Source organism: Solanum stenotomum, chromosome 3, assembly GCF_019186545.1.
Source record: "Solanum stenotomum isolate F172 chromosome 3, ASM1918654v1, whole genome shotgun sequence".
NCBI lineage: Eukaryota > Viridiplantae > Streptophyta > Magnoliopsida > Solanales > Solanaceae > Solanum > Solanum stenotomum.
In genome coordinates this window covers 24,875,324-24,941,748 of record NC_064284.1, presented here as the reverse complement: position 1 = coordinate 24,941,748, position 66,425 = coordinate 24,875,324, and the positions used below count along the sequence as shown (strand labels likewise).

General features: G+C 34.1%; 5 protein-coding genes across 6 annotated transcripts; 3 read left to right on the top strand and 2 right to left on the bottom strand.

Moving 5' to 3' along the window:
- Positions 1-8,463: 8,463 nt before the first annotated feature.
- LOC125860731 (clathrin heavy chain 1-like) lies at positions 8,464-21,224 on the top strand. Its single transcript, XM_049540748.1, has 30 exons — positions 8,464-8,730; positions 8,990-9,194; positions 10,343-10,431; positions 10,532-10,610; positions 10,773-10,900; positions 11,533-11,631; positions 11,716-11,824; positions 11,960-12,039; positions 12,133-12,360; positions 12,474-12,539; positions 12,929-13,045; positions 13,198-13,395; positions 13,506-13,622; positions 13,761-13,820; positions 14,065-14,151; positions 14,319-14,402; positions 14,479-14,613; positions 14,688-14,750; positions 14,829-14,933; positions 15,852-15,964; positions 16,070-16,322; positions 16,401-16,537; positions 16,625-16,903; positions 16,990-17,992; positions 18,127-18,612; positions 18,714-18,884; positions 19,017-19,202; positions 19,717-19,839; positions 20,344-20,454; positions 20,649-21,224. Exons 1-30 carry the CDS (start codon positions 8,686-8,688, stop codon positions 20,799-20,801), a joined length of 5,109 nt encoding a protein of 1,702 aa, XP_049396705.1. The 5' UTR covers positions 8,464-8,685; the 3' UTR covers positions 20,802-21,224.
- An 8,827-nt stretch (positions 21,225-30,051) lies between these two features.
- LOC125858801 (uncharacterized) lies at positions 30,052-30,687 on the bottom strand. The gene has a single exon (XM_049538598.1). It carries the CDS (start codon positions 30,685-30,687, stop codon positions 30,052-30,054), a length of 636 nt encoding a protein of 211 aa, XP_049394555.1.
- Positions 30,688-32,377: 1,690 nt separating this feature from the next.
- Positions 32,378-35,974, top strand: LOC125860756 (uncharacterized). 2 transcript variants are annotated; one of them, XM_049540776.1, is made up of 2 exons: positions 32,378-32,612; positions 34,972-35,974. In XM_049540776.1, the coding sequence occupies exons 1-2, from the start codon at positions 32,571-32,573 to the stop codon at positions 35,680-35,682; spliced, it is 753 nt and encodes a 250-aa protein (XP_049396733.1). In that variant the 5' UTR covers positions 32,378-32,570; the 3' UTR covers positions 35,683-35,974. The 2 variants fall into 2 exon arrangements, with proteins under 2 accessions (XP_049396733.1, XP_049396732.1); XM_049540775.1 differs by having other exon boundaries at positions 32,388-32,612; positions 34,966-35,974.
- A 1,716-nt stretch (positions 35,975-37,690) lies between these two features.
- On the top strand, positions 37,691-38,962 carry LOC125860758 (transcription factor bHLH51-like). Its single transcript, XM_049540779.1, has 2 exons — positions 37,691-37,985; positions 38,329-38,962. The coding sequence occupies exons 1-2, from the start codon at positions 37,761-37,763 to the stop codon at positions 38,776-38,778; spliced, it is 675 nt and encodes a 224-aa protein (XP_049396736.1). The 5' UTR covers positions 37,691-37,760; the 3' UTR covers positions 38,779-38,962.
- Positions 38,963-53,985: 15,023 nt separating this feature from the next.
- On the bottom strand, positions 53,986-56,750 carry LOC125858800 (uncharacterized). Its single transcript, XM_049538597.1, has 7 exons — positions 56,508-56,750; positions 56,068-56,426; positions 55,255-55,507; positions 54,988-55,146; positions 54,751-54,888; positions 54,458-54,644; positions 53,986-54,332 (listed from the first exon to the last, which is right to left on the bottom strand). Exons 1-7 carry the CDS (start codon positions 56,748-56,750, stop codon positions 53,986-53,988), a joined length of 1,686 nt encoding a protein of 561 aa, XP_049394554.1.
- Positions 56,751-66,425: the final 9,675 nt, after the last annotated feature.

The window sequence follows — 66,425 nt, the reverse complement described above, 5'->3', positions numbered from 1 at the left end:
CATTTGGGACTAGGAATCGGCAATTTAATCCTGAGTGGTTTAATGCTCCAAATTCTGCTTGGTGGAATATAACATAGATGATGATGTTATATTTTGTTTGTGTTGTTATCTCTTCAAGAATGAATTTGTAAGTCATGGTAGTGCGGGAAAATCATTTACACAAGATGGTTTTAAGAATTGGAATCATGGTCCGGAAAGAATTCGATTGCATGTTGGTGAGGTGAATAGTATTCATAACAAATGTTTGAATATGATGCTTGATTTTGCGAATCAACGTCAATCAATTCAATCTTCTCCTCACAAGCAAAGTGAAAAATAAAAAGTGATTATCGAATTCGTTTAAATACCTCAATTGATGTGGTAAGGTTTCTCCTAAGAAATGGATTGCCATTTCGTGGTCATGATGAGAGTGAAGATTTCGATTACAAAGGTCTTTTTCTTCAACTTTTGAAATTTCATGGGGTTAATTGTCCGGATGTGAAAAAGGTGATATTACAACATGCTCCAAAAAATAATATGATGATTTGTTCAATAATTCAAAAAGAGATTGTGGATGCTTGTACTAAAGAAACAATTAAATCTATCATCAAAGACTTGGATGGTGATTATTTTGGGATATTAGTTGATGAGTCAAAGGACATTTCACACAAAGAGCAAATGACACTAGTTTTACAATATGTTAACAAAAACGGAGAGTTGATAGAAAGCTTTTTGGGTATTATTCATGTGGGTGATATCCATAAGATCATTGCAAACGGTAATTTACTCTTTACTTTTGGATCACTCGTTATGCCTATCAAGACTCCGTGGACAAGGTTATGATGGAGCTAGTAATATGCAAGGAGAAAAAAATGGCCTAAAGTCTTTGATTTTGCAAGATGCTCCGTCTGCATATTATATTCATTGTTTTGCTCACCAATTGCAATTGACACTTGTGGCTCTTTCTAAATAACATCCGGATGTGAAAAATTTCTTTTATGTTGTCACTCATGTTTTGAATACTATTGGGACATCTTTTAAACGCAGGGACTTATTTCGACAATACCAAGTTGAGAAGTTGAAAGAATTGCTTAAATCTGGAGAAATTCTTACCAGACAAGGATTAAATCAAGAACGTGGCCTCTAACGACCAGGTGATACTCGTTGGGGATCCCATTTCAAGACCTTGGAAAATTTCATCATTATATTTTCTTCAATTGCTAATGTGCTTAAAGATATGAAAGAAGATTCTCCACATGATCTTGATAAACTTGAGGCAGGTAACCTTTTAGATAAAATTCAAGAATTTGAATTTATCTTTGTGCTGCATTTGATGTTCAAGATGTTGCTTCTTACAAATGAATTGAACAAAGCTTTACAAAAGAAAGATCAAGATATTGTCAATGTTATGAGATTACTTAATCTTTCAAAGAGAAAATTATAAATAATGAGAGAGAGTGGTTTGGAGTCTTTGATAGATAAGGTTTCTTCATTTTGTGGTAAACATGATATTTTGTTTCCCGAAATGACTGAAGACTATCCAAGATCGAAGCGTAAGAAGTCAGAAATTTCATATTTACATCACTTTCGTGTGGAAGTGTTTTATGTAGTTATTGATGTGCAACTTCAGGAGCTCAATAATCGTTTTGATGATGTGACTAGTGACTTACTCCTTGGTATGGCTAGTTTGAATCCGGTTGATTCATTTGCTAATTTTAGTAAGAGCAGAATAATGAAGTTGGCTTAATATTATAAAAGTGAGTTTGGTGATAATGAACTTCGAGATCTTAGTTATCAGCTTGATAGTTTCATTGTCTATGCTCGAGAGTGTGATAGCAAGTTTCTCAACTTGAAGGGGATTAAAGATCTTTCTACGATGATGGCACAAACAAAATTGGATCAAACTTGGTCTCTTGTTTATTTGCTTGTAAAGTTGGCTTTGATTTTGCATGTTGCTAACAAGTGTGGAAAGAGCATTCTCCTCAATTAATCTCATAAAAAATGATTTACGTAATAGCATTGGTGAAGAATTTTTGAATGGCTGTTTAGTTTGTAAGATAGAGCGGAAAATATTTTAAAATGTAAGTAATGATGCTATTATAGATAGTTTTCAAAATATGAAGTCTCGTCGAGTACAATTGTAAACTAATGATATTTTTTGTGGTAATGTAATTTTTATGTATTGCTCGCTTAGTTATTGTTATTATAAATTTTTTGATCTTATCTTTAAAGCAATGGTGCACCCGTTTTATTGAAATCCTGGATTCGCCTCTGAAATGCAAGTAGTCCAAAGTTTAGCATTATATGGAACTTATGGAGAGTGGAAAGATATACAGGGAATATAAGATGAGGTAATAAATGGTTGGTTATTGTCCAAGGAACAGTTCGGGTGGGTCTTGTTGGTTGTTGAAGAATGCTAATGGTTATCATCGAATTAATTTTTGGAAAAAGTGAATAACATTAATGGACAATGTATCAAAATTAATACAAGAATGACAAACTTGGAAACAGAATAAGAAGACAAAAGTACAAGTGGGGTGGACTGTGCCATGCAACACTTTCATCATTTTAACTATTAACATTTAGAGTATTAGAGCTTTGAGGGGTTGTGTATGCTAAGCGGTTGTAAGATGGACGTGGGAGCAAATGCAATTTGTCACTACGCATAAGCACAAAACAAAGAGGATTGAACTTACAATTGTTAATGGTGGTGTGACGTATCGTCAAAGCCAATTCCAATATTGGAGTGTGTTATGCAGGAGGAAAAATGTTGATCTTGGAATTCAACGCAAAAAGTAAATAGAATAACAAAGTGCAGATGCAAGGTGTGGGAATCGAAGGAAGTACGCCAATACAAGACAAGGAAACATGACATACCTTTTCACTTTCTGCAGAGCTTATATGTGAAATAGGAGGCAAAATTCTACATTTGGTATATATAAGTAGAAAAAATGCAGAAATTGCATCTTTTGGGCGAAGTTGCATCCGTTAGGAGAAGTTGCATCGGTTAGGAATTTTGTGGACATTGGCGCAGGTGCGCAACTATAAAAGAAAGTTGGCAACGTTTCACATGGAGTGTATGCGCGAAGGGATTTGCAGCGTGAGGCATTTTTATTTAGGGCTTTTTTAAATTAGGGGTATTTCTGTAATTTAACATTCATGTTTTGGAGTTCATGCTTTTAAGGTAATATATATAGATATAGATATAGATAGATAGATAGATAGATAGATAGATAGATAGATAGATATAGATAGATAGACTAGGGGTATTTTTGTAATTTAACATTCATGTTTTGGAGTTTATGNAATAGATTGACATCAAGTACGTGAAATTTCACCACAATTCTCGAACAATTTTATCTTTGATTCAAAGGATGAAATGTAGGAACTTTGGATTAGGGTTTTGTTGAGAAGAAAGAGGAAAATGTTGTTGTACGTTCTAAGCATAGGATCAGACATATTAACTAATATTTATTTTATATTTTTATTTTCAGTTTTTTAATTGAAAAATCCACGTGTATTTATTTTAATTAGTTGTCAGCCACGTAGAAGCATTTGTATATCACGCACTTTGCCTAGAATATACGAGTGTTTAATTGTTTAAATTTGTGATNGTAATATATATAGATATAGATATAGATATAGATATAGATAGATAGATAGATAGATAGATAGATAGATAGATAGACTAGGGGTATTTTTGTAATTTAACATTTATGTTTTGGAGTTTATGCTTTTAAGGTAGTATAGATAGATAGATTGATGTTACTTTCTCAAAACAAAGATATGCTTTCTTTAAAGCTAACTATGCTTTTCTTTCGGAAAATAATGCACTTGAAGCAAGTAAGTTATGCTTTCTTGAAACTCTTTGTGAAATACTACTTTAAGAGTTTGTTCGGCATTGCTGCTAAAAGCTACTTATTTTTAGAAGTGTTTTTTTTTTAAAATAGTTTTTCAAAAAAGTGCTTTTAAAAAAAAAGTAATTTGTGTTTGACAAATTCATTTGAGAAATGCTTTTGATAAGCAATTTGTATTTGACTAAATTTTTTTAAAATGGTGCTTTTGAGAGTAAAATTACGAATAAGGCAAGTATCAACGTGCTTTTAATATTAAGATTATTTTATAGAGAAACTATTTCAAACATCTAATACATAAACTTTAATTACATTTTTAATTTAATTATTTAAAATGTACATATTCAAATTTTCAATCAATATGGTACATAGATAAATATTGTTGAAAAATATTGAAAAGAGGGAATCTTTTTGTTATTTGTTACCTATTTTCTTGGATTCAATCTTAGCTGTTATTCCCTTTTTGGTTATAATACTCTAAAGTCTTAAACATTTTAAATTAAAATAAAATAATACATAAATTAAGAAAATAAAAATTTGTTATTTGTTACTTTTTTGGGAGGGTCTAAATCTTTAATGTTGCTTTTTCTCTTTTTTTTTTAATCCTACAAAAATATTATTGTTTTAAAATAATACGTAAAGTAATATATACAATATAATATATAAATAACAATAATATAAAACATAAATAAAATAAAAAAATCATTATACAAAAATAAAAAATAAAATTCTTGAATGAAAATTATCCGAACATGAGATATGTTAATTATTATATATTGATAAACTAGATATAGGACCCCGTGCCAACATGGGGCCCAATATATTTTATTTTTTTATTTTAATTTATGTCATATTATGGAATTTGAGAAGTTATTGAAATTTTTATATGATTTTAAAAATATTTTAATTTTTTAGCTATTATGATTTGTAGTGCTTTTTTTAACATAATTTTGAAAATAATATTTATTCCTCTGTTTGTTCTAATTTATGTGGCATACGCAGAATTTCAAATATTAACCATTTTTTATATGTCTCTTTAATATATTAAGTTGTTAATTATTGTATTTTATAGTACATTTTGAACCTAATTTTTTAATAATATATGTTATTTGCCATGTCCCAATTTATGTTGCATTAATTGATAGATTTGTTGGAGTCGAGAGATTTATTTTGTTAATTATTGTAATTTATAGTTTTTTTTTCGTCAATTTCAAACAATATATGTTGTTAATTGATAGAATACTTTTAATGTAATTTTTTTAAAAAAATATGTGTGACTGTCCATGTCCCAATTTATGTGGCACATGTAAAGTTTTGACAATTAACCAAAATTTTAATACATTTAAAAAAATATTTTTAAGTCGTTAAATTTTAAGTAATTTAAATTGTTGTATTATTTATTACAATTTATAATACTTTTAAAGTAGTTGAAATATTGTACTATTTATTATGATTTATAACACTTTTTTTTTAAATTTATGTCATATTATGGAATTTGAGAAGTTATTGAAATTTTTATATGATTTTAAAAATATTTTAAATTGTTAGCTATTGTGATTTGTAGTACTTTTTTTTAACATAATTTTGAAAATAATATTTATTACTCTATTTGTTCTAATTTATGTGGCAGATGCAGAATTTCAAATATTAACCCTTTTTTATATGTCTCTTTAATATATTAAGTTGTTAATTATTGTATTTTATAGTACATTTTGAACCTAATTTTTTAATAATATATGTTATTTGCCATGTCCCAATTTATGTGGCATTAATTGATAGATTTGTTGGAGTCGAGAGATTTATTTTGTTAATTATTGTAATTTATAGTTTCTTTTTCGTCAATTTCAAACAATATATGTTGTTAATTGATAGATTTTTTGGAGTGGACTATTTTTTTTTTTAATTATTGTAATTTATTGTTTCTTTTTCGTCAATTTCAAACAATATATGTTTATTATATAATCCATTTTATGTGGTACCAATAGAATTTAGAGAGTCAATTAAATTTTTTATATAAGTTTTAAATAATTAAGCTGTTAATTATTGTAATGTATAGTATTACTTATATTATTTTTAAATATATTTAAATATTATATGTTAGGTTTTTTATCCTAATTTATATGGCATTGATAGAATTTAAAGTGTCAAATAATTGTTAATTATTGTAATAGATAATATGGAGTATTTAAGTCATTTATAGTATAGTAATTAATATATAATATGTAGTATTTAAGTGGAAGGTGGTGGGGCCCACTTATATAGTTTGACAAATATATTGGATATTAGTAGTGATTTATAGTATAGTAATTAATAATATATAATATTTAAGTGGAAGGTGGTGGGGCCCACTTATATATTTTATAAATATATTGGACATTAGTAGTGATCTTATTGAACCATTGGTAGTCATTCCTAGACTCTTCTATAATATAGTAATATGTATATGTGTAAGGGATATTTTAGTCTTAAACAAATAATTTGTTGCTTGTGCTTATGTTTTTTTTTATTGAAAAATGGATTTTTTTGGTTTCTTCCCAACAACAGAAGAACTGCTTATGCTTTCATTAAAAAGAAGTTTTAAGAATTTTCCTAACACTTAATTTTTTCAATATAACTGTTTTGTTTCCAAAAATAAATACCTCTAATCTCCCATCAGCTATGTCAAACAAGCTCTAAGACTTGAAATTCACCTTACTCATGAAAGTAATGCATAAGAGATACTATGTCAATGTTTTTAAATAACTCTCAGCTAAAAAAGGTTCATGTGCAATATTAAGTATGAACAATAATCAAAGATCATCAATAATGTGAAATAATGAAATCTCTATAATGAATTCAAGAATCAATAATAGGAATATAGATAAAATTTCGAACATATTGAATTTTGGGATAAAAATCCTAGTTTATTTTGCTAGTTGAAATCGCAAATATAGGGAGTGAGAAAAAACTTAATCTCTTACTATGATAGTTCTACATACCTGGGTGAATAAGAGTTCTTGAAGAAAACTTGATTGAGAAACTTGAAACCCTAGGTTTGCTCTTGATTTTTGCTCAAAGTTAGGGGAGAAAGATATGAGAATATAATGAGATAATGTTACGATATAATCCCAATTAGGTACCAAAACGTTCGGGTTAAGGCTTAAAAAGAATGGAAAAATACTAAGATAACCCCACTTAAAAATCTGTCGGAACATTCCACGAGGGTAAACCACGACCCGTGGTTGGATCTACGAATCGTGGATTCCTTCCGTGGCATCCATAACAAAAATTGAGCCTTCAAAGTTCATTCCATGAGCCCAAATTATGTTCTGTGGTTTGATCTACGAACTACGATTTATATCCATAAAAATGAGATAAAATTGACTTTTTGAAGTTAATATCACGAGCTCATTCTACGGTTCGTAGATTGATCCATGGAAATCAGGCCGAAAAATCAGTCTCTAAAATTTGATTCACGAGCTCAATCTATGATATATAGTTCAATCTATGGCCAGTAGACTGGACTCGTGAAAATCAGGTCTAAAAACTCTGTTGAGAGTGTCTATAGTAAAATGGTCATAACTTTTTACTCCGAACTTGGATTGATGCAAAATTGGTGACATTTGAAAGAAGATTTATAGACCTTTAATTTGATATTAATGAGCCACCTAACTCTTTATATTATGAGAGATATGATCAGTTTAAGTTGACCCTTGTAGGAACTCATGTGAAAGCCTAGCCGGTAGGAAAGTTATGAACTCGACTTAGTGTTAGAGGTCTCTTATAACCTTAAACTACTGATACACTTTCTACACTAAAGAATGGACCTTAATACACATGTACATGTAAGACACCGTCCGATCCAAGCTTATATACTTACAACTAATTCTTCGAATACTTAGAGTAAAATTTGTGAAGGGTTACAAATAATATCAAAAACATTTATAAATTTATGTCGTTAATAATTAATAATTCATAATCAAACACTGAATAAATGTACCAGAAAGGGATAAAAAATATCATTAATGTATAAGAATTAATTAAAAAATTCCTCTTTCCACCTATCACATTAGATATGTCCCTCATCTCACCCTGTGGTATAGCCACAACCACCGTAGGGTGACATCCTTTATCAGAAAATTACGTTATATATATATATATATATATATATACGTCGAATTCTATATTTAAATGATAGATATTTAAAGTTGGACACCCTTAACAAAAGCTATGCCTTTGACGCAGTGGTAGTGTTTGTTTATCTGAATGAAGGATTTTCGCGTTTGAACCCCAAATATCACAATATTTTATTTTGAAAGTCACACACCATTATTTTTTATTCAATGCTTTACTATTTATTTCAATGCATCATGCCAAACGAACCCTTACCTTAAATCAACCAACAAACAATACAAAGTATTGTATAGTACCATACATTACAAAATGACAACAAAATATCACACCAAACAACAATTCAATTAAAGTTGCAGCACAATATCTGTTTTTTATAAAAAAAACTTTTCATGACTACTCATTTTGGGGCTAGATGTTATTGTAGGTTTTTTTTTTGTCATAATAACATCAAACGTCTTTACATTAATTTCAGTTTTTCTTTTTTCTCCACAAGATACAAACACAAGGACATACTCAAGTAGTAGTAGTTAGAACTCAACAATTGTTCCCCAATTCATTTTTCTCATAACACTCAGAATTCCATATTCGCCATCGTTGAACGTTATCACACGCACTCACAACATCAGTGCTTAACAACGCATTTTAGAAGAACCCTTTACTCTTTCGATTTCTCTTTTTATCTCTGGATCTTGTAGAGGGTTTCTTCTCTATCTGAGATCTCGTCTCGCAGATCTCCATCATGGCGGCTGCTAATGCTCCGATCACTATGAAAGAGGCCCTTACAGTATGCTCTTTCTTTCTTACACTTGGAATGAAATATTTGTGTGCTATTTTCTCATTCATACTATTCCTTTGAAATTGCTAGTCCTACTAGAGTCTTACCCTACTTAACATGCATGAAATGTAGATTAGATCTGTAATATGTGGTTAATTGCTGGATCTGATACCTAATTTATTTTATTATGTTGAATTTTCCAAATTTAATTTGGTTACGAATGTGAAATTTGGGTTGAATTTTGATATTATATGATTTGGTGTTGCAGTTGTCAAGTATAGGGGTTAACCCGCAGTTCATTACGTTCACAAATGTAACCATGGAATCAGACAAGTATATATGTGTTCGGGAGACCTCACCACAAAATAGTGTGGTCATTATTGATATGAGTATGCCAATGCAGCCTTTGCGCCGCCCTATTACTGCTGACTCTGCTCTTATGAATCCCAATTCCAGAATTTTGGCTCTAAAAGGTATAGCTTTACTAAGGAACTTTTAGATTACTCACTGAATGTTCTATCATTGACTCAAGTTTGCAATTCTGATTCCTGAAGTGCTGCTACTATCTATGTATTAACTGACTCAGTATTTTGTTGGGTTTTTAATACTTAAAAGTGGATAAGTCAATTTTGAAGGAGAGCCTTAGAGCAATGGCAATTGTCTTTGTGTGAACTATAGGTCACGGGCTTGAGCCTGGAAGCAGGCACTAATGCTTGCATTAGGGTAGGTTGTCTAAATTACATCCCTTAGGGGTGCGGCTATTCCCGGACCCTGCTAACGTGGGATATTTTGTGCCCGGACTGCCCCTTTTTACAATTACATGATTCACTATTACATATGTGAAAGAAATTTGAAGCTAGAGTAAAAAAGTCAAACAGTATAGTTTAACATGCATATATGAAGCTTTGGTCATCAAAGGTAATAAACGGAAGAGACATTAAGGGAGGTGAGTTTGGACATCGTGGTGTAATTTCTGCTAGTGGTTTCCTTCTTGGGGAAGACTCCAGCAGATATTACTTTACTTTTTATGAGAGTGAGGAAGCTTTATCTGCAGAAATGGCTTTTACTCTCAACTCCAAGTGCAAGTGTGGAATATGTTTAGGTCTCTGATTACTGCATTTGAATTGAGATATAGTCAATCTAATAGTGGTCAGTGCAGTTATTAACTTAAGTAGAACCAAGAGAACGTGAATTGAATCTTCATCCAATTATATGATTTTTATGCTCTCAAAAAATCTGTGACCCATGTTTATCTCAAAAAATCTGTGACCATGTGATAAATCAGCTGTTACTAGAAGATTCTCTCTGACATACATATCGTACCTAATTGTTCCCTAGATGTTGACTTCCAAATTAGGACCGGCCGACTATAGTTTGGACAATCACTGTTACCTTGTTTCCTCCATGGCCTAAAGGGTTTAGTGGATTTCTTTTGTTCATTGTTGATATTTTCTTCAAAGAATTTGTTAATTCAATACTGAATTATCGAATTATTGGGGATCTTGTTTCCCGTCATCCATATACATTCTATAAGTGGGGAAGAGGATCCGCTCTTCTGCTTTGGATTTAGTTGTAATACGTTTTTTGATGACGCAAAATTCTCTTCTTTCTCCTCTTGAAGCTCAAGTACCAGGAACTACTCAAGATCACTTACAAATTTTCAATATTGAGGCAAAGCAGAAAATAAAGTCATATCAGATGCCTGAGCAGGTAATAAGTAGCCATATGGATTCTTTCTTTTAATTAGTTTGTTGCATTCTTTGCAGCTTTTGATAGTGTTGATATAACTTTAAGTGTATGTTATATTTAGGTTGTTTTCTGGAAGTGGATTACCCCACAGATTTTAGGTATCGTCACACAGATGTCAGTCTATCATTGGCCAATTGAAGGTAAGACAGTTCCTCTTTTTCTGTGGTGATGTTTACCAGCTTTTGTTTCTCGTGTTTGAGTGGATAAAGGTCCTTTTTTGGTGTTTATTACTTTTTCTGGAAATTCTTTTTTAAGTGATGGTTGGTTGTCTGTCCTTAAGATGATTTTTTGTCTGTATTCAGGTGATACTGAGCCTATAAAGATGTTTGATAGAACAGCCAATCTAGCCAATAATCAAATAATCAATTATCGTTGTGATCCTTCAGAGAAATGGTTGGTTTTGATTGGTATTGCCCCAGGTTCGCCGGAGGTGTGTAATGCTGTTAATCTACGCTGTTATTGATATTTTTGATGTTTTATTGTGATAGGAGATTTTGTTTTTATCATTAAATCCCTTCCCTAAGTAAACTTAGCGAGGGAAAGCCAGGAAAGGTCATATGAGGTTTTGACGTTGTGTTACATTTTCTCAAACATTTTGTTATGCAATCTTTTTCTGTTCCTCTATCTACCCTCATTTGTTTGTGTTTTTAACATGCTGATTGTTGGTGGTTCTCAATCGTTGTATTGTGGTATTGTACGAAAAGGAGTATTGCATGTAGTGACTTGGTCATAGTCCTGTGTGCTGTGCTTTTATTGCCTGAATATTGGATACTTTCAGCTGCAGCAACCTGGGCCAAAAATGGTCATTTGTTGTATGCACTAGATGATGTTGATGAAGGGCTGAAACTTTAGGTTATTAACAAGGTAAGTTCTACATCAGGGGAGAGAGGGGGAAGAGGAATGGAGGGGAAATCTAAAGCTCAAATGACTGGCTTTTTAAACATTTCAGTGAAATGTGTTCTAGGTGGATACATTACTGTTTTTTGATGATGTCACCCAAATTTCAACGTATAAAGAAATTCTTTTGTCATTTGATTTTACCATTTCTCTTCTTGTCATTAGAGGCCCCAACTGGTCAAAGGAAATATGCAATTATATTCAGTGGATCAGCAACGAAGTCAATCTCTAGAGGCACACGCTGCATCATTTGCATCATTCAGAGTGAGAAAAGCTCCTCTACATAATTTTTTTTTGCTAGCTTTGCTTCGATGTTTTCCTGTTGTAACTGTTGTATGCTTTAATCAGGTACCTGGAAGTGATAGAGATTCCATACTCATTTCTTTTGCCACGAAATCCTTGAATGCTGGACAGGTTATATCAAAATTGCATGTCATTGAGCTGGGAGCTCAGCCAGGTTAATACGCTATGTCCTATTTTCCTTTCACCTTTTTTATTTTTTGTTAAATCATTGAAGGTTTTTTTACTAACATTGTGGTGAGAATTGCCTGATATAACTATGTCCTATTCCTAACATGGTACATTTTTGCAGGGAAACCTTCGTTTACGAAAAAACAGGCGGACCTTTTCTTCCCTCCAGATTTTGCTGATGATTTCCCAGTTTCCATGCAGGTATCAGTTGCCTTTCCTGGTCTGTCACTTTGTCTTGTGTTGTGTATTGTGAATTCTGTTTCTTCTGACACAACTATTCTGTTTCTTTTGCAGATATCTCATAAGTATAGTTTAGTTTATGTAATCACAAAGCTTGGGCTTCTTTTCGTCTACGACCTGGAAACAGCTACTGCGGTATACAGAAATAGGATTAGCCCAGACCCTATTTTCCTAACAGCTGAAGCTTCGTCAATTGGTGGTTTCTATGCCATCAACAGGCGAGGTCAAGTGTTGCTAGCCACAGTAAATGAAACAACTATCATACCTTTTGTCAGTGGACAAGTAAGTCTATTTTCGTTGCATCCTGCAACCATGCATTTTGATAATTTTTGTTTCCTGAAGTGTAAATATTGGATGAACCCTTGTAAGGTGTCAACTTCTTACACATGTTGCAGTTGAACAATCTGGAGCTAGCTGTCAATCTTGCCAAAAGAGGAAATCTTCCCGGTGCCGAGACTTTGGTAAGTTGATGTATTATTTTCAGTATGTCATTGTTTTGAAATGATTTCGCAGGGGAGAGAATTCTGCCCTTTTCTTTAGTGTACAATATCTCTTTCCTGCGGAACCTTCTAACTCTTGTAACTAGTTCACTGCTTGGTTTTTGCTCTTGAAATTCTTCCTTATTGAGAAGTACTGAAATAGATTGTTATTGAGATCATCTGCTAGAGCTAGATTCTACATGGCTAGTCCCTCTTACTTTATTTGTCAAAAGAAAAACCCCTCTTTACTTTATCGTTGATGTTCAGCAGTGATCTTATCAGAAGTTGTTGACTCTTATGGAATCGACATCTGGAAATTTTGTTGCTCTCTACTCCTTACAATGGTCTTACATCTATTAATTTTGTCACAGGTTGTCCAGCGCTTCCAAGAATTGTTTGCCCAAACCAAGTACAAAGAGGCTGCTGAGCTTGCTGCGGAATCACCTCAGGGCATTCTCCGTACGTCTGATACTGTTGCCAAATTTCAGGTATTGATTTTGTTACCAAGACAAATTTTCCCTCACAATATTTATTGCTCACCAAGGCTGAGTTTCAAGAATAAGCTGATTTTAGTTCTCTGTCTTATTTTACAAAAGGGTTATGCACACTGTATTTATGTGTCTCTTTGTCTTATTTGCAGAGCGTTCCTGTTCAAGCAGGGCAAACACCTCCTCTTTTGCAGTACTTTGGGACACTTTTGACAAAGGGGAAGCTCAATGCTTTTGAGTCATTGGAATTGTCACGCCTTGTTGTCAACCAAAATAAGAAGAACCTTTTGGAGAACTGGTTAGCTGAGGATAAGCTGGAGTGCAGTGAGGAACTTGGCGATCTTGTGAAGGTTAAATTTAGTTCAACGATACTAGTTTTTCTTCTGTTCACCACTTCAATTGATTTCTCTCTTTCACATAGCCTAAGGTGCTGACAGCAGCTGTAAACCTTTTGTTGTAGACTGTTGATAATGATCTCGCCTTGAAGATATACATCAAAGCAAGAGCAACTCCAAAAGTTGTTGCTGCTTTCGCTGAGCGCAGGGAGTTTGACAAGATTCTGATATATTCCAAGCAGGTTAGCGAATCATTTTTGCTGGTCATCATGTAAATTTCTTTTTGGCCTGAGCTGTCATGTATGTTTTACTCAGTTCCAGCGTTTCTATGGTGACTCTATTTCAGGTTGGTAATTATAAATGTTTTTTTGTTGATATAGGTTGGCTATACGCCTGACTATCTGTTCCTCCTGCAAACAATTCTTCGATCTGATCCTCAGGTATGTGGGAATTGGGAAATGGTTTTAGCAAAAGTTATAAGTATTGAATCTTCAACAGTTTTGGCTTTCACATGCCGTATGTTTTGGAGAGAACAATTGCTTTGATTATTTTCGTCTGACATCTCTTTGAAATGTTGCTCTTATGTTGGTAATATTACTTTTTTCTTGAAGCAAAAATCAATACAACTTCTCCTATGGTGCTTAGTTACTTGATTGATGTGAACTATTGTGTCTGTATATGCAGGGAGCTGTTAACTTTGCACTCATGATGTCCCAAATGGAGGGCGGTTGTCCAGTTGATTATAATACAATCACTGACCTTTTTCTACAGGTTAGTTGGCTTCGTCAAAATGCTTGTTTACTATTACACTGACACAGTTCACTCCAATATTTTCCCTGTTAAGGGTTTTAAACTAGGCGCTTTAGAAGGCTTATTTACCATTTCTACTGGGTGCAACACATAGCTGATGAAATTCTCTCTTTTCTTTTTTTCATCAGAGGAACATGATCCGCGAGGCAACAGCATTTTTGTTGGATGTTCTGAAACCTAACCTTCCAGAACATGGTTTCTTGCAGACTAAGGTTTCTTTTCTCCTGTAGAAAGCCATTTTTCTGTCTATGCATTTTGTTTTTAGATTGTAATGCCTCCATTATACAGGTATTGGAAATCAATCTTGTGACTTTCCCCAATGTAGCAGATGCTATATTAGCAAATGGAATGTTCAGTCACTATGATCGACCTCGAATTGCTCAACTTTGTGAAAAGGCTGGTCTATATGTGCGGGCTCTGCAGGTTGAATGGTTTTCATCATTTGAATTTATTTTCATCTGATTGCAAATTAGTTAAATGGTGTATTATTTCTGCAGCACTATACTGAACTCCCTGATATCAAGCGTGTCATTGTGAACACACATGCAATTGAGCCTCAGGTTATTATGCTCTATGGATTGCATTGATTTTTTTTTCCGAGTGAGCGGACTTGTATTTAACTATATTGTTTGTCTCAGGCTCTGGTTGAGTTCTTTGGGACTGTTTCACGTGAATGGGCTCTCGAGTGCATGAAGGACCTGCTAGTGATCAATATCAAAGGCAACCTTCAAATAATTGTGCAGGTACTCATTTTGGTTTTTATATTTTTACACAGAAGGATGTGTGCTGGAATTGATAGCCTGTTTAGCCGAGCTTCTGATAAGATCTGAGGTGTTTGGCCAAACAGGTAAAAAGAGCTTTTGAGAAGCAGTTATTTTGTTTTTGGGAAGAAGCTACAAAATTCTAGTTAGTTGCACGGACTCTTCACCTTTGATGCCGCACCTGTGTCGGATTCTCCAAAAATACACGACTTTTGGCAAATCTGACACACACCCGTTGACATTTTTGAAGAGTCCGAGCAACATAGATTTAATTGTCCTTCCAAGAAATAGAAGCGGAGGCAGAAAGTAGTTTTTTCTTACCAATTTTTTTTATTAAATTCCCTTGTTAATTAACTCATCCCTCTCAAATATAAATACAATCCGCTTCTCCTTTCCCTTTTTTGATTTTACTAAATTTTTATTGATAAATTTTTTTAATATATATTTTTATTCTATGTTTTATATTTTAATTAAATAAAGGAGCTTGACTAAAAGTCTTACATGATAAATATTTTAAATTATTTCTTTATGTAAATAATACTAACAGTAAATGAACCTTGATTAAAAAAAAATGAACCTTGATAATATCCTTATCGTTATTTGATACCCAGAAGTACTTTTTGGAATGATTGGCCAAACCCAATCTTCTTATTAAATTCCAAAAAGCCTCTCAAATGAATTGGCCAAACACACAAACTGCTACACTTGTAGAAGTACTTCTATGAAAAGCTATTTTGATAAAAGTGCTGCTCAAAATAAGTTGTATTTTAGAAGCATGGCCAAATAAAAAAATAAATTAAAGATTTTTGAATCATGTGATCACATCATCTTTTTTCGTAATGTTCAATTATTGTGGGACATACCAATTACAACATATCTGATTATGTTGTGATATTGCAGGTAGCGAAAGAGTATTGTGAGCAGTTGGGTGTTGATGCCTGCATAAAGCTTTTTGAGCAATTCAAGTCTTATGATGGGTTGTACTTCTTCTTGGGATCATATTTGAGTTCCAGGTATGTACACATGGAGATGATATCTTGATATTTGGCTTGCTTAATCGACCACTCTTTCAAAAATTTTGGCTGGCTTGGTGAATTGTCATTTTTTATTTCCTGCAGTGAGGATCCCGAAATTCACTTCAAGTATGTTGAGGCTGCTGCCAAGACTGGACAAATCAAGGAAGTTGAGCGTGTGACAAGAGAATCAAACTTTTATGACCCTGAAAAGACGAAGAACTTCTTGATGGAAGCCAAACTTCCTGATGCTCGGCCTTTAATTAATGTTTGTGACCGTTTTGGTTTTGTTCCTGATCTCACACACTACCTCTATACCAATAACATGCTACGGTATATTGAAGGTTATGTCCAAAAGGTTGGTACAGTTTCAGTGTACTTTTGTTTTATTTCTTGTAATTTTATGACTTATGAACTTTTATCTGCCATTGTATAGGTCAACCCAGCAAATGCTCCTTTAGTTGTGGGACAGCTATTGGATGATGAGTGTCCTGAGGATTTTATTAAAGGCTTGATCCTTTCTGTTCGTTCTCTGCTACCTGTTGAGCCCCTTGTGGATGAATGTGAAAAGAGGTCTTTTTATATAAATATATCTGGTACAATTGTTTATAGTTGGTCCTTAGAAACTTTCATGTTAAGCTTTAACTTCTTTGTTGTCAGGAACCGCCTCCGACTGCTTACTCAGTTCTTGGAGCATCTTGTGAGTGAAGGAAGCCAAGATGTGCATGTACACAATGCTCTGGGTAAGATCATCATAGATAGCAACAATAACCCAGAGCACTTCCTGACAACCAACCCATACTATGATTCACGTGTTGTGGGTAAATATTGTGAGAAGCGCGATCCTACCCTTGCTGTTGTTGCATATAGGAGAGGGCAATGTGATGATGAACTTATTAATGTAACCAACAAGAACTCTTTGTTCAAACTACAAGCCAGGTTTGTTATTCATTTAGTAGTTTCTCTATAACTGCTGATTTGTCAGATGTCTAGAGGTGAACAACCAAATTTCCTAATGTCTCTAGGTATGTCGTTGAGAGGATGGATGGTGACCTCTGGGAGAAAGTTCTTAACCCTGAAAATGAGTTCAGAAGGCAGCTTATCGATCAAGTTGTCTCCACTGCTCTGCCTGAGAGCAAAAGCCCAGAACAAGTTTCTGCTACTGTTAAAGCTTTCATGACTGCTGATCTTCCGCATGAACTGATTGAACTTCTTGAAAAGATTGTCCTCCAGAATTCTGCCTTCAGTGGGAACTTTAATCTGCAAAACTTGCTTATCTTGACAGCCATTAAGGCCGATTCATCTAGAGTTATGGATTATATCAACAGGCTTGATAATTTTGATGGACCTGCCGTAGGGGAGGTAGCTGTAGAAGCCCAACTTTATGAAGAAGCTTTTGCAATCTTCAAGAAGTTCAATTTAAATGTCCAGGCTGTCAATGTTCTGCTAGATAATATTCGTGATATAAACCGTGCTGTCGAGTTTGCCTTCCGAGTTGAAGAAGATGCTGTTTGGAGCCAAGTGGCTAAAGCTCAACTGAGAGAAGGATTAGTCAGTGATGCTATTGAGTCATTTATCCGTGCAGATGATACCACCCAATTTTTGGATGTCATTCGTGCTGCAGAGGATGCCGATGTTTACCATGACTTGGTGAAGTATCTGCTGATGGTAAGGCAAAAGACAAAGGAGCCCAAGGTTGACAGTGAACTAATCTATGCATATGCTAAAATAGATCGATTGAGTGACATTGAAGAGTTTATTCTCATGCCAAATGTTGCCAATCTACCGAATGTTGGTGACCGGTTGTATGATGAAGCCCTGTATGAGGCCGCAAAGATCATATTTGCTTTTACTTCTAACTGGGCCAAATTGGCTATCACACTTGTGAAGCTAAATCAATTTCAAGGTGCTGTTGATGCAGCACGCAAAGCAAATAGTTCAAAAACATGGAAAGAAGTCTGCTTTGCTTGTGTCGATGCTGAAGAGTTCCGCTTAGCTCAAATTTGTGGGCTTAACATTATAGTACAGGTAGCTTAGCATTGCTTTTCATAAGTTACTACCGGGGAATCCTTGTTTATATTTCTGTGTCAACATGCTTATCTAAATTGCATTGAAAATATCTGGAATACTGATGTTTGGTTGTATCTATTTTACTTTGTCAGGTGGATGATCTGGAGGAAGTGAGTGAATATTACCAAAACAGAGGATGTTTCAATGAATTGATCTCCCTTATGGAGAGTGGGCTGGGTTTGGAGCGAGCCCATATGGGTATCTTCACAGAACTTGGTGTCCTTTATGCCAGATACCGTTATGAGAAGCTCATGGAACACATAAAATTATTTTCCACCCGTCTCAACATTCCCAAGCTTATTCGTGCCTGTGATGAGCAGCAACACTGGAAAGAACTAACTTATTTGTATATTCAATATGATGAATTTGATAATGCTGCCACTACCGTCATGAATCATTCTCCAGATGCTTGGGATCATATGCAGTTCAAAGACATTGCTGTCAAAGTTGCTAATGTGGAGCTTTATTACAAGGCCGTCCACTTCTATTTGCAAGAACATCCTGATCTCATCAATGATCTTCTAAATGTTCTTGCACTTAGAGTGGACCACACCCGTGTAGTCGACATAATGAGAAAGGTCTCACTTTTCATAGAAGCCCTACTTACAAGGATTGTTTGGATTAGATTATTTGATGTTAAATCCCTCCTTTTCTCCTTTTTTTCTTCTTTTTATAACAGGCTGGTCATCTTCGCCTAGTGAAGCCTTACATGATTGCTGTTCAAAGTAACAATGTTTCTTCTGTAAATGAGGCCCTTAATGAGATATATGTTGAAGAAGAAGATTATGATAGATTACGTGAATCAGTAGATTTGCATGATAACTTCGACCAGATTGGTCTTGCGCAGAAGGTAAAGGATAGTTCACCAAATTGTGTTCCCTTGTATCTATCAGATAATCTTTTGATCAAGTAATAATTTTCATGTAAGTGTATCCATCAGATATCTGATAACAATTCTACTTTTTTTTGTGTGGGTGAACAGATAGAGAAGCACGAGCTTCTTGAGATGAGGCGTGTTGCTGCTTATATCTATAAAAGGGCTGGTCGGTGGAAACAATCCATTGCTCTGTCGAAGAAAGATAATCTTTACAAAGATGCAATGGAGACTGCCTCACAATCTGGGGATCGTGAACTTGCTGAAGAGTTGCTTGTTTACTTCATTGAACAGGTATCAGTGGTATTTCAAAAATCCCCCCCTCGCCCTCCTCTTGACAAACAAACTAACCTAAAGAGAAGGGTAAGTGAGAAAAGTACTACAGAAAATGTACCAAATTAATAGTATTGCTGGCGAAGAAGATGTTGGCATATTGGGTTGGGTTGGGGTGTTTAGTCATTAACGAGCTCTTCAAAATGAAAAGATATTAGAACATGAATAAACCAGATCATGGTATGGATATGGTAGTAGATATAAATGGGGAATGTGGGAGTGCCAGACACAATGCATTTACTGCTTGGGAAAGACTCAGGAGAAGTGGGTCATATTTTACTTGGAAGTTGATATTTCTGGTCTGGAAAACGTCTATATATAACTTGGAGTGCATTTATATTGCATTGGTTTATTCTTGTCTAGCTTGTAATTGATATCTGAAACTGTTAGTTGTAGTTATTTTTTAAAATTTGAATATTATATGAAATTGATTGATGGATTCAAAGCTTTGAATTCTTGCTATGTGCTCTTGCAGGGAAAGAAAGAATGCTTTGCGTCATGCCTGTTTGTTTGTTATGATTTGATTCGCCCGGATGTTGCCCTTGAGCTAGCATGGATGAATAATATGATCGACTTTGCATTCCCATACCTATTACAGGTACATTGACTCTCCGTCATAGCCCTGTGTCTATATTTGCTTGCTTATCTTCTTTCAAGGAGAAAAATCTTTTGCATTTGTTTCCTTGGGGATATTTAGCCCTTTTAAGTTTTAATAGGCCTTGTCTGATGGATGTGCATGCTAGTGCAGCCTTGCCATGGCTGCGAGGATGTCTGATTCGCTCTGGAAAAACCTGTTTGTACTTATCAGAAAAATAAAAAAGGGTTTTGTGTTCCCCTTGGGTGTGTTTCGCATGATATTCTTGTTGAATCTCTTCTGGAGCCTATTTTTCATTATTTCCCGTTTATAGTTCACTATGATTGTGGGTAATATAAAAAATATAATGATGCATTGCATGTCACATATCATTGTTGCCTTTTAGCTTCTTTCATTTGCAGTAATCGTTTTGCTGTCTGCTTAAGTTTTCTGATTTTCTGTTGCTTATTGATATCTAGTGTAATCTGCAACTTATTTCTGATTCCTCTCTCTCTCTCTCTCTTGTAGTTTATTCGTGAATATACCGGCAAGGTTGATGAGCTGATAAAAGATAAAATAGAGGCTCAAAGTGAAGCAAAAGCCAAAGAGAATGAAGAGAAGGACGTTATGAAGCAGCAGGTATTCTGTAATATTGCAAGTAATTTCGTAGTTTACTGCCAATAGCTTGAAACATAACCAACATTGCAAAAGTTTTTGGTAAGGTTTTGATAAGTACGAATCAAATGCATGCATTTATGTGGTAAATTGGCCATTCCTGTAATGTTTAATTGTGTAAATAAGCCATTTCTAAACCTGTTCACTTTTGGTTGTAGAATATGTATGCACAGTTGCTGCCTCTGGCTTTACCGGCTCCACCAATGCCGGGTATGGGAGGAGGTTTTGGTCCATCCCAGCCACCTCCAATGGGCGGAATGGGAATGCCTCCGATGCCTCCATTTGGTATGCCACCCATGGGTCCCTACTAATTCAATGTTACTTCAGATACCGGTGTAATCAACATACACAACAAGAGAAGCACACAAATGGGTCCTCTTTTTTGTTAAGAGTTAGGGCTGTTTCCCTTGATTCTTTCAGGTTGCAGTTGATTGCTGACGAACACAAACGGAGGCTAGATAAAATAACCATTCTGTTGTGTGTCGTAGGGTGCTGATATCTCCTTTGTAATATTCTTTTAGAAGAGGCAATTTTTTGCAGCTAGGCAGCCAGATGGAGAAATATTACATTACAATTATCTAGAACCATGTAGAGATGCATTATATAGTATTTTGTGCTACTTTCTAGGTCGTCAAGGATTAATTTCCAAAGTTCTGTAAGTATTTCTAGGATCGTCATCTTGTGGATAAAATCTAATTTTAATGCTTTATTTTGGGGATCTTTTTATCTATCCACAACTGCATGTATGTCCGTTGATGAGCCCTTGTTATTTTGTTTTTCTTCTATTTTTTCATTTTTTCAGAAACAGTCTTGCTGAGTAATTTTCCATTTTTTCTCATACTTTTCAATTTCATGTAATGTGTAGTTTCTACAAGAATACCAAAATAATGCAAATTGCATGTCTGATGCTATTTAAGAACGTCACAATACAGAGTACGTAACACGTTAATTGTATTGGAAATATGCAATTTGTTATCACAATTGAAGAGTATGTTTGAGAAGAGAAATATCAGAATATTCTTGACAACAGATTTCTGGTATTCACATAAAAACAAAACACTATTGGAATTTTTGAGCCAAAAGCACACATTTTGATCATGCCAACACATTCATTCTTATGGAAATCACACGATTAATATTATGGAAATAACCATTTTAAAAGAATCTAATGATATTCAATGATAATTGATTCCGAATGATATATACTAGTTGATGGAAGTCTCGATTCGAGTTGGGACAAAATATATGGAAAGTCCCAGTTTGAATCCGTACATGGTATATAGAACTTGTGAGTTTTTCACGAGTCCCACCTAGCTCACAACGAAATCTGTGGATAAGGTGTATATCGGTAGGATTATATTTCATTGCATCACATTTCATATTATTATTTTGTTTTGCTTTGCTCCTTACTGATTATCTTTTGTCGAACTATTTGAGTTTCTTCCGAATGTAAGGTTCTTAACATTCTTTATACAGTATAGTTTTACTCTTGTTCGATCAACCTATGATGCCTACTAGTATCCTATTTGTACTCATATTATTCTGCTGCATCTTTTATACTAGATGGGCATGGCCCGTGTCACACAGGCCCAACACTTCATATTCCTATTTTCAAGTAGTTGATGCTTTACATTGTCATTTGGTGATGAATGATAAGCTTATATGCTAGTATCATTGACACAAGCAGAAGACATATATACAAAAATGATAAAGCTATGATAGATATGTTTTCAAATATGTATATTGGCAGAATCAGATGTACAAACCAAAGTAATCTGTGTTGCTTCTACTTACCACTAGATCTTATCACATAGATTGTATATTGTCTTTACAAAGTTTTTGGCTCAATCAATTTTTATTTCTTAAAACGATTGGCGACTAACTTTCCTAATTTTCTTCCTGCTCGTACATTTATTTCCTATATCAAAAAGCACACTTCTACTACCTGCCATCTTAGAACAATTATGTGACGTGGTTTGCATATTTTTCCTCTGCTAAAAATTAATTAACGTCAAAAATTTAAATATGAAGAAATTTGATAGTCAACAAAATTATCTATTGCTTTGACAAACCTTGGTACAATAAATCTTAAAATAAATATGACTTTTACATACTTCACAATGATAATAGATATATGTGACTAAAATTTTGATATATACGCCTAATACAAATAGTAAATGTTATAATTACTTCATAGTATGTGTAGGAGTGCATCTCACCTACTTTTCACGAAGTCACCATTTTGAGAAGAATAAAACTAAAAGTTCATTATATTTTTAAAAAAAGATCATACAATTGCATCTCAATATTTTAAGCTAAAACTAAAATTCATTTATCTGTATTTACGTCATCAAATATTTTCAACGTCTTCATTTGAATGACTTAGGGACTGTTTGGATTGGCTAAAAAAAGTACTTAGCTTTTAAATAAATAATAAAAAGTCAAACTGAAATGACTTTTAAGTCAAAAAATAAAAAGTAAGGCGAGACCTACTTTTGATTTTTGACTTATTTTAAGTTATTTTAAACTTATTTTAAGTCATTTTTGTCGTTGTCATACACTTCCTAACTTATTTTAAGTCATTTTTGACTTATTTTAAGTTATTTTTTTATATTTGCAAAACACTTTCAGAAGTTAAAAGCTGACTTAAATGTAGGTTTGACCAACTTTTAAGTCAATTCAAACACCCTCTTAAACACTAACGCCTACTCAATAAATAGCATATGAATTATATAATTGATGATGTATTCCTCGTAAGGCTTGTTTACATATTTTTTAAGACGTACGTAGGTGCATAAATCATGTGCAAGATTAGTTATCCAAAAGTAAGATCATCTTTACATTTAAAACAGAAAACTGTTTAATTGTTTTGGACATTTCATCAAACACTTTAGTAGTGTAAGAAGTTCTTCCTTCAGATTCCATGACAACACCAAAAGCACATAGATTCCATCAATAAAACATGAAGAGTAAAATCAAAGATGAATAATTCTTATTCCTAAACACTAAACCAAAATGAAAAAAATAGAAAGCTAAAGATAACTTCATGAGAGGTTATTCCGTGATGATTGAATTGTGTAAAATGATGGTCACCAAGAAGAAACCAAGGTTAATTCAGAAATTTTCTTTCCTCAATTTTCAACTATGTCAAACGAATATATTTTAAAATTCCAAGGAATAGAGGATTTGAGAATGAAAAAGAAAGAAGAACACTTTAAAGTACACATGTTCAAAGGAGAAGGACCAATAAATCAATACAAACCATCGATATAGGGAAAAAAAGGGTAAAATTGAGATTTTTCAATCTAGTACAACTAACAAAGCTTCTTGTACAACTCTAGAGTGCAGTGTTGGTACATCCACTCTCTCATTTCTAAATAAGAGTAGAGTAAAATAATGTAGATCTTGGTCCTACTTGTCCACGTTGATTCCGTCATTTTAGGTTTAGATTGTTTGATTCAAAGTTGTTGTGAGCTCCTGCGTGCGTTCGGAGTCCGAATCCAACTTCATCTATGTCTCATTTTTGCCATTTCTATTTCATAGACAACTTGATATATTAGACGTCATACCCTGTATTAGTAAATTCTTGTATTAGTGGCACTGAATCTTATGATGATTTTATTATCATACCTTGTATCTTCATTTATGGATATACATGGGTTTTAAGATTATGTATCTTATTATTTATTTATAATGTTTCTGTATTGAAAAAAAGTTGTCTTATCTAACGAGGGATTATGATAGGTAACATCATGAGTCATGCCCTTGATTTTTCGTAACAATATTTCATATTGCTGGAGACTTTTCTACCGGAGGAGATCCCAACTGTATTTTTGGTAATACACTTTTTTCACATATTTATATTGTCGATTTTGTATATCTATCTTTACAACAAATTACTACAACTTCAAATATTCTAAAACCATAGAAAAAATTGGATGACTCCAAATTTCATCTATATCACATAAATTGAGAAAGAAAAAATAATACTATATCTATTTGAGAAAATGTTCAAAATGATCCTTAACCTATTGGGTTTGGTTTATATTGATACTTGATGTATCCACTTTATTGATATAGTCTTTTGGAACATGTAAAAAAGTACATATCGAGACATATTAAGTTTGTACCAACACAAATTTTTATATCTGATACTACTTATAGAAGTGACCTAATCTCGTGAAACTGTTATAATATATATTATGATGGTATTTACTCAGCATAATCACTTATATTTATCCTAATTTTTTTAGGGGCTCTATCTAAACCTTATTCAGTTTTAACCTAGCTACATTTTTTCTATACCATTTAAACACAAATTTTAAAATCACATATAAGTATTTAATGCGTTTACATTAAAAGGGTAAAAAATATTTGATTAAATTACACCACACAATTTATTTTTTCCAAGTTATCCCGATAAATCCATCTTCAATATAGATTCACTCTAATTATTTTCTTCAAAAAACCCAGCTGCCTTAAACCTTTTACAAATGAAATGTTAGCAACATTAACTTGAAGTTAAGTGTTTTCTTAAAGTTTCGTTCAATTTAGTTTAATTTTTAAATTTGATTCGATCCAAATTTTAGTATATATGCTCATCCATACAAAGATAATCTAGTCAATTGATATGAAGAGATTGTACTTAAATTCGATTCGGTCCTCATGCATAACGTGAAGATATTGTGCATGGAAGAATTATATAAAAAAAATAACTAATTACTACTTTTATTAATCATCATATTTTTGTAAAATTATATATATTTGAAAGTTTGCAAAAACATTTATTTACAAAAGTAACATAAATATGTGCAATTTATTGATGCAGTAGTTTAGAATATTATGATACCTTATTTTTGAATCATAATTAAGTCATTTGATTAGATTATAATAGAAATTGAACAAGTTTTTATTAAAGTTTTGTTGTGAAATGAGAGCAAAATATTATAATACTAAAGAAGGAGGTAAGACAAATAGAAATATTAAGTAGAAGTATTCTTTGAACTCTTCAATGTGTATTTTATAAGGGTGAAACGACTACCCTTTTATAGGATTTAGAAAACACCCTTTTACATCCTTTAACCAAATATGTTAGCATAACTTTAAGTCTTACATTAAATAGGTTCATTACGTTATGTTGTTGATGAAAAGAAACATCCATAATTCAATGGTTTTATAACACTCCCCCTTGGATGTTTATAGATAATGTGCCTAGTTAAAACCTTACTAGGGAAAACCCAGTGGGAAAAAACCTAGTGAAGGAAAAAGAGTACACACAATTTTGTAATATGCCTTGAGTGTTGCCTCATTAAAAACCTTACCAGGATAACCCAATGGGACAAAACCTTGACTAAGGAAAAAAGAGTACAACACGTATTTTACTCCCCTGATGAAAACTTTATTTGACATCTCGAAGACGATGCATTCTAATCTTATATCTTAACTTCTCAAATGTTGACGTTGGCAATGCCTTAGTGAATAAATCTGCAAGATTATCACTCGAACGAATCTGTTGAACATTTATCTCACCATTTTGTTGAAGATCATGTGTGAAAAAGAACTTAGGTGAAATATGCTTTGTTCGGTCTCCCTTGATATATCCTCCTTTTAATTGAGCTATGCAAGTAGCATTATCTTCATATAATATTGTTGGAGTCTTTGTTTGCACAGAAAGATCGCATATTGCAAAATGTGTTGAGTCATTGAGCTCAACTATACACACTCTCGACTAACTTCATGAATGGCTATTATCTCTGCATGATTTGAAGAAGTAGCAACTATTGTTTGCTTCATCGAATGCCATGATATAACTGTACCTCCATATGTGAATAAATAGCCTGTCTAAGATCTAGCTTAATGTGGGTCAGACAAATATCCCGCATTTGCATAACCGATCAATTCTGACTTGGATGCATTATAATACAACAACCCCATATCAATTGTTCCTTGAAGATATATGAATATATGCTTAACACCTTTCCAATGTCTTCTTGTTAGACATGAGCTGAATCTCGCCAATAAACTTACTGCGAAGCAAATATCTGGTCTGGTATTGTTGGCAAGGTACATTAGTGCCCCGATAGCACTGAGATATGGTGTTTCATCACCAAGAATCTCTTCATCCTTTTCTTGGGGTCGGAATTGATCTTTCTTTATATCGAGAGATCTCATAACCATCGGGGTACTCAATGGGTGTGATTTATCCATGTAAAATCGCTTCAAAACCNGTCGGAATTGATCTTTCTTTATATCGAGAGATCTCATAACCATCGAGGTACTCAATGGGTGTGATTTATCCATGTAAAATCACTTCAAAACCTTTTCAGTATATGTTGATTGATGGATAAATATTCCATTTGTCAAATGTTCAATCTGAAGGCCAAGACAAAATTTTGTCTTACCAAGATCTTTCATTTCAAATTCTTTCTTCAAACACTCAACAACTTTTGAAAGCTCTTTAGGAGTTTCGATGATGTTCAAGTCATCAACATAAACATATATTATTACAAATTCAGATTTTGACCTTCGTATAAAAATACAAGGACAAATAGGGCCATTCTGATACTCTTTCTTTAACAAGTATTCGCTAAGACGATTATACTACATTTACCCTGATTGTTTCAATCCATATAAGGATTTCTGAAGCTTTATTGAGCAACTTTCTTTTGAATTTTTATATTTTTCAGGCGCTTTTAGTGCTTCAGGGATTTTCATAAAAATATTGTGGTCTAGTGATCCATATAAATAGGCTGTGACAACGTCCATTAGATGCATTTCAAGATTTTCATGGACTGTCATATTTATTAGATACCTGAAGGTAATTGCATCTACCACATGAGAATATGTCTCCTCATAATCAATGTCAGGCTTTTGCGAAAAACCTTGTACCACAAGTCGTGCTTTATATCTTACGACTTTACCATTTTCATTGCGTTTTCGCACAAAAACCCATTTATGCCCCACTGCTTGATACCTTCAGGTGTTCGGACTATTGGTCCAAAAACTTCACGTTTTTCAAGTGAAACCAATTCTGTTTGAATTGCTTCTTTCCATTTCGCCAATCAATTCTCTGTCTACATTCATTGACAGATCTTGGTTCCAAATCTTCATCTTGTTGCATTATTTCAACTACAACATTATAGGCAAAAATATTATCCACCACAATATTATTTTGATTTCACCTTTTTCTCGTCGAGACATAATTTATAGAGATTTTCTCATTCTCATTATTTTCAGGTACATGGACCTCCTCTTTGGTGTCATCATTTATTATGTCACAGAGCTCTTTATGAGCAATTGCCTCCATATTATGTTCATATTGATCATTTATTCTTTTCCTTTTGTGAGGATTTTTATCCTTGGAATCAATTGGTCTACCACATTTTAAACGTGGTCCAGACTCATTTGCCTTAACATTTTATCCTATCGGAACATCAACTCGAACTTGAGCATTAGCAGCTGAGATATATGATTTAGTAACCCGTGGAAGGTTAGTAAATGCATCCGGTAGTTGATTTGCAATATTCTGCAAATAAATTATCTTTTGAACCTCTTGCTCACATTGATTTGTTCGAGGGTCTAAATGAGACAGTGAAAGTGAATTCCAATCTATCTCATTTCCCAACTGCTTTTGTTCTCCCCCTAATATTGGGTATACTGATTCATCAAAATGATAATCAACAAACCTTGCCGTAAATAAATCCCCAGTTCTAGGTTCCAAATATTTTATAATAGAACGAGATTCATACCCAACATATATCCCCAACCTTCTTTGGGGACCCATCTTTGTGCATTGTGGTGGAGCAATTGGAACATATACCGCACAACCAAAGATTCTAAGATGGGAAATGTTTGGCTCCTGACCAAAAACCAATTGTAATTGGGAGATTTCATGATAACTGGTTAGCCTTATGTGCATAAGTGCCGCTGCATGCAAAATAACATGTCCCCAAATCGAAACAGGCAACTTTGTTCTCATCAACAATGGTCTAGCTTTCAATTGAGGACATTTAATCAATGACTCTGCTAAACCATTTTGAGTATGAACATGTGCAATAGGATGTTCAACTGTTATTCCAGTGGACAAACAATAATCATTAAATGCCTGAGATGTAAACGCACCAGCATTATCAAGACTAATTATTTTTATTGCATAATCTGGAAATTGTGCTTTTAACCTTATTATTTGAGCCAACAACCTCGTAAAAGCTATATTGCAAGTTGATAATAAGCACACATGAGACCATCTTGTAGATGCATCTACCAAGACCATATAATATTTAAATGGTCCACATGCAGGATGAATAGGCCCACATATATCACCCTGTATCCGTTCTAGAAATGTGGGAGATTCCACTCCAACCTTAGTCGTTGATGGGTTGGTATTCAACTTTCCTTGTGAACAAGCAGCACAAGAGAATTCCTTTGATTGAAGAACATTTTGGTTCTTCAAAGTATGCCCAAGTGAATTCTCAATTATTCTGCGCATCATACTATAACCGGGATGGCCCAATCGGTCATGCCAAATGACAAAATCATTGGAATCAGTAAACCTTTTGTTTACTATGACATGTGATTCAACCGTACCAATATTTGTATGGTACAATCCAGAAGAAAGTGCATACAATTTTTCATGCACAGTTTTCTTCTCCACATTTATCGTAGTAATGTAAAGGTATTTCACCTTTCCTTCATTTACAGTCTTAACATGATAGCCATTTTGGCGAATAACCTTGCAACTTAATAAATTTCTTTGAGACTTACTACAATACAATGCATTATTAATTATCAATATTGTTCCTCCAGGTAGTAATAGGGCCGCTCTTCTAGAGCCTTCAATCAATTTTGTACTACTGGATATTATATTAACATATGCCTTTTTCATTACCAAATGAGAGAAATATTTCCTTTCTCTTAGTATTGTATGAGTTGTGGCACTATCCAGAAGGCACATATCTCCATTATTCATCTTGGATCCAACTGAAGACTGAGAAATTTTATTTATCTTCATAAAAATAAAAATACATAATAAGAAGTACGAAACTTAACAAAAGAAAATTTGAGGATATGAACTATAAGTAATACATTAAAAACACATAACGACATTATTCATTTCCTAGTTCAATTATCAATCTTCAGTTGCGATCACCAAAGAAGTCCTCAGCTTCTAGATGAATAATATCATCGAGCCCATCAAAAGCATCATCTTTCAATGCTAAATTTGCCTCAACATTCTCATCATATTTTTGAGAAGATCCTGTTTGAGCATCATCCTTGAGAGTCAAATGTGACTCCACCCGGGCATTAGAAGAGGAGGCACCGCCTTTCTTTCCTTTTCTTTTGAAGGAATTCTGATACATCCTGACAAAATGCTCAGGTGCCCGACATTTATTTTTCCAATGACCGTCAAGGTCACAACGATGACAGTGATCGCCCTTTCCTTTAGATGGATTATTTTGAGAACCCATATTGTCCTATCTTTAGTTATGACCACCACCTCAACGATTATTATATTATCTTTTGCCCTTTCCACGCCCACACATTTTCATGGCCCCGATTATTTTATCTTATTTCAGACTGGCCGTGTGGTTCTACCCCGTGTGCCTCCGATAATGGAGCACTTTCAGTGGGACGGGCTTCATGATTTTTCATTAAAAGGTCATTATACTGCTCAGCCACCAAAAAGCATGAGATCAGTTCAGAGTATTTCTGAAAACCTTTTTCACGATATTGCTGTTGTAATATCATATTAGAGGCATGGAAAGTAGTTAGTGTCTTTTCCAACATGTCTTCATCTTTTATAGTTTCCCCACATAATTTCAATTGGGAAGTTATTCTAAATACAACAGAGTTATACTCAATTACGATTTTATAATCTTGAAACCGTAAGTGCATCCACTTATAACGAGGCCTTGGCAATACAGTTGCCTTGAGGTGGTCATACCTCTCTTTCAAACCTATCCATAATTCAAGTGGATCTTTCACTGTTAAGTATTCAACCTTCAGGCTTTCATCAAGATGATGACGAAGGAAAATCATAGCTTTCACTTTATCCTGATTTGATGCCTTATTTCCTTCGATTATACAATCACCAAGACCCTTAGCGGTAAGGTGAATTTCAGCATCAAGTACCCATGACAAATAGTTCTTTCCAGAAATGTCAAGTGCCACAAATTCAAGCTTTGACAAATTCGACATGTTGAAAACTATCATAAAATAGTTGAGTTAATAACATGGTGTGATTTCTTTATAATAAAAGATAAATTTATGTTTCAAATGAGAATTAGTATAAAGTGTATAAAGTATATTATATGCATGAACATGGAATGTTACAAAAAGATGTAAACTCATAAAGTATGAAATGGTAGTTTTAATATATGTTCTAATTATTTTTCAATATTTAGTTCTAGTTTCAATAGTTATTAACGACAAACTTTTGTAAGTTTTTCAAGTCATATTTAATACAATACTACTCTCTTTATGACACACAAATATTTATCATGAATTTATGACAAGAAAATATTTACAAGTCTTCTAACTAGCATGTTATCACATTTCCTACTATTTAATTTAGAGTTATAAGTTAGTAGCATATAAACAACATAAAAATATAAACCTGAAACATATTGATTATTATGCCTAGTAAAGTATTATAATAATACCTAAAGCAAGTTATATATGTAGAAATTAAATTACGGATTAAAGATTTATGCAAGTCTTATTAGAGATGTTATAAACACATAAATGTATAGACTCTAAAAGAAAGTTGATTAACTTTTAGGAATTAATTTTGAATTAAGTAGGTCTCAGTTGGTTAGAGACTCGTGCTGATAACGTGTTGTGAAATGAGAGCAAAATATTATAATACTAAACAAGGAGGTAAGACAAATAAAAATATTAAGTAGAAGTACTCTTTGAACTCTTCAATGTGTATTTCATAAGGGTGAAAAGACTACCCTTTTATAGGATTTAGAAAACACCCTTTTACATCGTTTAACCAAANGCTGATAACGTGTTGTGAAATGAGAGCACAATATTATAATACTAAACAAGGAGGTAAGACAAATAAAAATATTAAGTAGAAGTACTCTTTGAACTCTTCAGTGTGTATTTCATAAGGGTGAAAAGACTACCCTTTTATAGAATTTAGAAAACACCCTTTTACATCATTTAACCAAATACGTTAGCACAACTTTAAGTCTTACATTAAATAAGTTCATTACGTTATGTTGTTGATGAAAAGAAACATCCACAATTCAATGGTTTTATAACAAGTTTCATAAATTATGAAACTTTTAAATTTATTGTACAATTTAAGAAAATCAAATAATATGTTCAAATAAAACTTTAACTTTAAATCAACCAAATGCTGTCAGAGATTAACACTATGTTTGAATCATTGTTACCCATTATATTGTATTGTATCGTTATTATACCTACAATGTTTGTTTTGATTGTTACTTAAAATGTATTGTATTGTTTTGTTAAATTTCGTTGTTACGTAACAATGAAAACCCCCATTTTATGAAACAATCGATTTGGTGTGTTCTCATTGTTACTTAATTTCTTTTTTCAATTATATCATGACATAATATTTCATAATACTTTTTTACCCTTTACCATATATTATTTAATTCTAATCAAACCTCCTACCCAAGAATAATTAAGGATATTTTAGTAAATTTATAAATTACAATACAACACGATACATTCAAACCAAATAATAAAAATATTATTAAACAACAACAAACAATACAGTTTAATCAAATATTGTATCTATCATACAATACAATATAATATAATATAATACAATAGTACATTATGAAACAATGAGCGACAATGACCAAACAAGAGTGTAACTAGTGTATTTTCTCTTTTCTTTTGATAGAGATCCCTTGAGAAAATATAGTTGAGGATAATTACCGCTCTCAATCAGCACCATTCATTTGGGAAACTGAAGGCAAAGCAGCGCTGCAGTGGAATTTTCTCTTCTCTCCATCATCTCACTTCACCCTGCAAGCAAGATTTCATGGTTGGGCCTTAACTCTTTTGAGCAACCACACACCGTAAAGAAGAAGTCCATGGCTACTTCTTTGAATTCCGTTCTGGGCTTTCAGTCAACCGTATGTCACCTCCTTCTCTTTATTTCCTTGTAAATTCATTGCTTCAATGGAACATAAATTGCTTTGCTCATATACTTACTGTTAATTGCGGTCATTCGATACTAAATTACGCTGGTGATTTGATAGCACAGAGGGAGTAGAAGCAACAATTTATTAGATTAGAATCGGTTAGAAATTCTCATGATTCTCTCTACAGTATTGAGGGAATGCTGCTTTTGGATAAATTCCATAATCTTATTCGAATTTCATACCTTCTTGTACTACTTGCTTGGTTGAATAATGGGCTAGTCCGGTTGGCGGAGGAATATCTAGGTGCTATTTCCAGTTACTGTAAAAAAAGGAGAGTGGTATAGGAATTTTGAAAAGCATAAAAGAGATAAAGAGTTAAGATAAAAGGATGTTGGAGAAGCCCTAAGTGATTCTCTTGCCAAAAGTTAGGATTATGAGAAGGGGAAAAATAATTTTATGAACTATTACAATTGAGAGAAAAGAGAGGTAAGGACTTAACGTCAGTTTAAATTGATTAAAGACAATTATCAATAAGTTTTGACATGAGAAAGTGAAATCAAAGAGAGATGGAGAGGCTATTTTAATCCATTGCTTAACTCAAATCACGAGGACAACTTTAAAGATGGATATATCTGTTTAAGAGAGCCTTGCTACTCTCTTAGAATTAGATTTGCACAAGTGGCAAATGCTATGAATATGAGGATTAGCAAACTTGTGGTCCATATGGTATTCTTATACAGGTTAGGGAATGATTTGATAGCTAGGATTAATACAGTTTATCAAGCTATTCATAGTTATATTAGTAGTTGAAAGATGCCAAATAAGTGGAAATGAAGTACGTTGTTTCGATACATGAGAGCAAATGATCTGCTTAAAAGTGAAAGAAAGTAGGCATATGGGCATTAATAAAGGTCATAGAAAACCAGTTTGGATTTATGCCTTTTAAATCCACGGCGGAGGCTATATTTTTGTTCAGAAATGAAGAAAGTTCACAATGAAAGAATGAATTATCTCCTTGTGATATTCAGTGAGGTACAACATACGATAAAATGTCAAGAAAAGTTCTTTCGTGGGTGCTGAAGAAAAGTGAAGTCCCATTATATACATAGGTTTTATAAAGGATATATCAGAGTAGCCCTCACACATGTAAGAACAAGGGGGGGGGGGGAGATATATAGGTGTTTCCCATATCTTTGGTTTTACACCAGGAACTGCTCTAGTCTATACCTTTTCTTTATCCTAGTCATGGATTATCAGGCCAATTATATACAATATGGTGTCATAGTGTATGCTATTTGTAGACAATGTTGTGTTGATGACACTAGTGGAGAAAAACTTGAACTGTGGAGAAGCAACGCAGAGAGCAAGAATTTTAATACAAGTAAGATAAATAATATGCAATACAAGTTTAGCCAACGTCTGAAGAATGAGGTTCAGGTGATATTAGTTTATATTGTGATGTCTAAATGCAAATATTTCTGATGTCTACACTCAAGTCTTTGAGGAGATTAATATGATAGATTAAGATATACACACACAATTAAAATGCGCTGGTTAAGTGGAGGATTTGAATAAGAGTTGTGTGCGATAGGAGCACCCTACCAAAGTAAAAGGCTAGTTTCATATAAGGCATGCCTTCATGTAATGGTGGAACCAACAATATTATATTAGAGAGAGTGTTGGGCCCCTAAGGCCCAGTATATCAACTAGTTAGGTATCATAGAAAACATAGATGCTAGGAGATGTGATATCAAACAAGATTGAAAATGATTACATCTGATAGTTTGTGCAAGTAACATATAGAGAACAAAGAAGAAGATGAAGTTCTTTGAGATGGATTGATCATGTTTTATGTAGACCTCTAATGCTCTGGTAAGTAAGTGTGTCTCCATGATAGTTGTGTTATAATGTGACGAGGTAAATCTAAAATGACCTGAAGGAAGTTGTCTCCAATTAAATGTAATTTCTAGAATCAATGTAAGCTCAGTAAATAGCAGGATAAAGTAAAAGTGAAATGCCCATGTTGGCAACACTAACTAGTTGGGGTTAAGAGTAATCATTATTGACGTACTTACATTAGGTCCAATATTTGACACGATTCTTTCTAGTTTTTGGTTAGAGATTGTATGACAGCTTTGGGGGATGTGTGTGAGAGTAGTTTAATTTGTCCTATCCTAAGACAAAAGGTACTGGAATAAATATGGATTATTCATATAGCAACCTCAAGTAGTTTGTGATTAAGGGTTGCCATTTTTATCTAGATGGAGAGTTATGCTCACAGTTCTTGATTCATGAATTTGGTGTTATTTGTCTCCGTGATTTATTTGTTTCTTCTCAATGAAAGCTACAGGCAAACTACTGGAATCTATCTAGGAGTGCCTCTCTGCAGAAAGTTGCACACTTCCCATCTTCCTTTCAGATGCGGGGGTTAAGAAGATGTGTGCCAGTTACTAGACAGAATTTCTTTCTTTTAGTTGCTAAAAGTGATCGTCTTGAAACGGAAGTTAGTGATAGGGACTCTGGAAATGCTGAAAGCTCATACTCTGAAGCTATTACATCAACTGTGAATACATCATCCTATGAATCTTCTAAAACAGAAGGAGAAGTGCAGCCCATTGGTCAAACTGAGTCGGCCGTGCAAGAAGCCGAAGTTTCAAATGGGTCTGCAACTTCTGCGAACTTGGAAGAGGAAGCATCTTCCTCCAGTCCAAAACCAACCTTGAAGAGATCTCCATTGACAGCAAGAGAGAAACTTAGGGCAGCCAGGGTTCTCAGCCGGTACAATGAATCAAAGACCTCTAAACCTCAGATGGGAAGCAAACTAATTGAGGCCCTACGAGAAAGTGAGAAGGGGAAAATGAGATCTGGACTTCCAGAGGCGCCTACAAATCTGTTTGATGATAGCAAAAGAGGGATGCCAAAACCAGGATGGACTTTTGAGTTTCCAGGAGGAATCGATGTCTTTCTTGTTGTATTTTCATTTGTATTCATCAGCACAGTTATGTTTGCTACAACATACATTGTGTGGAAAGTTGGTGCTATCCATTTCAACGAGTACTGAGGTAGATGGTCATCGTATATCCAGTTTCCTTGGGTTTTCAGGACATGGTACTGGTCTAGCCAGCAGCCATCCACTAGCACCCGAGATGAGCAGAGTTTTGTGTACAACATATGCTTTCTTTATGATGACTAAGAATTATACTTTTTGCGCCAGTTTAATGAATCCGAAGATCTCAGGTGGACGGTGAGTAGGGATGGCCGTGTATAGTTGAATACAAAAATGCAGCTCTTCAACACTATATTATGGAACTGTCTTATTGCCTTATATTTGGTTTATGATTTTGATTGATCAAGTTTAATGTATAGTATCTTTGCTTGTTTAAGTAGGAGTTCTTGTGCTTGTACTGCGTTGCAACGAGTGTCTGTCTGCACATTCATGATAACTTTCAACCATCTTTACGGTTGGATTAACGTTTTACATGAGAGAATAAGGATCATTCTGAATTTCCTTGCATGGCATCCAATTTGTGTCACTATTGTAGGCGTTGTACTTGAGTATCTCTACAGATTTTGTATAACTTACGCCACATTCTTCGTGTCACCGACAAGAATACAGGATAATTGAACACATATCAATGGGACCAAGATAAGAGAAAAAATGAAAACATGACAACAAAATAGCGAAGTAGCAGCAGCACTTGAAGTACCTACCAAAAATTTAGAGGAAAAATGTAGCAAGGAAGATAGGAAGACCACACATTCAATAAGATAAATATAAGGTTGCAGGGAAGCGAAATGGTAGATTGCTAGTCTTATCAAATCTTGTATACCCTCTTTATGGTTGAAGTTACAACAGGCAGAGTTATTGTGACCCTATCTATACCATGGAATTATGGGTGATTGCCAGTTAACCTCTTTTGTCCTCTTGTGCAAGGACAATTTTATTCGAACTTCCTTCTTTTTTTTAAGTATAGAAAAATATCTAATCTGCTTATTCTTAATCATGTCTAATTCCCTAAATCCATCAAGCAAATGTTGATTTAACCTTTTAGTGAGATTGAAAATATTTTAAAATTTGGTGCAAATTATTAGTTTTATATTAGAATTATTGATTGTCTTAAAAATACTTTTTTACTTGATTAACTGAATTTAATTACATTCCTAATTTTACAATATGAGTGAAATACACCCCTAGATTCTTGTAAAGTTTATGAGTGTTTTTAACACTTCTCTTGATTTTTTTATTAAGAGTTTCATGTTCCTACAAGAGATTGAGACCACTTGTTATGTAATGTGACAGATTGAGAGTGTATATACGTTTAATTAATCAAATAGATGATATTTTTAAAGCTGTAAATTATTCAAAAACGAAACTAATAATTTACCTTAAATTCAGATGTGTTTTCTCGACAATTTAATTAGTTAGTGATCGAGTGGTTGAAAAATCTGGGCCAATTTCTTTGTGCAAAAAAAGGCCTTTCTTAAGTGTGAATCTCGCTTTTGCCTATCCAGAAAATTAATCTCTGACATTGTGGTTCATACTTATCCATTAATGTCAAATTAATCATGACATTTTGATTTAACTTTATTATACAATAATGGCAACTTAATCATGATATATTAATTTATTTTTATTCATTATTAAAAATCCATTAATCTAATTCTCATGGCAGATCTTAAACCATATGCACCCGATTCAACAAAAATCATTACGTCCAGCTCAAACAACAGATAAATTTTAAATTTTAAATCCCCCTTTGCCGGAGGCTAGTATAACCAAATCAGCAGTAGGTGAGTCAGCAAATGGCCATGTTCTTTTTCTACCTTATATATATATATATATAGTGGCCTAGAAGTGTAAATGCCTTGGACATTTAAGATCCTATATCTATCAAAGATTTCTGTTGTTAAAGGTATCCAGGAAAAAAATTGTGAAGTTGAATTGACATTGCCAATTTGTCATAATTGATAAAATCCAAATAAGATTTTCACATGACCAATTAGACCAATCAGCATCACTCGTTGAACATCACGCGTAAGTACAACAGTGACATCCAATTACTTCTAATGTTCTTTAAAAGATTTAAGAGTATCAATTTCATTTAGATTGAGAAATAGAAAAAAGTTAACAAAAAATTGATGGAGAATTCATTTTGTTCAGAATATTGGCCTGAAAATCAAGATTCAGTTTATTTACTGCCACAGGTTCCTTGTTATTTCCCTCAAATTCAATGCTCTCATGAATCCTTCCAAGAGAGAAGAGAAAGTGCTTCTAGGAGCCACAGTGAAGCTGAAAAAAGACGCAGAGACAGAATTAATGCTCAGCTTTCTACTCTCAGAAAACTCATTCCTACTTCTGAAAAGGTAAATAGACACTGACTGAATTACTGATATTCACTTCTATACATCGACAATCTAAATAATTTATAGTACAATATAAGTGTAGTTACTAGTCATAGCAGGTAATTTGATTACTTGTCTTATTTTCTACGTCACTTAATTCATGTGTACAAATAGACATTTAAATTTATATAAAGTTGAATATGTGACATACTACTGTGACGTGAATTGCCACATAAGATTCCAAGTTTGCTTATTCAACTATATACAAATTTAAATATTTATTTATGCACATTTAAAGTTGGAAGACATAGATATTAGATGACATGATTACCGCATTAATGACTGTGAGCCCTCTTTGAAGCAGATGGATAAGGCAGCTCTATTAGGAAGTGTAGTTGATCATGTTAAGGATCTCAAAGGCAAAACAGAAGAAATCAGCAAAGTGTTAAACACTCCAACTGACATTGATGAAGTAACAATTGAGCATTTAAATGAGGAAGAAGAAAACAAAGGGTGCCTTCTTAAGGCCTCTTTTTGTTGCGATGATCGACCTGAATTATTCTCAGAGCTACAACGGGGGATTAAGAATCTGAAATTAACAGTGATGGGGGCTGATATAACTAGTTTGGGTGGGAGAATTAAAGGTGTGTTTATGCTTTGTCCTAATCAAAATTCTGCAAATGATGTTTGCATGAATTCTCTCAAAAGATCACTCAGAGTTGTCCTCTCTAGAATTGCTATATCCCCTTCTACATCAAATTACAGAATTAAAAGCAAGAGGCAGAGGTTCTTCTTTCCCGCTCACTTTTCTTAATTTCCTCTTTTTTGTAAAATAATCACCAATTATTCATGGAGTTTCACGGAAGACAGGACTATTTTGACATAATTTGAAATTTGATTCGAAGTTGAAATTTTATTTTGACATGTCATTTGACTTTTTAGGTTGTATTTCCCCCCTTCATATATAGACCTGAAATCTCCACAATTTGTAAAAATTATTACGACTTGGTAAAACTTTTATACAATTTTTACCAAGTGAACAAATTATAGTTTATAAATAAGGTATGAGATTATCCTAAAGATTGTGCATTAATAAATCGTATATCTTCATATAGAGGTGAATCTAGCATTTTTTTATTTGAATTTTTAGGCTGTATTTTTGTTATATATAGACATGAAGTCTCCATAATTTGTAAACATTATTAAAACTTCCTCAACTTTTATACGATTTTTACCAAATGAACAAATTATAGTTTATAAGTAAGGTATTTGATTATCCTAGAGGCTGTGCATTAATAAATAGTATATTTTCATGCAGAGGCGAATGTAGGAATTGATCCGAACTTGGTGCACCAAGAAAAATGTACTAAGTGAGAATTGGTCCTTGAGTCCTCAAGGTCAAAAGCTTAACATTTAACCATATGGACTAGTTAGATTTCTTATAGTATGAGTGCTAAAATATAATATTATATAAATTTTAGAAAATATATACATAAAATATCTAGTTTTACGAAGAAATCACGGGTTCCGATGCCCTATTTTTTGCCTTTAAATTCGCCACTGTCTTCATGTGTCTTTTATAAATAATTGTTGAATTTTAAAAGGTGTGAATGAAAAATGAAGAGTTGCGACTTTTATGAAGAGTTGCGATTTTTACGAAGAGTTTCAACTTTTATGAAGAGTTGTGACTTTTATGAAAAGTTGTGTCTTTTATGAAAAGTTGTGACTTATATGAAATGTTGTGACCTTTTCGAAATATTGTGACTTTTCCAAAGAGTTGTGACATTTCCGGTAAGGCACAATAAGAACATTTTTCACACTACCCTTTGTTTTCTATAAATTGAGAGATTTCCTCTCATTTTAAGATAATGAATTTTCTTGACTTCTTCGACTATTACTAAATCTAGTATTCTAAGTGTATTTTACTGCCATTGAGTGGTTCGCTGACACCGTGGTTTTAGGTACCGATACACCGGTGAGTAAGATCGTTCTATCCTGGGAGGATATATTCCATTAACCTCAGGTACTTGAGGGGAATAATTTCCTTAAGGGGACACTGTGCATTCAGTGGACTCGATTTTCTTTCTTTGAGAAAAATATTGTGTATATTGTTTCTAATCTGTTTCTGATTCTATTTTCTTTACTAGTATTAATTTTCTAGTTCTGAAAATACTCTTTAAACTTTGTTGTTTCTTATCAAGTTCTTCAAAGTTTTGTTCGAAGTATCTTAGGAATACAAAATGAACAACAATCTTAAGGAAATTACTATACTATTGGTATTTCTTATATTCTACTAATTGAGAGAAATAGATCATGAAAGTAGAAGATTAATGCACTACTTCTTCAGAACTCAGTGCCTTGTTTAGAAAGGTCGAAGTGAGAATGTACCAGAAAAATTGGTGGTATTCCAATTAAGATTACACCAGGTAACCTTCTTATTATTAATCTAAGGAGGAAAATAGTTTCTAAAAGTTAACTCTTTTGACATTTATCATGTGTGTCTTTGGAAAACGATCTGCAAATCATATGTTTTTGAATGAATTTTCCTTGGCAAATAGTGTTGACTTTAAAATTCTTTAGTTTGCGGAATGAGATGCATATTTTAGTTTGATAAAATAGTAGGCGGAATGAGCTGAGGGACCCTTGTACTTGACTCCGTTTGTCACCTAGACCCTTCTACTCACGAATTTGTCAACTGAACACTTAAAGTTATTAAAACACACTATTTTAAACCCCTTTGGCCATTGACTAAGCTTATGTGACATTTTTTTTGCTGAATTGGATCAAGAGCGTGGTTACACACGATTAAAAGCAAGTGAAGACAATTATTTAAATTTTTAAAAATATTTAAATTAAAAGAAAAAAATAACAATTTAAAAAAATTTAAAAAAAGAAAAGAAAACTCCATTCCCAATATGTTGTACATTTCTTCTTCTTCATCCTCATAATTTCACCCAACACTAGGGGCGGAGCTACAACCAGTGATGGGTGTGCAGGTGAACACCCTTCACTGAAAAATTATACCGTATATATAGATCAAATTAATGAAATTGTTAATACATACATAAGTTTGCACACACTGGACATAATTAGAGCCCTTGGCTCAGTGGTAAAGAGCGAGTTAGAAGCTTTGAGGCCCGAGGTTGAAGGTTCGATTCTTGCTAACTTTAAGTTTTTAACATCATTTTTTGTTAGTCAAAACTCACTAAATATTTTGTTGGTTACTTTTTAAAATTTTGCACACCCTTTATAAAATGTCTGGCTCCGCCACTGCCCAACACCCATATCTTCTTCAATTTCTTCCAATGCTCTTACACACAATTCTTCCTCTTTCTCTTCTCATATGCTTCCTATCATTTGAGAGTTCTACAATGATTGGGGAAAAATATACTTATTTAGATTTTGATAAAAGAGAAGGAAAAAAAGGTTCTAAATTGTGAAATAGATGTGAATTTTAGATGTGTTTTTGAAAAACATATGTTTGATTTTTTCTAAATGTAACACAATTTTATTGAGAGCATTTTGAAAGAGTTTTTCTATAATGACCCATTTTTGGTTTCCTTCTCTTCTTTCTCTCATCCTCCATTTTAGTCACTTTATTTCTCACCACCATTTAAACAACAAAATTTATAATAAAAAACATAACAAAGTTTTGCTTATCTCTAATTCCTCATCAACGTAAAAAATTCACCAGAAAAAAAAAAGAACAATAACATAAAATCTAAGTAGCAAAATACATGAAATATATGGCAAGAAAAGAAAAAATGTAAAGAAATCAAGAAAGAAATGATTTTGGAGATTAGTTTGAGATTTCTTTTTAAAAATATTATTTATAATAAAAAAATGACGTGACAATAAATATCTGATGTGGATAGTGAGGTGTTATCCACATCAGCGCAATTGAGAGACACACATGATCAGAGGGGTTTAAAATAGTGTGTTTTAATAACTTTAAGTGTTTAGTTGACAAAGTCGCGAGTAGAAGGGTCCAGTTGACAAATTGAGCCAAGTATAAGAGTCTCTCAGATCATTCCGCCAAAATAGTATGTCAAAATGTTATAGTTGGAAGGCTAGTTGAAAATAAAAGTATATCTATGTGATAATCTAAGAATATGTTTTATTCTGTTTGGATACAAAAATAAAATAAAATAAACACTTTTGTAGTTTTGCATTCCATGTGAAATTTTATTGTGTCTGATTTTTGTAGACTAAAAACTTTTGTAGTTTTCTACTCTGGATAAATTAGACTATGCAATTGGTTTGAAGAATATGAAAACTTCACATAATAAGTCAGTGTAGTACTTTTGATTTTCTATACTGTTATATAGAATTAAATTGTACAATTTTTTTGTCTTTATTGTTAGTATTCTAAATACTAAGTGGTATATTTATTTGTGATAGAGGAAAAATACCAGTGACTTAGAGTTTGTGATTTTGTGCCTCTATGGAATGAACTTTGACGTTGTGTAAAGATTGCCAAAGGGAATTGAAGTACTAAAATTCTTTTGTAGAATAATATTTTCAAAAGAGGTTTCATGTTGCCAATGACATTTTGATAGCATGAGAAAAAATATGTGAAAAAACTATTTTCAAATACTTGAAATATATTTTTGAGATCATATTTAAAATGTGAGGGTTCTTTGCTTATGCTAAAGATAAAATTAGATTTAGTGTCTAAATTTAAATTTGGAGCACAAGATATGAAATTTAATGATATTGTTGCATTATGTTAGACCCACAAAATTCTTGGAGTATATTTGATATTGTGGTTGTTGAGTTTCTCTTTTACTAGTATATGATATGACTAGTATGAAACTACCAAATTATATATATACTTGTTCAAAATAATTGTGTTCTTTTATGAAAGAGTATTGTTTTATTAAGAAAATATAATTAGACTGATTTTAAGAGTCGCCACTTAATTTTTAAAGGGAAATTAAGAAAACTGATTTTTTCAAAAGATTAAAACAGAAATCAGTTGAAAATATTTAAAGAGGATTCAGGGTTCATATTAGCATTTCGGAAAGGGTTTGGAAGCACCCGAAATACCCGCTAATATGCGGTTATCCGGTAATTAACTATTTGGCTAATTTTTATTTGACTTAATTTGAATTGAACAATTTTATAGTTAGGACCATTTTAAGGGAGAAAAAAAATATTGAAATATTATCTAAGTGAAGTATTTTTGTAAAATTATTTATTTATTTATTAGTAAAAGATGAATAATTTAGTTAAGTGATTAATTCAAAACGGGTGTCTTTTGGGGATTTGAATTTTTTAAAAACCTTAAGATTAATAGCAAATGATAACGAGTAAACAAACACAGTAAAATAAGAGAGAGAGACTTGGGCCCAAATCTGATTTTTCTGTCCACTTAGGCCGGTATTTGGGCTTATTTGAGTCACCTGCACCTGTCCTAAACTAACATAAAAGAAATATATTTTGTGTAAATTTCATATATGACATATATTATAGTACTATTTTCAAGCTATAACAGTAGATTTAGACTTTCAAGCTATAGCATTAAAAATTTNAGTGGATGAATTAAAAACTTAAAATTTTCAAAAAGTTCTACCTTTTTTAATGTAATTAATTGAGGATATAATAGGTAAAAAAAATTGTCCTTTCTTAATTTGTCAAAATGGACAAGTAATTAGAGACAACTAAAAAAAGGAAAAGTGGGCAAGTAAATAGGGACAGAGGAAATATTAAATAACAACTTAACTTTAAAATTCTCATTTTATTAAATGATTTATAGCCACGCAAATATCTATCATTTATTTTAAATCATAAATTTCGAAAGCCTATCTTTCTTTCTTAAACTCTGTGCCGAATCAAACGAATTTATATAAAATGAGACGATGAGAGTAGAAAAGACAAAGGAAATTTGTGGTATAGAAGTATAATCTACACATTTGACATAGACGTCAAACAAGTGAGTCGAATCGGAGTTGAGCACGACAGAGCGGGCAAGTAGACCGAGTTGTGAGCCACTTATCCACACATTCCGAATGAAAACAATGGTGACAAACCGGCAAAATTTTCAGTTTATCGCCATCTTGAAAAACACCTAAACATATACAACACTCTGCTTCAGTAATGTTAGTTCCGTATAAGGTGATCGGCAATTTACTGCTACAAGTTGGGTCCAGACCTCGATGAGAAAGTAGTGACTGCGGCGCGTAAGAGGGACGAGCAACCCCGGGCCGGCCTTGACAATGGCATATGCAACGAGTGTAGAAGATAAGAATGGTAAGTAAGAGAATAACGACGATGAGAAAGAGGATGAAGAAAAAAGCATAGCCATGGATTTCGTAGTTTCCGTCTTCGAACTCAGCATAGTGCCATTGGAATGGTTGGGAAGCCATTAGGGAATTTGAATGATATATAGTTAGTGTAAACAAATAAGTATTCCTATAATTTTATTTGTTATTTTGAGTTTTGTGGAGGCAGGAACATGGAATATAATCTCATTCCACAATGAGAGAACTAAAAACATCGACTTTGGTTTGGCTAATTTTTTTGCATACTAATTCTTTTTTATACTATCTTATTACTTTACTAGTACACATAAGCTACCAGAAGCACACGCCTCTCTACGTCGATGTGTCTACTTCTAGATGAGAATATTTATGTATTTTTTTAGTTTCTTTTTTTTCTTAAGTTTGTTATATATTTGAATATTGCGTAAATATATTATTAATTCTAATAATTAATAGTTTAAAATATTTAAAGGACATAAAAATTTGGTTGAATCTTAAAATTCTATCTGTGCAACATAAATTTATAAAGATAAAGTAATATATATTATTTAAAAATGACGTAAAAGTATTATAAAACACAATAACTAACTTTAAATATTTAAAAACATATAAAAAATTCCGTTGACTCTCGAAATCTTATCTAGTGCCACATAATTTAGGACAAAGGAAATAGCATATATTACTTGAAAATAATTTAAAAGATACTATAATAAATCACAAATAATTAATTACTTAAAATATTTAAAGACATATAAATAAATTAGGACAAAAGGAATATATAATTTTTACAAATTTGATAAAAAAAAAACTATAAATCATAATTAACGATATAACATATTGAACGACTTTCTAAATTTCCTCTATATCATATAAATTAAAAATATGTATATATTAGACTTGTGCTGACACAAATTGTGTATCTAGTATGGAAGATGAGAGACGACTCTTTTATGTTTGGAACGTCATTATTCTAAACACAATATAGATAAAAAGTGGAATAGAATCTTAAAAATAGAATTATATACTTATTATATGGAACATAAACGGGAAATTCGTCTTCTTCTTCTTTTCTTTTCTGTTTTCCTTTTTTGTTTATTGATGCCCATTTGAAGATTGAACAGTCTACGTCACGTATGATGGGGGCAAATACACCTTTTCTGTATTTCTATTAATAAAATGGAAAATAATAAAAAGAATGTCTTTAAAATATGTGAAACAGAATAAGATTATATTTTGTCAATAATTTGGTTTAAAAGTATCTCGTTAATAGTTTAATTCAAAATGTCTTTGTATTTACTTAATGGATAAAAATACTTTTTTATATTTTACTTCAATTTAGAAAAGATTAAGAAATACAAATATGTATTTTTATAAGAATATTCATTTTTCGTTATCGAAATGAAACTANCCTCTCCCTTTTAACATCCTTTTCCAACTTCATATCTTTAACAATTTTGGGGCAAAAATAGATAAACCCTAAACCCTTTCACCTTCACCTTCACATAATTAAATTTATGGTAAAATCGTCAGTCCCAAGAAAACCCCAGAAATTCTACAGCCAAATCAAAAAACAGAACCTTTTCACATGAAAAGCCTCAAAGCACTCAACTCCAAAACAAGTCTTCCTGTAAACACAACAAAAACACCAAAAATCCTTTAAACCCCATTGAAAGTCCATGTCTCACAAGTAGAGATCTGCCCTTTTATTTTGATTGTATGGAGAATATATTTCTCCTAATCCGTTTTTAGATGTTGAAAAATCGGCTTCAATGGAGTATGGATGAAAGAGATGAAAGATGATTTTTTTTTTTTTTAAACGTGAAATTGTTGTGGGGTGAGGAATTTTGGTGGGGTGTGGAGGTGTGACTTGTAACTGTAAAAAAGGAACAATAATCAATATAAATCCCTATAATTGTGTAAGAGATAATTATGGGGTATTCTTTATTTAAATAATTTAATAATAATATAAAATAATAAAAAAATTACTTATTTAATAAAGTAAAATTTAATTAATTTATAAATAATTAGTGATATGTTATAACCCGTAATTAAACTGTTATAAGCAAGAATTTTTTAAAAGTAGATTTAAAACCTGTAATATTGACTCTTAAATGTGTATATGGGGTGATTTTTCCAAATATAAACNCGTAATTAAACTGTTATAAGCAAGAATTTTTTAAAAGTAGATTTAAAACCTGTAATATTGACTCTTAAATGTGTATATGGGGTGATTTTTCCATATATTTTTATCTTTGGGCCTTAGGCCCAATTCTTTCACTTGTCCTAAACTTCAATTCTAACAGAAATAATAATAATGACTAAATGGGCTTAGGCCCAACAAATAACAAAATACAATCTTTTTATAAAGATTAGGCCTTTGGGCCAATCTTTTCAATCTTTCGATCTGTCGTATATTCTTTCAACTCCGAGACATGTTCGTTGATTTTTACGGCTGGCTGACTCAAATAAACTAAAATTGATCCTCCGTGGCCCAAGGGAAATGCAAGGATAAAGTCTGTGGGGACTTGAGCAGATTTCACATGTAAAACAAATAAATGACGAAATTAGTATTTAAAGGAGAAAATAAAGTGATAGAAAATGTTAGCCCATACTTATCTTCATTAGCAAATTAACCATATAAAAGAAAATGATGAGGACTTGGTATTTCAGATCATAAATAATGGACAGTAAAAGAGAATGAACCACAATATAAACTAGAAACAAGCTTTAGAGACAACCAGTTTTCGAGGAACAAGTAATGAAAGAAACTAATAGACTAAATTCAGACCTTTAAATTAAACCCCAACTATAACCGTTACATGCCACTTCAAAGGGAATCCAAGCAAACTTCATGACAAAGACAGTGATGGAGGAAGCTCAAAAATAGGCAGTGACAAAGACACACTGGCAACCTCATTAGGATGGAGTAATCTAAAACAAAAGAGGAAAGAAAACCACAAAAAAAAACTAAATATTGTATCAACATGAAAACTAGATATCAAAATCGCTATCGATTGTGCATATAGTGTGCTAAAAAAAAGGCAAAAGAAAGGACAAATAGCAACAAACTTGGTGAGAAAACAAAAGCTCGAGATAGATTTCAATCCAGAAAAAGAAATTAAAAAAAACCTATACTTCGAGATGACTTAGCTAGCCATTGGGTAAAGGACCAAAACGTGCCATAATCAAATGTGAAATAAAAGCTCGAAATGGTAACAAATACAACATCCGAACTTGAAATTATTGACATCTTAGTTTATTCATTCAACTTGAGGTGAAAGAATGACGGGTAAGACGTCGAATGATGAACATTAACTCAAGTTATGAAACAAATAGTAAGACATTACAATAGCAAGAAAAAAAAATTTTAGATGCTAAAAGGCCATGAAAGATGCAATGTGATCGTTCAACAATATTTAAGCAAGTAAACTCTAGATGAGACATGGTGAAACGACTTTAGGATAAACACAAAGAGGCAGCAAAGCTAGGCATGAGAAATGTGAAAACGAAAACACCACTACCACTAGTAGATAATGAAATCGCTAAAGAACACAGATACAACATATTATTATGTCAAGAGCTTAATAACAAACAACAACTAAGCAGACCCCCCAAAATGTTGAAAATGCCATTTTTCTAAATATGAAAGACGAGAAAATCGAGGAGATATTACCTCGATGGCAGCGAAATGGGACGGCTACGAGCCTGGAACGAGTAGTGATCTCACACCAAAGGAGAATCCAAAAACTTCAAACTCAAACGGCGAATCGGAATGTCTAAGCTAACTTTGAACGAAGACCCTTCAAGAACTTGAGACCAGAAAATTATATTCGAATTCCTAAAGCGTAAGAACTTCAGTTCTTTCTTTGCTTTCTCACTTTTTCTCTTAATTTTTTTTTCCAAAAATCTCGTTCCCCCTTAACTTATGAAAAGAGGGCAGCCTTTATAGAATGAAACTAGGGCAGAAATTGGGGGGAAACGAATGAAATTTGGATGAGATAAAGGACCAATTCCAAAATTCAAACCCCAAATCGTTTCACCAATTAAGGAAAACATACTCTTCTCTGAAAAATTCCCCCAATACGGAAGAGGAAATGGGGTAGGACGCGTGCTACTGTGATTGTACGACGGACAGGGACGTTGGGGAAGAAGACAAGAAAAAATCACAGCTTAGTATGATTCACATGTTCTTCGTTGCTTTCTGTGAATTCGCCGTGTGTTCCCGTCTATTGACGACTGGCTTCTGTGAACTCTCCCTCGGATGAGGGAGATGAAGCGTGTATAAGACTATTGGAGTCAATCACGCGCTACTGCTTTAGCGTTAGAAAGGTTTCTGGGAATCTCTTTTGGGTCTCTTTAATTAACAGAATTGGGCCGGGTCGAGGTAATAGGATTGGGCTAAATCAGCTGGAAATTGTTGGCTTCTGCTCGTTCACTACGGAAAAGAAGAAGAAAACGTACAGGAGGGTGGGGTCAGCTGGTTTGGGCATTGTATTGCTGTTGTATGTTGTTGGTTGTATAGATTATTTGGTAAAAGGATGAGTTTCTTTTGGTATTGGGCTGTTGAAATGTTTTGGGCCTTTGGTGGATTTAAAGTAAGGTAGCCAAATGAATTAAACCAAATCAAATCGCGATTGGCCAATCGAAGCTACAAACTTAGCCAAATCGATTTTAATTTTCAAATTCGACTAAAATTAGATAAGATGAATTATCTAATAAGTTAACAAACTTCTTAATTTTAACGACATTAATTAATTTAACTAAAACATAATTAAATTAGATGCAAATTAATTAACTCGAAATTACAACTATAACTTAGACCAAACTAAATTAATAAAATATTTAACTTGAAATGTGAAATCTTTGGGGATGATTATTAAATATTTATAAAAAAAAAATACTAATAATAGATATAATTATATAAACCAAATTTATTAGTCAAAAGTTATAAAATTTACAAGGCTATTTTAAAACTTGAAAATTGTAACTATAACTTAAACTAAAGTGAATTAATAAAACACTTAACTAAAATGTAACATCTTTGGAGATGATTTTATAAAATATACTAATTACATAAAAACATATTTATTATCTTAAATGTTGTAGAAGTGACTAAAAATCATCAAACCTATAAAACATTTCGCATTTTTATAAAACTAATTATTTCAAATCGTTTGAAATTAAGAAGTTTGAAAATTAATTTCTATCATGGAGGGTCTAAATTGGGTGTCAACAACTGTCCCTCATTTGACTTGGATTGATGAAAGAAATTCGAGGAAAATGAAATTGTCGAATTCAATTTTGACCGACCATATCTTCATCTTAAGAAAAGGAATTTGGTATGGACTTTAGGGATTATGGCCGAACCCCAGAAGTGAGTTTCCTACATATCTCAGACTATATGAGAATTCAGGCAACTTGTAGTTCGATACACTTGATTTGATGCACGATTTTGAAAGAATTCAAAAGTCATCCCGATATAAAATTATGAAGGAACCGGAATGCTCGAGAATAATATTTAAGAGTGAATGTTGGAATATAGCCAATTTTCCAACATTGATTTCGCCTACATACCCCTCAACTCAAGGAATTAGGCTGCTTGTAGTTCGACTCGATCGGTTGAAAAGGAAATCTATTATGCAAGATAACTTTTGGTTCTGGAAGAGCGACAAAGTAAGCCGAGTATGAAAAGGAGGCTTGCAACCTCTTAGTCATGAGTGTGGCGCGCGTCACACCCATAATTAAGAACTTACATAGACATAATTTCCAAAGCTCTTGGTGCATTGTCACTCAGATTGGAAAGCTACTTTCGGTAGAGATAAAAAATTTTCGGATGCAAAACTAAAACCAACAAACCCAAAGATAAACCCACATGCCTTCTGATAGGGGTGTGGTTTGATTGTGGTGGAAGTCGCTCCTTTGCTCACGTCCTAAGAGTTTGGCACTCCTCTTTCGACTATGTCCCAGTTTGCTGCTAAGAAAAAGTTCCACGTTGTGCTGCATCCTTTTTGATGTCGTCCGCATCTGTGGTTTGTTTTGAGAATTTATCCTCTCGGATGCTCTCGACAAAGACTGAGATAAAACTCATTAACATAAAAATGCAATTCAAATGGAGAGATAGTGTTTTTTACCGTGTTGACACTTAGTTTTTCCCCTTGAACATTTGACGTTAACTTTATCGGGTTTGACGTAAAACAAATAAAGCTTGTGTCTCATATTTGTAATATAATCTTTAATGTACTCTTTCTTTGATGTTGAAATAATAAAATAGGCTGATGTATCATGTTGATAACTCTCATGACGTCGTCGTTGATGGTTCTCCTGATATTGTTCTAACAAATGAAAATGCAGCTGATGTTGGTTTTCTCGCGATGCATGTTTTCCTTCTTTGCGACATATGAATTCTTTCTCTTGCGCTGCATGATTTCCTTTTCTTGCTATGCATGACCTCCTTCTCTTGCTATGCATGACTTTATTTTCTTGCTATGCATGACCTTCTTTCTCTTGATGCATAAATCTCTTTCCCGCGATGCATGACATTTTCCCCGCAATGCAAGAATCTCTTTCTGCGATGCATGACATTTTTCCCACAATACATCACTTCCTTCTCCTGCGATGCATGATTCTTTCTCTTGCTATGCATAACTTCTCTGCGATGTATGACTTCTGTCTTTTGCTATGCATGACTCTTTCTCTTGCTATGCATGACTTATTTCTCTTGATGCCTCCCTGGGACCGAACGAAGGTAATGTTTCACCGAGCAACATAAGTGATCTTCTGATATCTTCTAGGTGGCGTTATCGTCCTAACCGACAATACAAATAGAAATGACCCTCCAAGTAATGGTATCATCTCATTTGACAATACAATATAAATGACTCTCCAGATAGTGGTATCGTCTCAATCGACAATATGATATGATTGAATCTTAGAGTAGTGACATCGTCTCATTCGACAAAGCAATATAAATAACCTTCAGGATAAGAATATTATCATATCTGATAATATAATGCAGATAAACGTCTTCCAGGTATTTTTAGTTGCTGGAAAATAACAATATTGCTCTCTTTGTGGTTCTCATTTGTTCCATCTGCGAACATAGTTGCAATGTTCATTATGAACCTTGCTTTGCTGAGAATTTGAATAAAATAATGTTACTCATATTCCCAACTCTTTGGTATGAGAAGCATAAAACGTTTCCTGCATCCACATAAAAATTATTAATTTTGGGGAAGCTTTTTGTCCTTTCGACTTCTTCGTATTCATTGAATGGAGGAATATAATGCTCTTGAGGCAAACTTAAAGACATTCATCTATAGAAAAATCGTTAGTTTAAAGTGAACTGATTTGTGTCGATTCCCTTGGTTGTCCGGTCCTTGTCTGGCTACCTTTGATTGATTTCTCCGATCTCCCGCCTATTGGTAGATAAGACAAATATTTTTATGCAAAATAATTGAAACATGAAAGAAAAGTTTTAAGGAAAATAGGCTTTCAAAAAGTAATATTTGGAAAAAGTCACTACCAAGTGTCATGTCACGTCAAGTTTAATGAACGTCTTTGAAGTTAATGTCTCGAGGTCTATTTGATTACTTGCTGGAAAGTATTCAAAGTTGTTCTAAATTGCCGATAAACCTTATTGAAATTTATGAGGTCATCCTAAAAAAATTCTGTCATAGTTAACTGTCTTGGCTTATCTCGAATTGTTAGTGAGTAAATCACAGAATTTTGGAGATTCTCTCAAAAATTCTGTCTCAATTGCAAATCTCAAAGTGACTTCAGTCTTGACTTGTTGGAGAGGTCTTCTTCTTGAGAATTTTTGAGTCCCTCTCAAATATTTTGTTCCAGTTTCTATTGTAAAGAAAAAATAGAAATCTTGCGGGAGATATGACCGAGCCGTTGTGGCACCTACATATCCTGTTGAGGTAGGAATCAGGTCAAACGTAGTTCCCCCTCTCGAGGATTAACAAAAATAAGAGAATTACAAGGAAACTGACCAAGGCCGACATAGGCCGCTTACGTATCTCATTTTTGAGAATTCAGGTCAGACGTAGTTCATTACAAAGGGATAAAATTTCAAACAAAGCGATTACAAGCGAATAGAACGATTACAAGGAAATGATAGAAACACAAACTGAAGCTTCACACATAATATCTCTTGACAACATCTGAGTTGATCGGTTTCGGCCATTCGGTGCCATCCATCTTCGACAGGACCATGGCACGTTCAGATAACACTTTGCGAACCATGTAGGTCCTTGCCAGTTTGGTGCAAATTTCCCTTTGTACTCATTCTGATGAAGGAAATGCGTTTAAGAACCAACTTGCCGATTTCAAATATCATGGCTCTTACTTTCTTATGGAAAGCACGAATCATTCTCTGTCAATACAGTTGTCCACGACAAACAACAATCATTCTCTTCTGATCAATCAATGTTAACAGATCAATCCTCTTGCGAACCCATTCAACATCATTCAATTCAGCTTCTTGAATGATTCTTAATGAAGGTATCTCAACTTCTGCAGGTATAACTGTTTCTGTTCCATATACTAGCAAATATGGAATAGCTCTAACTGATGTCCTGATAGTCATTCGGTAACCCAACAAAGCATACGGCAGCATTCATGCCAACCTCTGCGATTATCAATCATTTTCCTCAAAATCTTCTTTATGTTCTTGTTGGCGGCTTCTACAGCTCCATTCATTTGGGGACGATAGGCGGTTGAGTTTCGGTGAGTAATCTTGAATTGTTCACATATCTCTCTCATCAAGTGACTATTAAGATTTGCTCCATTATCAGTAATGATGGATTCTGGCACTCTAAACCTACATATCAAATTGCTGCGAACAAAATCAACTACAACCTTCTTGTCACCGACTTATATGAAGCTGCTTCCATTCACTTGGTGAAGTAGTCAATGACAACCAAAATGAATCTGTGTCCGTTAGAGGCGGTCGACTCTATGAGACCAATGACATCCATTCCCCACGCTATAAACGACCAAGGTGAACTCATAGCATTGAGTTCGTGAGGCGGCACCCGAATTAAATCACCATGCACTTGACATTTATGACATTTCTGCAGAAACTTGCAACAATCATGTTCCATAGTCATGCAAAAATAGCCGGCTCGAAGGATCTTCCTCACCAAAGTGAGCCCATTCATGTGAGTACCACAAATTTCGGCATGTATTCGTTCCAGAAGCTTTGCAGCTTCATTAGCATCAACACATTTGAGAAGACCTAAATCTGGTGTCCTCTTATAAAGGATTTCCCCACTTGCAAAGAAATTGAGGGCCATACGGCGTATCGACTTCTTCTGGTTGAACGTTGCATTCTCAGGATAAGTCCCGAGCTTTAAATACTTCTTGATGTTAAAATACCAAGGTAAACCGTCTGGTTCCACTTCAACATGTGAACAATAGATAGACTGCTCTTTTACCTCTATATCTACTAGATCAATATAAATTGTATCTGGATGTTTAATCATTGAGGCAATGGTGGCAAGAGTATCGGCCAACTCATTCTATGTCCTGGGAGTGTGCCTGAACTCAATCTTGCGAAATCTCTTACATAACTTCTGTATATACCGCACATACGGTGTGATCTTCGGATTCTTCACGGTCCATTCTCCTTGAACTTGATGAATCAGCAAATTTGAATCTCCAATAACCAACAACTCATAAATGTTCATATCAATTGCCATCTTCAGACCGATGATGCAATCTTCATATTCAGCCATATTGTTTGTGCAATCAAATCAGAGTTTAGCCACCATAGGATAATGTTGACCGGTTTCTGACACTAAGATCGCTCTGATACCTTTCTCTTGGTGATTTGCCGTTCCATCGAAGAATACTTTGTAACCAGGGTACGCTTCAGAAATATCTTCACCCACAAATGCTATTTCTTCATCGGGAAAATAAGTCTCAAGCGATTCATACTCTTCATCAACCGGATTCTCCGCAAGATGTTCAACCAAGGCTTGTGCTTTTATCATTTTCTGAGTCACATACACAATATCAAATTCACTCAAAAGCATTTGCCGTTTAGCCAACTTTTCAGTCGGCATTGCCTTCTGGAAAATATATACTTCAACGGGTCCATCTTAGAAATAAGGTATGTGGTATAGAAAGGCAAATAATGTCTCAACTTCTGAGCAATCCACGTCAAAGCACAACATGTTCTTTCTAAAAGAGTGTATCGAGCTTCATATGAAGTGAATTTCTTACTCAGGTAATAGATGACTCGCTCCTTCTTCCCAGTTTCGTAATGTTGACCAAGCACACATCCGAATGCATTATCCGAGACAGATAGATACAGTAACAATGGACTTCCTTCCCGTGGAGGAACTAACACCGGTAGATTGGACAAATAGTTCTTGATGGCATCAAAAGCAGTTTGATATTCTCCGGTACACTTGGTCAAGGAATTTTTTTAACAACTTAAATATAGGATCACACACCATGGTGGATTGGGCTATGAACCGACTGATGTAGTTCAACCTTCTCAGAAAACTCATCACCTCTTTCTTGGTCTTCGGAGGAGGTGATTCTTGAATCGCTTTGATCTTGGAAGGGTCAAGTTCAATGCCCCTTCTACTGACTGTAAATCCCAACAACTTGCCAGCTGGCACCCCAAAAGCACACTTGGCAGGATTTAACTTCAGATTGTATCGACGCAGACGATCAAATAACTTACTCAAGTGAGTCAAGTGATCCGAACTCTCGCGAGACTTGATTATGACATCATCTACTTATACCTCAATCTCTTTGTGAATCATATCGTGAAAGATGGTGGTCATAGCACTCATATAAGTAGCACCGATATTTTTGAGAACGAAAGGCATCACCCGATAATGATATACACCCCAAGGCGTAATGAAAGCTATCTTTTCTCCATCTTCTTCATCCATTAGGATCTGGTGATAACTCGCATAACAATCCACAAATGACTGCATCTCATGCTTAGCACAATTATCAATGAGAATATGAATGTTTGGCAATGGAAAATTATCTTTCGGGCTAGCTTTGTTGAGATCTCTGTAATCGATACAAATTCTAATCTTCCCATCTTTCTTGGCCACTGGAACAACATTGTCTAGCCAAGTTGGATACTGTGTCACTTCCACCACTTTAGACTCAATCTGCTTTGTAATCTCTTCTTTGATCTTCAAACTCAGCTCTGGCTTGAATTTCTGAGTTTTCTGCTTTACCAGACTAAAATCTGGATTGATCGGCAATTTATGAGACACCATGTTCGTACTTAGACCTGGCATATCCCTGTAAGACCAGGCAAATATGTCGATGTATTCTCTGAGCAGATGAACCAGGTCCCTTCTTTGAGTTTAAGTCAAATGGACGCTGATTCTTACTTCTTTAACACATTTATCATCTCCGAGATTCACAGTTTCTGTTTCTTCCAAATTCAACTTGTGTTGATTCTCAAATTGTCGAAACTCTTCGATAACTTGTTTAGGTACCTTATTTTCTTCTTCATATTCCTCGCACTCATCATCACCTGCCTCATTTTGTTCACTTGGTTCATGAAATGGCATGACATTGGCATGCTTTAAATTAATATTACTGAAATTATAATCAAACAAAGTTAGGAAAGTAAAATATAAAAAGATAAGTAAACAATTTTTTGATAAAAGAGGCTCTCACTTAGATTGAAAAACAAGAACAAACTTTGGCCACGGGCAAAGGACATTTTGCCTTTTTAAACATCACAAGGGAATTTAAAAACTTCAGACAAATAAAATTGCATAAAGGGTGGGTCTCGGTCCTCTTTCGGACTTCCACCAATTTTAAAAACAAACAAAAGCACATGTCTTTTCTACCTAGATGAGCGGGAAATCAGAAGTGGTGTAGAGGTCCAATTTTTCAATTGCTCAGGTTCTACATCACGGATGCCTGATGTCCCAACTTCCTCCTCGATGACCGCATCAATCTCCTCAGAAAGGACCCAAATTCCTTCCCCGAGACCACCATTGTTGACATATTCTCGTGCCGAGAATGACTGGTACAAATGAGGAAATGGCCTGGTTAATGCTTGATCAACACTCGTGTTCTTCGTCTCTGCTTCGTCATCCATTGGGATATATCCCAAACCAAACCTCGTTCCTCTGGCGAAAACTTGAATAGGTTTGATAATTCCTTGACAACGCTTCCCCAATCCGTGACCTGGTTCAAAACCATTCTGGAGCATGACAATAACAATCATCTTGTACATGGTAGACATAGGAGGCTATGGAGCCACGTCATCACCGGTGGCATTTACCAGCTCCACCATGTAAAAATCGCAATCTCGGGAGACCTCATCAACGATCGGCGCATACCTATCGGAGTGACTCCCCTCACCATGAATGACCCATTCCTCGTCCTTCCAAATAAATTTTATCTGTTTGTGAAGGGTAGAAGGCACGTCCCCAACCATGTGGATAAATGGTCTTCCCAGAAGTAGATTGTAGCTGGTATTGATGTCCAATACCTGAAACTCCACATTGAACTCTGCAAGACCCATCTGAATATCCAAGTTTACCGCCCCTATCGTGTCTCTCTACACTCCATCAAAAGCTCTCACATTGACCTGGTTTTGTTGAACCTCTCCCAAGTCAAATTTCAGCTGCTTGAGAGTTGAAGGCGGGCAGATGTTGAGCCCAGACCCATCGTCGACCAAAACATGATTTATGACCTTCTCTCGACACATAGTGGTGACATGCAGAGCTTTGTTGTGCATCTTGCCTTCAAAGGGCAACTCTTCGTTACTGAAACTGATGCGGTGTCCTCGAACAACTTGGTTTATCATGGCTGCAAGATTATCACTGTAGTGCCCACAGGAACATAAGTATCATCCAAATCCTTCGTTAACGCTTGCCTATGGAGTAGTGAACTCATCAACAAAGCCCATACAAAAATCTGAGTGGGCTTCTTCTCCAAATGCTTCAGAATTGAATAATCTTTCGACTGCATTTTTCTCCATAACTCCTCGGCCTCGGCTTCACTGATCGGCCTTTTTGTTTTGTCCTTCTTCTGCCTTCCTTGAGCCAACTCTTCCGGTGTGAAGCGCCGGCCGGATCTGCTCATACCCTGGGTAACAATCGTTTTAATCATAAACTTTGCTCAGGTAAAAGTTTCTCGTGGTACCAAGCCAACGACCTTCTCAGGTGTCAGAATCACAAACTCTTTCTTCTCTCTAATGCTCAACGAGGCTACAACCCTTTACAGTTCATCAGGAGCGATCGAAACTATTGCCTTTGTTATGCACCAATCATCAACTGTCTCTATCATATTGATTGTGATGCCTCTATGATTTGGTAAAGGATTACTATTGGCATTGGGCGCGACTGTCTGGAGAGTGACCACGCTCTGGTCAATCAGGTCATGGATATTATGCTTCAGGTTGATACAGTCCTCGGTATCATGTCCAACACTATTTGAGTGATATGCGCACCTCTGATTAGGTTTGTAAAACTTTGAGCTAGTGTTAACCGGCTTGGGCCCCACTGAGTGAATATATCCTACCGCATTTAATTGCTCGAATAGTTTTGTTCTACTTTCGATGAGTTGAGTGAAATTTCTAGCAGACTTCTTCTCAAATCTAGGATAGAGGGGATCGTAATTGCCTTGTTGAGGGGGAGGCATTTGACGATACTTTGGAGCGTTTGGATGGGGGGCTTGATATCTGGGATATGAGTTGGTTTGGTAATTTGGTTGTGGAGCTTTGTAGTTCGGGGTGGGGGGTTATTTTGGTAAAGTGGAGTTGGGGTTTGGTACATTGGGGGAAGAGTTTGGTAATTTGCCTGAACGTTGGCACAGTTAGGGGCGGTATTTTGGTAGTGATGAGATGGAGTCTGGCAAATTGGAGGGGGAGTTTGGTAGATAGTAGGGGTAGTTTGATAGCTAGGAGGGGGAGTATTTTGATAACTGGGAGGAGGGGTATTTTGATAACTGGTGGGATGGGTATTTTGGTAATCAGATTGTGCATAATAAGCCGGGCACGAACTCTTTGAAGGTCGAGAATGACCTTGGTATGATGAGGATTTCCTTGGGCTCTTCTTCCCTTCATAAGAGATAGAAGACACATCTTCTATTTTCTTCTTCAACAAACCCGAGGATCCGGGCGAGGCAGCAACAAGGGTAATCTTCTCGATTCTTAATCTATCTTCGATAGTCTCACCTACTTTCACTATCTCAGGAAACTTTGCTCTAACAAGCAACCTAATTCTATAATAATATTTGGACTCTTGAACCCGCACAAATACTTCAACAAATTCCTCTCAGATATAAAAGGTCGAACTCTAACTGCCTTCTTTCTCCATCTGTATGCAAATTCTCTATAACTTTCATTTGGTTTCTGCTTCATTTTTTCTAAGGAATAGCGATCAGGAATTGTTGGCGAATCATTCGATGAAGTCCTTAGCCAGAGCATTCCAGCTAGGCCACTGTCTTGTTTCATGAGATGTAAACAATTTTAGAGCCTCTCCACTCAAACTCCGGCTAAAAAGCCACATCAGTAAAGTTTCGTCTCTTCCAACTCCTATGAGCTGGTCACAGTAGGCCCTCAGGTGCGCTAAGGGGTTCCCTATTCCTCCGAAAACGTCAAACTTTGGCACCTTGAACCCTTTCGGGAGGTCCAAATTTGGATGAATGCATAAATCCTCATAACTCAAATCGGCGACTTTAGGAATACACTGTAACTCTTTCATGGCCTTTCAGATCTCTTCCTTCATATGCAGCTTGGCGGCCTCCTCCTTTGACCTCCATTCTCTCTCTCGCTCCCCATAGTAGTCAAGCTCAAAACCATTGGCATCATGCTCATTGGGGACCGGGATTTGGAAAGTGGCTTTCTGAGGTAGGGGCGGAGCAATGGAGGGACTTTGGGTATTTTAAGTGGCTTGGTAGTTTTGAGGGAAAGTTTGGGGGTTGGTATGTTGATTTTGGTGACGGAGGGAAGCTTGCGGGTGGTTAACATTTTGGTTTTGAGGGGGTGGACCAGTTTGGAGGTTGGCATTTTGGGGAGAAAATGGCACTTGGAGGTTTGTATTTTGAGGAGGGGGTGGTGTCTGATAAGAGGCGGAGGCATAATAGGGATTTTGGGTGGTTAGGTCGTTGATTGAGGGGTTATGAGCAGGACTGGAAAGTGGGTTTTGAGCATGTTCCGCACTTGAAGGAGGAAAGTGAAGTGGAGGCCTTCCATCTGCTGGAGCATTGAAAGCAAAAGTTAGATTAGGCAAATCTTGTCTTCTCTACATTTCGACCCTCATCTCGGTGATCTGTTGCATCAACTGCATGATCTACTCGTTCTGATCAGCGATGACGGGCTGAGCCACAACAACATCTATTAAGCCGGTATCCTCAACGTTATCGCCCATTGTTGACTTGCCCTTCCAAGAACTTTGACTGGGGAAGGAATCTGTAGGGCCTTTTGATCTTGTAAAATAAGGGTGTTCAGCCAGCTTATCAACACAGATCAGTTCTAACTACCTGTAGAGGAAAGCAACTTAAAGGCAAATAAGTTAGTTTTGGTTCAGGACAAACAATACAAAATATCACATAGAGGGCATATAAACACATAAGAGTTGCTTCGTTTGAGAACATGTTAACCCACGAATAACGAGGACTGGTTTTGAACAAGCAGAAATTTGCTTATTTTATTTCGGGGCTAGTGACTCAGAAAGGTTAAATTTCGTTGAGCTAAGGTCTTCTTGCTGCATCTCTCGACATCTATTGATGTGAATTTAGTGTTTCCTTGTAGAATGAAATGGGGAAAAGAAAATTTTAAAAAGATAGGGGCCGGGTCTTGAAAGGCTGCCTACGTATCTCCATTGGAGAATTCAAGCCCTACATAGTTCGAATACAAAGGAAATTTTCATTTTCATTCATTCATTTATGGTGATTACAAAGAAAGTAAAAAACAGACAATAAAGCTCCTAAAAGATAAAACGTGCCTCTATCAAAGCCATTCTTCTTTCGATTGTCGCATTAATCACGGGGGGTAAACTCATATTCTTCGAGGGCGATTTTCTCATTTCCTTATTTCCACCGTCCCTGGAAAGGAGGCCTATAGACAATTTCCTCCTCAGGTTCTTCTTCAACAACTTTTGATTCAGTGTCTTCGGGGACAGGGACTGCGTTATCCAAGAGAGGGTATTCTTCGCGTAGCCTCTGAAGCCTTATGGCTATACTATCTTTGAAGCCACCGTATCCCTTCCGTATAGCGGTTGGCTCTTCATTCACGATAGTGTGTCTTGTCATCTTTGCCGCCAACTCCTCGTCTAGTACCGCATTTGCGGTTCGTATGACCGCGGTGGCGATCACCACTTCTATTCTCCTTTCTCTGGTTTCTTGGATCTCCTGTCTGAGCCGCTGCAATTCTATCCTCAAATCCTCCTCAGTTAGCTCTATATTGATACTCTTGCCTCTTTCCATCTTAGCTGCGATTTTACCTTTCATGAGATGATAGAGTAATGTCTTAGGATTTAGTAGTAGGATTTTATTTCTAACTGAGAAACTCAAGACTCGTGGAATTTTGATCGGACATTTTGGGGTAGTGACTTGTATTCAGTATTGTAGAGATTTTCCCAATATTTTTTGAAAAAAAGTGGACTAAAATATCATCATTCAAAACAACAATATCACATAAATAGTTAAAGCACACAAACGGCTAACACGAGTCCTAAACAAGTAGGGGGCCTTTTGTGCCAAGGGTAGGCCTAGCGTATTTGAAAGATGTATGTGTAGAATTGAACTATTTTGTTACCCCAAAGCAAATTTCGCATATATAAAATGATGTTCAAAAAGTGAAAATAAGTAGGAGAAGTAGGGAATAAACGAGAAACACAAAAGGAAAGGCCCACGTAGGGGTCATTTGAAAAGAGTATTGAAACACAAGAAAGGAAAGCCCACGCAAGGGCAAATAACAACAAGTACATGTAGAAAAACCCACGCAGGGGCGAAGTCCACTAAGATGTCCCCGATGGCCCTGCTTCTAATCTGCTCCTCTTGTTCTGTGCCCTGAAATGCTGAAGCCTATATTGAATCATTAACAAGTATCCGTCGCTCCGGCAGCCTTTCTCTTCCAAGTCTTCAAGACATATTCCACTTTTTTTTTTATCTGCAATCCATAAATTGAGCTCTCCCAAATCGCTTCTCAAGCTTTCTAATTCTCGAGTTACACTCTCGAGGGCATATTTATCCTCTTCTTGCTTTCGAAGGAATTGATTGTACATTTTCTGAGCTTCCCTTTTTACCTCCCTTAATTCTATCAAAGCTTTAAACTCTTTGTCCTCCACACTGCGATAAATGTATGGGACTGGAAAGGAGATACCTTGCAGACTATCTTTCAACCAAGCCTTGTAAGTTTCATCATACCCAGCGTTGAACCAATCCGCGGCAATGGTGTCATTGTTCATTCGGAGTGCCTTTTTCCATTCCTTCAGCATCTATGAAACTTCAAGCACTCTATCGTCCCTGATGTCGAACACATAAATACGGTAGTATTCATTTGGAGGCGTAGTTTGTCTTCTCCTAAACTGCCTCAGGACCCGAATGGGTGCATACGGGCGGATACCTCGAATACCTGGTAGAGGAAGCACTAGTTGTCTGTAGCCCCGAACTATGACATCTTTTGAGATGAAGCGATCGAACGTCCACTGAATATCTTCTTCTCTCAGCTTGGAGAAAATCTGAGCCCATCTTCCTCTAGTCTTCATATTTTCTAAATCTGTCCAAAACAACATATCTTTCAAATCCTTAAGAGCATTATTATCATCGAGGGTGTGGTCGTTGAGTCCCGGTGCCCTTCGTTAAGTGGCTCATTATCCACCATTGAAGGAGGAGATTACAGCCCTGAAAGTAGCGATGTGCTTCCTTATATCTTCCCAAAGCATGGTATATGTCAGACAGGATGACAGGCTCGATGGGATAATACTTCACTTGCCCTTGGTTCAGATGCCCGTGGAATAGAGTGTGTGCAAACATTATTACCCGGGTGTTGATGCTGAGGCTCGGGCCTTGGTATATGTCGGACAGTAATCTTTTCTTAATCCGAGCCAATTTATAATATCCTTGAGAGTAAGCTTGTTAAGGATTAAGACGTTTTCCTATTTTCTCACTCTTCTTTCAAGCCCTGTACCGACTGTGTCTATTCCGTCCCGAATTTCCTCAATTGTCGGGGTGATTTCCATGGTTCCAAATCGAAACACCATTTTCTCGTTGTCCCAATAACCCATGCGGAATTCAATCAGCTCGGGCCACCCAACCATATTAATGAGTTCTGTTAAGGCCCCTACATATTTGTTGAGGTCCCTTTTGTGAAACGTATTGAGGTCGTTGTACCACATCTTGCGCAAAACTGAGGCTTCTACCACCATGTCGAATTTAGGAAATTGATCCATACCTACGAAATAAAACCCAGTTAATATTCCCCCCTAATAGGTAACAATCATGTTTCCACACATACATCTTTCAAATGTCAAATAATATGATATGTCGTTAGGTCGTGGACCTTGGACATGATTTTTGGCGGTTTTACTAATGAACTTAATACGACTTGGGTATTAAGATGTCTTAGGCTAATGCTTAAATTTAGATTTGGTTTAGCTCTACTCTAGGTTGAGTAGAATTGGTTTAGAAATGACGGTTACCCGAGTCGGACAAACAACATGGTGAAGATTAATAAACGAGTTGGATGACTACAAGCCAGCTATTCATTTATCACTTCCAAAAAATTTGACTTGTGTTTTTTTTTTAAGGACAGCCATGGTAAGCCACGTAACTGCCTTTTTTCCTAATGCAATCTATCTACCGTTTGACAGAATTAGATGCCATGAATGTCACAATTCAATATATACGATAAATAAAACAAGTAGAGAGTAAAAATACAGCCAAATAAATTAATCTTAAAATTAGAATCATTCAAGTCCTCAGCAGAGTCGTCATTCTATTTTATTAAGAAAATATATTTAGACTGGTTTTAAGAGTCGCCACCTAATTTTTAAAGGGAAATTAAGAAAATTGATATTTTCAAAAGATTAAAACAGAAATCTGTTGAAAATATTTGAAGGGGATTCGGGGTTCATATTAGAATTTCAGAAAGGGTTTGGAAGCACCTAAAATGCCCGTTAATATGCGGTTATTCGGTAATTAACTATTTGGCTAATTTTCATTTGACTTAATTTGAAATGAACAATTTTATAGTTAGGACCATTTTAAGGGAGAAAAAAAAAAGAAAACTATTGAAATATTATCTAAGTGAATTATTTTTGTAAAATTATTTATTTATTTATTTTTAAGTCAAGTAAAAAATGAATAATTTAGTTAAGTGATTAATTCAAAATGGGTGCCTTTTGAGGATTTGAATTTTTTAAAAACCTTAAGATTAATAGCAGATGATAACAAGTAAGCAAACACAGTAAAATAAGAGAGATAGACTTGGGCCCAAATCTGGTTTTCATGTCCGCCCAGTATTTGGGCCCATTTGAGTCACCTGCACCTGTCCTAAATTAACATAAAAAAAATATATTTTTATCTTTGGGCCTTAGACCCAATTCTTTCACATGTCCTAAACTTCTAACAATAATAATAATAATGACTAAATGGGCTTAGTCCCAACAAATAACAAAATACAATTTTTTTATAAAGATTAGGCCTTTGGCCCAATCTTTTCAATCTTTCGATCTATCGCATATTCTTTCAACTCCGAGACCTGTTCGTCGATTTTTACAACTGACAGACTCAAATAAACTAAAATTGGTCCTCTGTGGCCCAAGGGAAATGCAAGAATAAAGTCCGTGGGGACTTGAGCAGATTTCACATGTAAAACAAATAAATGACGGAATTAGTATTTAAAGGAGAAAATAAAGTGATAGAAAATGTTAGCCCATACTTATCTTCATTAGCAAAATAACCATTTAAAAGAAAAGGATGAAGACTTGGTATTTCAGATCATAAATAATGGACAGTAAAGGAGAATGAACCACAATATGAACTAGAAACAAGATTTAGAGACAAACCAATTTTCGAGGAACAAGCAATGAAAGAAACTAATAGACTAAATTCAGACCTTTAAATTAAACCCAACTATAACCGTTACATGCCACTCCAAAGGGAAACCAAGCAAACTTCATGAAATCGAAGCCAAGTAGGGACAAAGATCATATGTCATATGTGAACACCTAATTTTTTACCAAAACATAAAAATTTTACACCCAATTTTAATACTTAAATATTATTATTTCAGTAGGGTTACATTTAAAATAAATGAAAAAATAAATAAATTGAAAATTACAACAAATTATAAGCTCACTTTATGATTAAAGTTTAATAAAGAAAGCTTGTGAATTTAATGTATTTGTTTTAATCTTCTAACTTTTAACTAGTCTAAAAAGTAATAATAATAGTACATATTATGAAAAGGTAGATAAAAAAAAAAAGTCCTAAAAATTTCAAATTACCTTACCTTTATCCTAATTACCCCCAACTTCCTTAAGTTATTTCCTAAAAATCCTCCTCCCATTAAGTTTATTTTATTTTTTATTCTATGTATTTATTTATTTTTCCTCTTGCACGATCTTTTCTCACTTTTTTTACATGTTTCTTTTTTTTTATTATTATTTTTTGTTTCTTTCTTTTCTCTTCGTTCTTTTTTTTATATTTTTTATTAGTATTATTTTTTTTATTAAATTGTTTGTTAATAGTATATTACTATTTTATTTTATTCCCTTATCTCAACTCTAAAATTCTCAACTAGATTTCAAACTAAATTCCCCACTCTTTCACGTTCCTTTAAGTTAGCACCAAACTCACACCTAAAATATTATAAAAACACACTCATTACAGAGGCAGACACACATACACAGAGAGAAAAAAAAATTAGAGCAAAAGCAAAGAGAAGAAAAGTGAGTTATTCTTTTGAGAATTAAGTCTAGAGTTAAGAGGTTTTGTTCGGGGTTCCAAGTTTGTGGATCTTAAAGTTAGCCTTGCTAAACTTTAGAAATCTGTAGATTTTTACGTTGTTCTTCATTGTTTAGTCAAAAAAAATAATTTGAAGGTGCGTTCTTGCCTTAGCCTATTTATATTATTTTATTTTGAATTGTTTTCATGTAAACTATATGTTTAATCTTTTTTGTAGAATTATGAAAAAAAAAAAACATGTATCCCATTAATTTCTCAATTTTTTCTTGAACAATGTTCGAAGTTTTTTGTTTTAGCTTCATGTTTTTTTTCCCCGTAATTTAAGAAGAAATAAGTGTGTTTTGTTTGTAATAATTAGATATTAATTTCATATATTTAATCGCATGTTCATTACTTAAATTGATTATTAATCGATGTGATTAGAAGATAATAGTTTAATTTAATTGATTAGTGATCCTGAAAAGTTTTTTTTTTGTGGAATATGCTTTAGTCTTTTTAATATATTAAAAATAATTTGTCTTTATAATAAGTGTTAAGATGATTATCGCTTTAATTCGAATTATTAAGATATATAATTAAGAGGATATATGAATATAATGAATAATTAGGAAAACTAATTTTTAAAAAAATGAGAAAACATAAAAAAAAAGAACAAACGTGAATATAAAAGAATAATAATAAAAAAATGATAAAGAAAGAAGAGAAAATAAGAAGTGAAGAAAAAAAAATAAAAAAAATAAAAAGAAGAAGAAACCGAATGTCAAAAAAAAAATAATTAAAATACGAAAAATAAAGGATAAAGTAAAAGAAACAAAAAAAAATAAAAAATTAAGAACAGGCAGAATGAAAAAAAATAAAAATAAAAACATAAATTAACAAAAAAATATAAAAAAGGAAAAAAAAAGTAAGGAAAAAACGTGCAAAGAAAACAAAAATTTTCAAAAAAATTAAAAATAAAAAGGAAAAATCTTCCTAAAAATAGTCATAATCTATTTATAATTTTTTGCTAAAACTAATTTCAAATCACATAAAATTTTATTTCTATTCTAAATCTAACTAAAAAATACAATCCTACCCAAATTCTAATTTCTAGCAATTAGATACCTACATATTTTCTATCCATAATAAAAAATAAAAAAAAATACAAATACATGAAAAAAAAAAAGGAGAAGAAAAGAAATTACAGGACATTTCAAGATTTGTAAATATCTATCTCTTAACTTTATTTTATTATTATGTTTAAATAAATTTATGTGCATATTTTTAATTAATGAAAATATAT

Excerpts from the sequence above, each read along its gene's own strand:
- LOC125858801 (XM_049538598.1), bottom strand. The coding sequence starts at position 30,687 with ATGTCGAATTTGTCAAAGCTTGAATTTGTGGCACTTGACATTTCTGGA.
- LOC125860731 (XM_049540748.1), top strand. The coding sequence starts at position 8,686 with ATGGCGGCTGCTAATGCTCCGATCACTATGAAAGAGGCCCTTACA. Across the intron at positions 14,614-14,687 it reads TATATGTGCGGGCTCTGCAG|CACTATACTGAACTCCCTGA; the intron begins GTTGAATGGTTT and ends TTATTTCTGCAG. Across the intron at positions 16,538-16,624 it reads GTGGATGAATGTGAAAAGAG|GAACCGCCTCCGACTGCTTA; the intron begins GTCTTTTTATAT and ends CTTTGTTGTCAG.
- LOC125860758 (XM_049540779.1), top strand. The coding sequence starts at position 37,761 with ATGGAGAATTCATTTTGTTCAGAATATTGGCCTGAAAATCAAGATTCA. Across the intron at positions 37,986-38,328 it reads TCATTCCTACTTCTGAAAAG|ATGGATAAGGCAGCTCTATT; the intron begins GTAAATAGACAC and ends TCTTTGAAGCAG.
- LOC125858800 (XM_049538597.1), bottom strand. The coding sequence starts at position 56,750 with ATGGGTCTTGCAGAGTTCAATGTGGAGTTTCAGGTATTGGACATCAAT. Across the intron at positions 55,508-56,067 it reads CTGATTTCCCGCTCATCTAG|GGATATGCCAGGTCTAAGTA; the intron begins GTAGAAAAGACA and ends CTGGTCTTACAG. Across the intron at positions 54,889-54,987 it reads TGATTCACAAAGAGATTGAG|TTAAATCCTGCCAAGTGTGC; the intron begins GTATAAGTAGAT and ends TACAATCTGAAG.
- LOC125860756 (XM_049540775.1), top strand. The coding sequence starts at position 32,571 with ATGGCTACTTCTTTGAATTCCGTTCTGGGCTTTCAGTCAACC. Across the intron at positions 32,613-34,965 it reads TTCTGGGCTTTCAGTCAACC|CTACAGGCAAACTACTGGAA; the intron begins GTATGTCACCTC and ends TCTCAATGAAAG.